Source organism: Elaeis guineensis, chromosome 7, assembly GCF_000442705.2.
Source record: "Elaeis guineensis isolate ETL-2024a chromosome 7, EG11, whole genome shotgun sequence".
In the NCBI taxonomy this organism is placed as follows: domain Eukaryota; kingdom Viridiplantae; phylum Streptophyta; class Magnoliopsida; order Arecales; family Arecaceae; genus Elaeis; species Elaeis guineensis.
Genome location: NC_025999.2, coordinates 4,520,288 through 4,592,376, shown reverse-complemented (window position 1 = coordinate 4,592,376; position 72,089 = coordinate 4,520,288). Strand labels below are relative to the sequence as shown.

Genomic DNA, 72,089 nt, shown 5'->3' with positions numbered 1-72,089 from the left:
CTGCAATACTGCTGACTGGTCAAATGTCTAACCTTTAAACTCAGCACAGTCCCATTTCAGAACTGATAGAAGATGATGATGACAAAAGAAAAATAAATGATTCTGCAGTGCAGGCTATTCATCAGTTCTACGTAGGCCGGTGAGTTATAAAGTAAGGTCCCTATTTTGATCTGATCGTACAGAATTTCTCTTTTGAAATTCATAACTATGCCCGATGCATCTCCATACAATAAAAAATTCTTCTTGGGACACTGCTTGACAACCGTAGAGCATGATTGAAAGCTCCTTTCATTTTGGCAAATCTAAGCTCAATGTTGGATCCGAACGTGGTCTTTTGGGTTCTCGATCCCCCAAATGCAGAGAAACACAAAGATCTTCATCAATAGAATTTCTTAGTTCAGAGAGATTTTTCAGTTCAGGATTGTCCTCTTGGTTGCGATGTATAGGGGACATGCTGATGAAATTTGGAATGAATTGGTGCTCTTCGACATTATTTGCAGCCTCACCTGTAAATGGTGGATTCATTGCGGAGCCAGAAGCACCTTCAGGAGGGAACTGTTGGATGTTAAGACCTAAAGGTTCATAAATCTCATCGATTTTTTCGTTTACAAGGGTGCCTACGGTAGGAGATGAGTCCCCAACCACAGAATTAACTGCTGCAGCTAAGGCAATTCTTTGCTCCTGCAGTGCATCTTTGGTACCAAAAAAAAAAAAAGGAGATTAAGCATTTCGGTAGGGGAAATAAAAAGGATGGCATCACAATATATTATGAGATCTTTTACTGCTCAGGTGAAAGGTAGAGAGATACAAACCTTGGAGTCCTTCACTTGTTGTAATAAGATCAAGCTCCAAAAGATCAAGAAGGCGACCCAGATCAACTCCACTTGTCCAATTCTCTGGACCGTGACCACTTTTAAGCTTCAACCTTCCACGATTAGCTGTCCCACCCCATATAATACCTATTGGTTGGGGCTTCTCGCCATCCTGGCCTGTCAAAATGATGAGGCTCCCACTATCACCTTCCAGATCAAATGTCTGTTGGTTCTCCCCCACAACAAGAAAATCAGTGAAGAAGCAGATTCCTTTCTCATCATTGTACTCCAGAGCATAAGCCATGACAGTTCCAGTTGTCAAACCAGAGCTCCTTCCAACCTTCACCACTTGTCTCCCAATGAGGCTATTGATTGGTGATTGTAGGTCTATAATCTTAACATCTCCAATCTCACCCACTCCCTTCACTAAAGTGGTGACACTGCACATGTCAAAGTCATCAGCAAAGGGAATAAATGCCCCATCAGCTCGCACAAAAGTCTCTGCAGGTGCATCAGAAGGTAAGAGGTATGTTTGGGAATTAGAACACCATTCGACCAAAAACAGAAACCAAGCAACAGAAGTTATTACAGAAGAATGTGCTTGGTTATGCCGTCCTAAAAGCTAACAAAGATAGTTAACATTCACTGAAGCTAACACTACAATGTCACTTTCTCAATAATTGGTATACAGATCACATTTGCATCCCGTGGACTTTGTAAAGAAAATCTACAAAATCAATGAAATATGTGCAGTATTAGAATAAGTGATCTAGGAGTCATAAGCACCTATTCATGTTTTTAAGCAAAAAATGTAGGAACATGAACAAGCATCTAGCAGAATCGGATTAAGATTTTTTTTTTAATTTATTTATGATCTTGCAAGCTCAAGGGATATATTTGTTTCAAATTAGACTGAAACAGCCATAAAACATCTATTGATTTGAGATGCTAAATCCACATAACAATATTATAACATAAATAAACTGGAACTCTGTTACCTGGGTTTGTTCCAGCATAGATCCCATACCAAACATCATCCGTGATAAAGGATGTCGCCCTTTCAACGGCGCCCAGATAAACTCCAGGTCCAAGGTTGGGCGGCAATGGATGAAACATTTTCTGGTTAGGATAATCCAAATCAACTGCAACATGCCGATTTGTGAGGAAACCAACTTGTTTGTTTCCTGAACGACTTTTCACAATGGCCCCTAAGGTTCCATATGTTTCTTGGCTTGCCACCTGACCATGACAGTGAAGCAGTCAGAACAATTGAAGAGATCACACTAGAATAATTATATAAGGAGAGTAAAGTAACTTAACATGAGTAGAATATACTTGATTGATGGTGGAGATTGTGACTTCATTGAGAATTCAATTGACATTTCATCCTCAGACCAACATTTGGCCCAGAATACAAGAACAAAGAAAAACAAATAACCACATGATAACCAGAAAACAAATAACCAGCAAATAATTTATGAATCAAATGCAACTAATTGAGCTTGACCCAGAGGATTCTCTTCCTTATGTGGTGGTCCAAAGAGAATGTGCTTGTTTCATGCCTCGTGCACAATGTCCAAAATTCATTCTTGGTAACCAATGGTATACTTGAATCATTTATGGAATCAACTGTGGCCTTCAAAAGGTTGCAGATACAAAAGAGTTAAGGACCTAATTGCCCATCAGACCTTTGATGATCTAGGTTAAAAGCCTAGTCGCCCCTATATACGAACTGGTGCCAAAACAACATTATTGAAGGCACAATAAGGAATATGAGAAATTTTAGGAACATAAAAATCAAAAGTGCTAGAATGTGGTTTAATAGTGACCTAATGTGGATTTTGAAGAGGACCACATCAAGGGTAGAATTTTTATGTAGACTAGATGCTGGCAAATGCAGGAGCAAGATAGATGGATTAAAATCCAAATGAAGAAAATAGAGCACATGCACCTCAATCACAAATATAGATTAGCATGCATTATACCAAGTGGAGCACAAGGATAAGATATGAGGATCATGCATGAGGGCTGAAGTAGACACTGAAGGCAAGAATGACAAAGGCTAACAAGCTAGGGAATAAGCCTCAATATGTGATTAAAAACAAGCAAGTTTCTTCAAAATGTGATTAAAAACTTATCAAAATGCGCCTCCAATCAAAGCAATTCAATTAAAACCAAAGAAAGGGCAGTCAACTGATAAAAAAACACAACAAACTACTAAAATATGGCAATAGTTTTACATGAATAAGATAGCTTCAATGAATTCTCAGATGCACCAAGTGGTGACATGATTTCATAAATCCAGAGTAGGCCAACTCAGTTGATTTGGTGGTTGGATTAGATCAACCATGGCAAAGCTAGGAACCCCAAACAGGCAAGGGGGAAGGCCCAAGAGGTCAAAATGACCTGAGAAAGATAAATTACAGGTAGTGGGGTGGGTTGGTGAAGCCACAATAATTAGAAAATCAAATTCCGAGCATTCTCCAGAGGTGGAGTGCGAGAGTAGTAAAATTCCAAATCTCCTTTTTAGGGGTACAGAAATCTCCATCTTCCCAAACCAGCTATATACAGTACCTGCCTCAAGAAGAACTTAAATGCCTTCGTGTTTCTCCAGATACCCTCCTAAGTTTCCAACAGTAATGCACAGCCCATATGACATGGCTCCATTGGCCAGGCTAGATATAAGACAAGCACAAAACAAAAAGAATGCAACTTGAATATGGAAGTAGAAATTCTGTATATATCCATACAAAATCTCTTCTTCATGAAGCCCTTGGGAAGGGGTTTAGCAATAAGTAAACAGAACAAGAGACATGATATTTACATAATGAAGCAGAATTGAGTTCATAAAAACAATTAATGAATGAAACAGGTAATTATATGCATATGATGCAATAGGAATATGCTCACAACAGCCAAAAAAAAAAAAGAGTGATAGAAAGAATGAAAGGGCTAGGCGAGCATTTTATATAGTATGCAGTAGTGTACATACTTCAGGACTAACACCATCATGCAACCAATAGTACTTTGTCACATCCAATTTTTCTGTGGATAGCTGAAATGACTTCCATGAGCTATAAATATATAGACTATCATATCACAATGTAGAAACAATATTATATTAGAATCAGAACACAACCACAAAGAGGATAGGATCATAAGTTATTAATAAATTGGTTTGAGAAAAGAGGAATTGTCTTGAAAAGCAAGAGAACATTTAATGTTTTTCAAAATATCTAACCAAGCAACTATGAGGAAGATCTATAATATATGAATAGCAATCTTTAATCCTCCATTGGTATGTCTTTTTCACATGCTTGCAGACATAACAATTTAAACTAACAATCCACATCACCAGGATGCATCACAAATTTTGTCAGATAAATGGTGGATAAGTGTGAATAGATACCTGAGAACCTGAACCTATGCATGGATCACTTCCACGCAAGCCATCCACAAGCTCGTTGTACAATTGTTCCTTAGGAGTTGGTGCTGGTGCACCATAGTAAGAAAATTCCACAACATCTACATCACACCATACACCACCTGGGCCCTATTTATGAAATCAAAAAAGTAATTTCATGATAAACAGGCAAAGCAAATCTCGGAAAAAATAAAGGTATATTATCAAAACTAATTTGAGCAAGAGGGCATCACACAGTACAAAGATAACACATCAAATTGTTTGCTGAATTAAATGATTCAAAATTATAAACTATATAATATTGTGTACCTCAAGGGCAGATGGCAGACATTGGTTGTGGTTGAGCCATTTCCTGTGAACTTTTCGTGCCACAAAAACAAGTATTGCCGGTGTGTCAGTCAACTTCCCTTTCCTGATTCGAAAGCCTACAGCTGTACCTAGACTGAAACGACGCAAGATCTTGCTATGAAATGCTCTTATAGTCATCAAATCAAGCAATGTCGTGGCTTGTTGACCATCTGGCAGTCTGCCAAGATGTCCTGGCAGTACTCCTTTCTGAAGGTTCCCGAAGTAATTTGCCCGGCCTTCAGCAGCACCAGGCATTAAGGTAGAATTGGGCCAAGAAAAATATGCAGCACTGCTTTCAGAGTGCTGACAACCTGATGCAATTGGTTGGAGAGGAGATGGACTACAAGAGGGCAGGTATGGGTGATTGCATATATTTCTTTCCATATCCAGGGCCGATTCCTCCGATTGTGATGATCCTGAGTGATGCCCTCGAGAGTCTGAATGCCTCATGATGCAAATTATGTGCTATGCCCACATCTAGCTAAGTCCAGAAATCTTAAATATGATCAGGTGATGGGTCTGAGAAAGCAAGATCTAAAAACCTGAAACCCACATCCCATCAATTTTTCATTTCTCTAAAAATAGTTTCGATGATTAAGAAGAATTGAAAAGGACCTCTTTGTTAATAATGTTGATATAAGGAAGATATAGCCACTGAAAAGGGCAATAATCCCACATAAAAAGTTTGTCAGAAATATACCTTCCACAAATAACAGGCATCGTGCAATGATTTTTGTTAGCAAAAAAAACATGATGATATTAATTTTTAGTGTCTTCCAAAGAAAATAACAAACCATCCAGCATCTGCATGAAAAGAAAATTAGATACAAACAAATTATAATGAACAAGTACTTACCATCATGTACATCATGCAAGACACATGAGAAGTGGGTAAGAATCTAAAGACTCATCAGAAAAACAAATATCCAAGGTGGGCACAGAAACATATCACTTAGGGCCTCTCCTTTGCAGGCAAAACGAAGCTGATCAATTGATACTTGTGCAATACAGGAAGAAAGGAAGAAAAAAGGGAGGATAGAGTGGACTGCATGGAAGAAATGGCAGTGCCCATGGCCAAAGGGAAAGCTCGGTATGAAGTTAAACAGAACCACGCTCTGAATGACAAAAGTAATAGCATCAATTGATTATTGGAAAAAAAAAAGAAAAAGAAAAAGAAAAACAAAGACCATAGGAAAGGTATGCCGAGTACCGTATGACAGTTAAAGAAATATCTTTCTCTAGCTTCTATGAAGGTACTAACATATGATCAATTCAGAGAGATGGCTACGGGAAAAGCAGTCAGTAAATTTCTTTTGATGAGCCGTGCGGTGAATGGGAAAGACTCAAATTTAGAGCTTAAAATGAGGTCATCTGGTAAACAAAGAAGCCAAAACAGTGCCATCTCGTCTGTTTGGTGTTTATATGTCCACAACCTTAAAATCAGATCAACTTGTATAGTTGTATGCAAGTTACTCTGAAAGCTAGCTCCAATTAAGAGAAGAGTCGATGCTAAAAATCCGTTTGGAATCTAGAAAAGATCTGAATTTTGAAATCGGTTAAACAAAAGACCGAAAAATCCCAAATGGGTGACCGCCTTTACAATGCTCGCATCAAAAGCAACCGAAAAGAACCATCAGAACGTAGACTGGGGCTCCATGATGAGCTTAGTCACCAGCTGAAGAAAGAAAAAGCAACGCGAAACCCACCTAAACGGCAAAAAAGATCTCTCTTTTACACCATTTTTACATTTAAATGCAATCTACAAATAAGAAAACGACGGAAAAACACTTTAAAATCCATTTTTCGCTGCAGTTTTCCTCGTATAAATGGCAAATTATAAACAGGAAACCAGGTAAATCTGTTCAAAAAGGCAGTATCTTGATAGGGTTCCGGCAACAGTAGAACCAGACCGGACAAAAGGCAGCGATCAAACTCAAGTCCAAACTCAAATCCGCCCCTTCTCTTCTCAAAACCCCAAATAGAGGAAACCCAGCGCCATCCAACAAACAAAAATGATCAGGTACATACAGCTCCCTCCTATATAGTACGATTATTGCCCTCTAAATCACACGGATGAGCGAAAGAAGCCATTTTTAGGGGTTCCCGGAAGGAAAGAGAAAAATAAGAGGAGGAGGACGAGAAGGCTTACCAAGAAATTGTAGACAATGGAGGTATGATCACTGAAGCCAGGGACGCAGCTAGGCTCCAGGACGGGTCTCGTCGGAGATGGCCGAGGGAGTTCGGAGACTTTGGGAAAGCTGTCGACTTGGCGGACGGTAGAAGGGATCGCAGCGTGGGGGATCAGTAGGGTGGGCCAGCGCCATAGGGAGGAGGGGCCAGGGAGAAGGGGAAGAAGATGGAGGGGAATGAGGGATTTTTAAAGAGCAACAATGGGCCAAAGACAAATGCATGAAAGTGACCACTATTGGAAATTAAAATCAACTACACCTTTTTTTTTTTTTTTTCCTAATGAGCAGTCAACTATATATTTTTAAATTAAATAAATTAAAAAAAAGAAAAAGAAGAAGAAGACGACCTGGAAACTCGTTGCTTTTTAGGTCATGATTTTGGATTCAAACCCATCTTTTTGATCATCTCAGCCGTGTCAGGTTGTCGAAGAAATACTTTAAATGTAATATATCATCTATTTTGGATTAGTACTAAGTATCATATAGATTTAACTGAACATGTTCCGATTTAAATAACAACTGAGTTGGATTGGACTGGAGTTTGAGTTAAATATTTATCATTTTTGTTGTTATTATGATTTTAAAAATTATAAAATTAAAATTTTTTATAGAATTAAAGAGATTGCAGCTTAATACGCAAGTTCTTATTTAGACAGAAGTTTTTTTTTATTATGATTTTAAAAAATTAGATATTTTAATATAAAATTTAATAAATAAAAATTTTAAAAAATAAATAGTTAATAAATTTTATAATACTATATACAAGCATCCTATATGATCAAAATAAGATTAAGAGTAGCAGAGGAGCTAAGAGAGAGTGGGGTCATGGCTCTTTCAAGAATTAATGAAGCACATATACGATTGTATACATAATTTTTTTTTCTAAAGTTCTATCTTTTATTCCATTTATATCTGGCACCTCTATATTAAATCTAAATATTCTATAAATGGATAAAAGAGAGAAAAAAAATATCATTTGAATTTTCAAAAGAATTGATCAAATATTAGTGAGAGAAACTAAGTGATCTAGGCATTATATAAGAAAGAGAGAGAGGAAGAGATGTAATTATCTACTTTACAAGCATGTAAAATTTGGATAAATTACTTATATCTTTTGGAATTGGTCTCACAATCTTGGATCACTATTTTTGTTGCCTTTTAATTTTTAAGGCACTACAAGAATAAATAATTTTATCGACTTTCTATTGTCAATGCTAGAAACAAACATCGATAAATTTAAAATATCACATTAATCTATCATTATTTTTTACAAGCGTTTGCTTATTAGGAACGGAAATAACCATTATTTGTATGGCAATAGTCTGAAGTACTGTAGTGAGGCAAGTTGTATCCAAAAAAAATTTATCCGGAGCAAAAAAATAGATTGCAGAATCTTTGAAATACATGGATGTTCCGATATTTCTAAGAGGTTGGGGTCAACTGAGTTGCAGATTATCAACATGATGACCACTTGGGATGGGGAGAAAACTACAGTGCATCTAGGTAACAACAAAGAAGATATACCAGCTATATTTAATATTAAATCTATGTATAATATAAGGTGGTGGGTCAATGTGCTTCACCGATGATTATGTTGCACCTAAAGAAGCAATGACATATTATAAGAGCTCCCATCCCATCGAAAGATGAGGAATAAACTCCCTCCTCAAAAAACCAATCTCCCAAGCAAACATGGAGGAACGGCAACAACCTAAATGGTCATAAAGCCCAAGGGCTTCGGAGATGGTTGCCGCTGACCCCTTCAACTGCACACCCTTCTAGAAGTAATGCTGCAGTCATCCTTCATGTTGAGTTTCCCTTCCCTCAAGAGCTCAACCAAAGCATGAACTACAATAGTCTATGCCGAAGCTCATTTGCAAGATTAGCATTGAAATGACATTGAGAGGCTGATGTCCACTTGGTGAAGAGGATGAGCACTTTCTTAAGCACCACTCAGCCAACATGAGCTTCAAATCTGAAGAATCGTTTGTTTCTTTCCTTGTAGATACATCAGCATTCCACAGTGATTATGGCATCTACTGCAGTGGTCTGCTTTCTATTTCTTAAGCAACTTCTCCATTTATGCCATAGATCATTGATGCTTTTAGTGAAGAGTTGATTGCTTAGCCCCAAAAGGAGAGATGACCAAATATTTTTTGAGTAATCGCAACCAAGCAACAGGTGGTCTATATTTTCTAGTTGTTCTATATAGAGGTGTCTTGCATTTAGATTAGCACTGATCATAAAGTTAATAGGGGTTAGGCATGGAAATAGGCCAGATCAGATCAGACTTTGGCTTAAACAGGCCAGGCCTGTATTGTAAAATACTAGCCTGAGTCTGGCCTGTTGGACCGGTTCAGACTTAAAATGAGGTCGACCTGACCTATTTTGCAAAATAAAAAAGTCTGGCCTAGCCTGAAAGCCTATTTAAAAAGACTCTTCCGTCTTCTTAATTCTCGAAAGGACTAAGATAATTAGATATTGATGGATAAGATCAATAATTAATTAATTATATATATTAATAAAATAATAATTTTTATTAAATTATATATATATATATATATATATATATATATATATATATATATATATATATATAAATTTATACAGACCAGCCTACAGGCTTTCAGACCAGGCTTTGGAATTTTAGGTCTGACCTATTTATTTAAACAGATCTTTTTAAAAATCTATATCTGACTTATTTAGATAAATAAGTCAGGTCAGGTCAGGCCGACAGCAGGTCAGGCCATAGGCTCCTGGCAGGCCTCCTGGCCTATTTCCATTCCTAATAGGGATCTTTCTAAGATTTTTGCATTGTACTCTATAAATTCCAACTTTGAAAATAATAAATAATCTCTATCCATCTCTATTCATGATTTTTTCTCTTTGATTCAGAGGGTTTTTCATGTAAATTTTGAGTTTGCATTAATCTTTATTTTCTTTGTTTTTACTTTTATGGATGTGTTCCTACAACATTCTGAGTACACAGGACAACAATGGAGACTTGTTACCCCATTCTTCTTGAGAATGTCAGCCGTTAGCTTTAGTAAAAAAAATAAAAGAGAATGTCAGCCATTAGCACCTTATGATGATGGCATAGCCAAGCATCTTGCCAAAAGAATGTTTGACAATAGTATTGAACACAAGGATTTGAGAATAGTTGGAATGGATCAAAGAACTTATCAATGCTTTTCCAAAAATGGGATACATTTTTTATGAGGGTCGAAGCAGGATCGGCTAATGTCCTCCTAGTGTAGTATATCTCCTGAATTAGAGTATGCCAGGGTCGATCATTATCGTTGAAATATTTGAAACACCATTTTAAAAGTAGAACTTTATTGAACAATGATAGGTTGAGAAGATCCAAGCCTCCAAACTCTCTTCGTCTACAGATTTATGTCCAGTCGACAGGGAATTTTATGTTTCCTCTTTCGTTGTTACTGTTCCATAAGAAAGCACCTCAGAAGCAATCAATTTTCTTTGTAATGGATATTGGCATTTGAAGCACTAACATCCAATAGACTGATATCGCCCTAACGATTAAATTCACTAAAACCAATCACCCAACGATCGAGAGAACCCCTTTCTTCCATCCAGCCAATTTCTTAAGGACTTTATCAATTAGAAATGGCCACTTAGAAACCCCCAGTGATTTGAGATGAAGTGGAATTCTCAAAGAAGTTATGAGTAAAGCACCCACCTAACAACCCAATAGCTTCACCACATCATATGTTTCCTTTTCTGACAAGTTTGATGCTATGACATAAGTTTTGGAGTAGATAACTTTCTAGCCCGACAAAAGTTCAAAAGAGTAAAGGATTAGCCTTGCGTCTGTTGGAAGAGAAGAAAAAGAATGGAAGAGAAAGTTAATATTTTTTCTGATTGAATTTTTTTATAAAAAAAAAAGAAAAGAAAGAAGAGAAATAGAGGGAATATAAATCTCCTCAAATTTGTAATTTTTTCTCTTTCAAATCAAGTAAATTTAGAGAAAGAAAATGAAAGTTAATGAATCTCTTATTGTAGGGATTAAAATAAGATTAGTACTTATAGTCTCGGATTAGATTATTGTACCGGCTAGTTTCAGTTGTAATCACAAACAGAAAACAACCGTTTTCTACGGGCTAGATGCTTCTGCATAGAGAGTTTTATTCCAAAAAAAATTTTTTATGAAAAATATCTCAAAGAATTTCTACGAAAAAGTATCTCAAAGAGTTGTTTCTGCCTCTTTTTTAAAACACCAATATAAGAGTGGAAGATTACCAAATATAATCGCCTGATAGTTTTATTAAAAACGGACTGGACCATATTGGCCCATCATGGGTGCCTAATCTAAATCATTGTCTATTATCTTCCACTCATACATGATGGACTCAATATTATCTCCACACAAATCAATTCTTTTCTCAATACATTTATACTTAGCAAATAACCCGTGCGACCGACATATTATTATTTAAGAACTCATTGCTATATATCTGTTAAGAGTATACATCAATTCAATTTATTAATAAGAGAATGTATGCTTATACCCCAGATACATTTTTTTTGTTATATCTATCTAAGTATCTCGAATCCCTCAATTAGTTAATTACACATATAGAGCATACTTAATCCTTTATCATCTTATATTCATAATTATATACCATTGCTTATAGGCAATATAATTGGTTGACCATGAGTACAAATAAAGATATAAATGAAATAGTCTTCTTTTCTCACTAGAATCTCTTATTTCTAATTTAACCACTTTTCTAGATATATCTCATCAAATCGAATCACTCATGATTATTGCTAACATACTAAGATAGCAGTCATTAAATTGAAACTTCAAAAAATAATAAAAATTATTAAGGATACTTATATTTGAGATCATTTTTTACCTCAAGAGTCTCACACAATGAGGAAGCAGGGATCCATTCATTATTATCCTCATTGGTAAAGTTTTGCATGCATGATATGAATCACGTGCTATGATTTTTTTTTCTTTTCTTATGGAGTGTATGTCTCATCTTCGTAAATGAATACCATACAGATGATAGTCCATTATTTATTAATTTAGACATAAATGAACTCACATCTGACATTTAGACACACTAGATGGATTATGGGGCTATCCACCTCGATCATAAGATCAATTATTATTATAGTAATCTCATCTTGATTTATCATCAAGGCGATACATGTTTGAAGTCTGAGCTCTCTATTATCAATATTGTGTATTTGTTTAAAACTGTCTCATCTTTGCACACAACATAGTGACAAACATGATTATCCATGTGAGAAAGCCAATCTCTGTCTATCTAACATACTTTTATATTTAATATATTTAATATCCACATACATGTAATAAGCAAATACTATCTCAAGTATCTCTAGACATTAATTGAATGAAGAACAAATATCATTCTTTAGTGAACATCAAACGGAGAAATATATTACATTAAAGCAAATATTAAAAAATCACATCATGATCTATGCAATCCAAAAGATCTCATATGTTATACAAATATATCTTTAAATATGGATTTGGTAAAGGGATCTGCAACCATCTTATACGTAGATATATACTATATGTTCACTTCCTTTCATGCCATATGTCTCTTATATAATTATACTTGGTATCTATGTGCTTTGTCTTGCAATGATATTTGGGGTCTTTGATAAAAGTAATTACTGCTTGACTATCATAATTTATCAGTACTGAATTAGTAATATTTTTCATAATCTCTAAATGATCCAAAAATCTCTTAAGCTATACAGCTTCTTGCCCTGCCGCTGAAGATACCATAAATTTATTTTCTATAGTGGACAAAGCAATATATGCTTGCTTCTTACTACTCCATAAAATAACACCATTATTTAGTAAGGAGACATACCCAGAGGTTGATTTTCTCTTATCCAAATCTTCTTCCCAATCAATGTCAATATAGTCAACAAGTTGCAGATCATTTCCTTAAAAACACAATGAATAGTTCATAGTAACTTTTAGATATCTCAAGCTTCTTTTGACTACTTTCCAATATGTCAAGCCTGCATTTGATTAATATCTACTCATCATTCCAACAATAAAGCAAATATTAGGTCTTGTGTACATCATGGCATACATCAAGCTCCCTACAGTACTAGAATGAGGAACTCTTTCCATCTATCTTATCTCCTCTAAAGTTTTTGGACACATTCTTAGGCTTAACTTTTTTTCTTTCACTGCTGGAGTATCAATTGGTTTATAATTTTGTATATAAAATTGTTCAAAGATTTTGTTAATATAAGGTTCTTATGAAAGAGCTAATAATCTTTTTGAATGATCTCTATGAATCTTAACTTCCAAAATATATACACCTTCATCCATATCTTTCATTTCAAAATTAGAGGATAATCAATCTTTAATGGCAATAATAAATACTTTGTCATTTCCGGCCAATAGTATATCATCAACATATAATGATAAGATGATAATGTTGTCTTTAGACCATTTAACATATACGCAGTGATCTTCATCAATCATGTAAAATTATATGATATTATTATTTGATGAAATCTTAAATAACACTATCTGGATGATTGTTTAAGACTATAAATAGATCTTAAGAGCCTACATACTTTGTATTTTTCATCCTTTTCAATGAAACTTATAAGTTGTTTCATATAGATTTCTTCATCCAATTCTCCATTAAAGAATGTAGTTTTAATATCCATTTGATGCAATTTCAAGTTCAAATTTGCCATTATGGCTAGAAGAAAATGTATAGAGGTAAATCTCACTATCGAAGAGAAAGTTTTCTCATAATCAATTTCCTCCTATTGAGTCTATCCTTTGGCGGCAAGTCGAGTCTTATATCTTTCAATAGATCTATCTGTCTTATATTTTATTTTAAGAATCCATTTATTTTCAATAGCCTTATGTCCGAAAGGAAGATCTACCATTCTCATACATGATTTGATCTCATTGACTCCATCTCTTCTTCCATTGCTTTCATCCATTGATCGTTTGTGGGGCATGAGAGAGCTTCTAGAATAGATCTTGACTCATCTTCCTCTTGTGGAGCTGTTAGATGTATGTCCTAGAAGCCAATATGGCCAACACATTATAATAACTCTAGAACATAATTTTATACTTAATATATTGATTTGATCAATAAAAGGATAAATTTATTTTTTATTCAAGTATGATGTGTCCTTGAATCGTCCATGGAATTAGTTTCGATACATATTCTCAAAGTGTTGAGAATTAGAGACATATATTTAATTCCTAAATGCTCCCGATCATAGGATCATCATAAGAACGGTGATCGATCCAGATAGATTAGTGCACAGATCACTTTCTTCGAAATAGATAAGTCTCTGATTTACAATATAGAGACACTGGACGTTGAGTACAATAGTTGTTAGAGAACAACTAATACTGAGTATGACCATATGAGAAATCACTTAAATTTCTACTCGATCGTCAATGATCATCTCAATGCTGTAGTTGTGTAAATAGTCTTTTGATCTGAGATTATACTACTGTCCGCAATGAGATTGCTGGAGTTTGACTGATACATAAACATAGATCTCAATGAACCTTTATAGTGGATGTTGGCGATAGTTGATCCACTGTAGGGGTAGGGTGCACATCAAGATGGGATCTATCAATCTTAGTAGAAAGGAGTAGTATTATGGATTTGAGAAGCTAAGTCCGAAAATCTGTGCCATAGTAGTGTGATTGATGGAAAAGAGTTTCTATAGAAATCATAAATGACTTGAGCTAATCAAATCTATCATATGACTGATGTTGAAGTTTGAAGATTTATCCATGACCTGCTATCTAGTCGAGACTCACGATAAAGAGACTGAATCATATGCTAACCACACCTAGAAGTTCATTTCAATTCTACTGGATTGCCACTACATACTGCTAGATGTCACCATGATTGTGAGAGCTCACTAGGATTGTTCTGAATCGACAATCTTTGATGAGTTAGAGTAGAATTATTCCGATCCATTGAAAAGAGTTTCAATGATACTTTGATAAAGATCATTATATATCTCACTACCAGATAGAATTGAACCTATGGGATCACACAACAAAGAATTAGGTCTAGAATTAGTAATTGAGCTTATGAAGTATCAATTGGGTTTAGAGAAATTCGATAAGATTTAAGATAACTTGCTAGCACATAGTTGGATCTAATTCCTCTTTTCGTTGAAATTTTTTATTTGATAAGATAATTCAAACTTAATTATCTGTTAATAATTTACATGAATTAGATTTATGAGACTCCAATTGTTGGGTAACTAAGATTATTGATCAATTAAATTAGGATGCAAGTTTCTAATTATTTTTTTTTGATAGTTATTATGGGGTGCCACCTTGATTTGATCAAGTTGGGTGCATCCAATGATTAGAGGGCTTATTAATCTGATATGGAGTGTTCCTTGAGTGTAAAAGAGGGTGTGAAATAATGGATGCAAGGGCTCCAAGAGTTGGCGCTTAATAGACTCCTAATGTAAATTAAATAACTTAAGTTATTAGGAAACCCAATGCAAGTAGACTTGTATTATGAAATTGAATAGATTCAATCCTCATGCTATTTAAAGGGACCTCCCCTAAAGTACCTAGAGCATCCAAACCAGCAGCCTCTCACGCCTAGAAGGTCTCTCCATGCCCTCTCTTCCCTCCCTTTCTCTTCTCCACTTGGGCATCCCATACGCCCCAACCTTTGGGACGTCCCAAGTCTCCCACGTCCAAGGTGTTCGGCATCCTCTTCCTTGCTGGTTTCAAGATTGTAGCAGCAGCATATAGCAAGAGAGAAAGGCTAGAGAGGAGGAGAAGAAGAAGATCAAAAAAAGAGATCAAGTGTTGATCGCGATCCAGGCTTCGTTAGATTCAGCAGGCTGAATTTTCTTAGAGAAAAGAATTCAAATTCTAGAGAGCTATTCCAGACTGATCTCAAGTGGATACTCATAAGATCGGATACTTATGTGGCTAGAAAAAAATTCTTCTTTTTCAGATCCAGATTTGAAGAACAAGATTGTGAAACAAGTATGTGAATTGATCACAATCTGAATTTTAGCTTATGTCAATTTCAGTACATGAACTAGATCCTTGTGGTTTTATATATTTATGCATGCATGATTCAGATTAAAAGTATTTTAATCTTGTATTCTACTGTGATGTTTAAAAAATAAAATTTTGAAACACACATGCATGCCCCGTTCCTCGAATTCCAATAGTGGTATCAGAGCCACGGGTTTCATATTGCTAAAATTATCATATATATTTTGAAAAAAATTTCAAAATCTAATTTTTTCTTGATATATGAGATGTATAGATAAATTTTAAAATTTAAAATTTAATTTTAAATTTAATTTTAGAATATATATTCGATATATGAAAGTATGCATAGATCTAAATTTTGATCTAGAAAGAGCTTAGTTCATGTTTATATGATACATAGATGCATGTATGAAATCTAAAATTTTATATAATCTGAATTTTGATTCATATATGTGATATATGATTGCATATTTAGATCATAAATTTACTTTTGATATGATCCATAATTAGTATATGAGATATATAATATCATGTAGTTGATCTGAATTTTATTTAGATCTGAATTTATATGCATATATATGATATTTGTTTGTATGTTAAATCTGAAAATTATTTTATGATTTAAAACTTACTTTCATATAAAAAATTTAGATTTGAAATTTTGATTTTAGAATCTGAAATTTATGTTTGTGCACGAGGGTTTTAGTTATGAAAAAATCATAAATTAGGTCATATAATAGGATTGTATTTAAAATTTTTGATTTAAGTCATATGGGTCTAATTCAATTAAGTAATTGATCGAACCGAATCAAGTATTGATTAAGATCAGATTAATTACGTTATATAATCATACAATTATTGTTGATCAAATTATTTGAGTCCTATATATAGAATCGATTAACCTAAGGACCTAATTTGGCTCGATGGTTTGAGCCTGATTTGCTAGAGTTAATCTATTTGGATCAATTGACCTATTGGTGTCTCAGGCAAGTTAATGAGAATGATTATTTAATTAGTTTCATTCATTTATCTGATCAATTTATTGATGTCTAAGGAAAGCAACGGAGGGACCCCCACCGATCTCGACTTATCTAGCAAATTTGGAAGATTGAGTCATAAATTGAGTTGCTTAGCAGTTTGGTTTAGCCCATACCAATTAGATCGATCATATGATGACTGATTAGATGAGATCTAAACCTAAATCTCTCCATAAATATTTAGATATAGGTCTTCCACCGTTGTAGATGTGTGGATGTGCTACCGGCATTGATTGTTCTCGATTGATCACAGTGGTTCAGTTGCATCGAAAATATATAACTACTCTATTAGCAAAGAGTTACTCCAAGGTAAAGATAGGATTGGGCCTAATAACTGTTAGGTGAGGGACCCAATGACGGCCTTGCACCTGTTTGTGAACAGTGGATCAGACTTAACTAAGAAGTATGGGCAATAACTATTAAGTGAGCCCACATGACTTAAAGACCAAGTCGCTGCAACATGCTTAAAAAAGCATCTGGGTAAAGAGTTGCCTAAGCATCGGTGTGCATGTTACCAATAACTGTTAGGTGAGGTGTATGTCATCGGTGAAACCGCAGCACCCACTATGAATCTTTTATCGCATTAGGGTTTCTGTTTCTTCCCGAAGAGTGAAGGGATTCAATAAATTAGTGAAAGTTATTGTTTGCATCTTAAAGTCTCTAGAAGCAAATATAATCATTAAGTACAAAAGTCTAACTTGAATTTCTACTCTCGCAGTTAAACAATGTCAGCCTCAAATCCTCTAGCCTGCATCCTTGAAATCGATCGTTTGATCGGTATTAATTACAAAGACTGGCTCAGAAACTTCAGGATTATCCTGACCTTCGAAAAACTAGATCATGTACTCGATCAGAAATCCATAGTGCTATCAAACCGTCCTACTGCTGAGCAAAGGATTGCTTTTGAGAAGTGGACGGATGAAGACAGTTGGGTTAAGTGTTATGTGCTGGCGTCTATGTCAAACGAGTTACAAAGTCAGTATGAGCATATGCCTACTGTCAGGGCTATGATCACTCACCTGTAAAAGTTGTATTGTGAGCAGAGCCACACAGCATGCTTCGAGGTGTCCAAAAGACTCTTCAATCTGAAGATGCGTGAAGAGCAGTCAGTCCATGAGCACTATGTGACAGTGATTAAGAACATTGAGGAGCTTGAGAAGCTCGAGCTAGAAATACAAAAGGAATTACAGATGGATTTAATCCTTCAATTCCTTACAAATTCATATAGTCAATTTATTAAAAATTTTCATATGAACAAGCTCGATTGATTGTACTATACTCAAATGATCAACATATTGGTCACTACGAAGGAACTTTGAAGAGTTCAAGGGGTACTGTTCTCGCTGTGAAGCGTACTTCTTCCAAGAGAAAATCTACTAGGAAGAAGAAGGCAAAATTTGCTAAGAAGCAGAAAAAGAAGAATAGGCCAAAGAAAGAAGTTCCTAGCAAGACTGAAGCAAAGAGAAAATATTTTCACTGTCATGCTGAAGGCCACTGGAGGAGAAACTGTCCAAAATACCTGAAGAGTCTAAAGATCAAAAAGGGTAATAAACCTTTCAAAGGTATGCTCGTAATTAAATCTAACCTTACGATTTCTTCTACTTCTAGTTGGATATTAGACTCTGGCTCGAGTGCTCATATATGTACCTCAATACAGGATCTGATAGAAAGTAGGAGGTTGAAGGAAGATGATATGATCCTTCGGATCAGCAATAGAGCAAAGGTTGCTGCAGAGGCTATTGACACTTATCCTCTTCGATTACCGTCTGGTATTAAATTAGATTTAAAGAACTGTTATTATGTTCCTGTAGTTAGTCAGAATTTAATTTTCGTATTTATGCTAGCACAGAAAGATTTTGAAATTTATTTCAATAAAAATTTTTGTTCTATTTATTTATGAAATAAATTGATTGCACGAGATCTTTTAATTGACAGTCTTTATCACTTACACGTTAATACGAATGTGAACTTAAATGAGCAAATAATGAGTGCCGTAGACCAAAAGAGATTCAGAGATAAAATTAATCAGAAGTACTTGTGGCACCATAGACTAGATCATATTGGAGAGGACAGGATAAATAGACTGAAAAAGAATGGAATTCTTGACTTTCTTAACCCAGAGTCGTATCCAGCTTGCGAATCCTGTCTTCAAGAAAAAATGACCAAGTTATCCTTTGTAGGACATAGAGAGAGGACCACTGAATTACTTATCTTGGTACACAATGACATGTATGGACCATTTGATATATAGATCAAGGGTGGTTATACCTACTTCATTATCTTTATTGATGATTTGTCTAGATATGGATATGTGTATCTGATGAAACACAAGTCTGAAGCCTCTGAAAGGTTCAAAAAATTTAGACATGAAGTAGAAAAGTAAACAGGCAAGCCCATTAAGGTTCTTCGATCTGATCAAGGAGGTGAATATTTTAGTCAAAAAATTTTAAAATATCTTAAGGACAACGGCATAGTCTCTCAATGGATGTCTCCTGAAACACCTCAGCTCAACGGGATATCCAAAAGGATGAACAGGATCCTATTGGATATGGTCAAATCCATGATGAGCTTCACTGATCTACCCTTATATCTTTGGAGACATGCCTTATTAATCACAATTTACCTGTTGAATAGGATTTTATCAAAGTCCGTTCCTACCACACTGTATGAGATATAATTCGGTAAGAAGCTGAGTCTAGATTACCTTAAGACTTGGAGATGTCTAGCCTATGTCAAGAGACAGATGGTAGATAAATTAGAGGATAGATCTATTATAGCTCATTTTACAGAGTATCCTAAAGAATCCATAGGATACTACTACTTTTCACAAGACCGCAATGTGATTATGAGTTGAAATATTGTATTTCTAAAAAAATAGTTTATACAGGATGGTGGCAGTGGGAGATTAGTTGAGCTCGAAAAGAAGATCTCTGAAGAGTTAAGAGCTATAGATTCTCAGAAATTCATTATCTATGAGCCAGTAGTAGATGTTCCTCAACCACCTCGTAGATCTAGCAGGATCTCCCGACCTCCTGAAGGGTACATGGGTATGCTAACGGAGGAAGTAAAAGAAATATTCCTTATAAGAGATAGGGATCATAGTGATGATCCTAATACCTTTGACGAGACGATGTCTGACATCGATTTCGAAAAATGATTAGATGCTATGAAGTCAAAAATTGACTCAATGCACTCGAACTAAGTATGGACCTTAGTGGATCCACCTGACGGTATTGTATCCATTGGGTGTAAATGGATCTATAAAAAAAAGATAGGTGCCGATGGTAAGATAGAGACCTATAAAGCTAGACTTGTGGCTAAAGGTTATAGTCAGCATGAGGGCATTGACTATCAGAAAATCTTCTCATCCGTAGCCATGCTGAAATCCATCCACACTCTGCTTGCTATTGCAGCTCACTGTGATCATAAAATCTGGCAGATGGATGTGAAAACTGCCTTCCTGAATGGATATCTTGAAGAAGATATCTATATAGAGCAGTCTATGAATTTTACATCTGGTGATAGTGATCACAGAGTCTGCAAGTTACAAAGGTCCATATACAGATTAAAGCAAGCTTCTCGGAGTTGGAATCATCGTTTTGATAAGGTAATTAAATCGTTTGATTTCATCAAAAATGAAGAAAAATCATGTGTATATAAAAGGATCAGTGGGAGCGTGATAACATTCTTCGTATTATACATAGATAATTCTCCTCATTGAGAATGATATTCTCATACGGACTACAATCAAAAGATGGTTGTCTAAGAAATTCTTCATGAAAGATCTAAGAGAAGTATCTTATATTCTCGAAATAAAGGTCTATAGGGATAGACCTAAATGGATGCTAGGCCTGTCACAAAAGCTGTACGTAGAGAAAATACTGAAGAGGTTCAGTATGGAATACTCCAAAAGAAGACTTTTACCTCTTAGGTATGGTATTAATCTTTCCAAGATGATGTGTCCGACCATATCTGAGGAAGTGCAGCACATGAGTAGGATCCCTTATGCTTCGACCATAGGAAGCCTCATATATGCCATGCTTTGTACTCGACCTAATATTGCCCTTGCTGTGAGTGTCATGGGTAGGTATCAGTCGAATCTAGATGAGGAGCACTGGATAGCTGTGAAGAATATCCTCAAGTACTTAAGAAGGATTAAGAATTTATTCTTGATCTTCGGAGGAGATTCTGAGTTGTAAATTGAGGATATACTGACTCTAACTTCATGTCTGATCCTGATAATAGAAAATCTATGTCAGGATATATGTTCGTTTGCATTGGTGGCGCAGTTAGTTGGAAGAGTTTCAAGTAATCCATCATAGTGGATTCGACCATAGAGGCTGAGTATGTCGCTGCTTCGGATGCTGTAAAGGAATGCTTATGGTTTAAGAAGTTCATCATAAAATTTGGAGTTATGACATTGGATGCCATACCACTCTACTACGATAACAATGGAGCCATAGCACTTGCTAAGAAGTCAAGATCTCATCAGAAATTTAAGCACTTCGAGCGGTGGTATCACATCATATGCGACTATCTCGAAAAGAAACATGTCGAGGTGCGAAGAGTAGACTCTGCAGATAATATGGTAGACCCGCTGACTAAGCAGTTGAGCCAACCAAAAATAAAAGTCCATCTTGAGAAGATGGGGCTTAGATTTGTAGCCAATTGACTTTAGTTCAAGTGAAAGATTGTTAGATGTATGTCCTAGAAGCCAATATGGCTGAACATTGTAATAATTTTAAGACATAATTTTATACTTAATACATTGATTTGATCAATAAAAAGATAAATTTATTTTTTATTCAAGTATGATGTGTCCTTGAATCATCCATGAAATTAGTTTTGATACATATTTTTAAGGTGTTAAGAATTAGAAACATGTATTTAATTCTTAAATACTCTCGATCATAGAATCATCATGAGGACAATGATCGATCCGGATAGACTGGCACACAGATTGCTTCCTTCGAGATAGATGAGTCTCTGATTTACAGTGTAGGGATACTGGACGATGAGTATGAGTAGTTGTTAGAGAATAACTAGTACTGAGCGTGACCATATGATAGATCACTTAGATTTTTATTCGATCATCAGTGATCATCTCGATACTGTAGTTGTGTGAATGGTCCTTTGATATGAGATTGTACTACTGCCCGTAGTGAGGCTGCTAGAGTTTGACTGACACATAAATATAGATCTCAATGAGCCCTTATAATGGATGTTGGCGGTAGTTGGTCCACTGTAAGGATAGAGTGCACATCAAGATGGAATCTATCAATCTTGGTAGAAAGGAGTAGTCCTATGAGATTTGAGAAGCTAAGTCCGAGAATCTGTGGCCACAGTAGTGTGATTGATGGAAAAGAGTTTCTAGAAATCGCAACTGGACTTGAGCTAATCAAATCTATCATATGAGTGATGTTGAGGTTTGACGATTTATCCATGACCTGCCATCTAGTCGGGACTCATAATAGAGGGACTGAATCATACATTAACTACACCTAGAGATTTATTTCAATTCTACTAGGTTGCCACTATATACTGTTAGGTGTCACTGATGGATTGTGAGAGCTCACTAAGATTATTCTGGATCGACAATCCTTGATGAGTTAGAGTGAAATTGTTTCGATCGGTTGAAAAGAGTTTCAATAATACTTTGATAGAAATTATTGTATATCTCACTACTAGATAGAATTAAACCTATGGAGTCACACAACAAAGGAATTAGGTCTGAAATTAGCAATTGAGCTCATGAAGTGTTAATTGGATTTAGAAAATTCGATTGGGTTCAAGATAATCTTGCTAGCACATGGTTGGACCCAATTCCTCTTTTCGTTAAAATTTTTATTTGATAAGATAATTCAAACTTAATTACTTGCTAATAATCTACATGAATTAGATTTATGAGACTCCAATTATTGGGTGTCTAAGGTTATGGATCAATTAAATTAGGGTGCAAGTTCCTAATTAATTTTTCTTGATAGCTATTATGAGGCACCACCTTGATTTGATCAAGTTGGACATGTCCTATGATTAGAGAGCATATTAATCTGATATGGGGCATCCCTTGAGTGCAAAAGAAGATGTGAAATAATGGATGCAAGAGCTCCAAGAGTTGGCACCTAATAGGACTCCTAATGTAAATTAAATAACTTAAGTTATTAGGAAATCCAATACAAGTAAGACTTGTATTATGAGATTGAATAGGATTCAATCCTCATGACTATTTAAAGGACCTTCCTAAGGTCCCTAGAGTATTCAAGCTAGCAGCCCCTCATGCCTAGACGGTCTCCCACGCCCTCTCTTCCTCTCGCTTTCTCTCCTCCCTTTGGGCGTCCCACACGCCCCAACCTTTGGGACGTCCCAAGTCTCCCACATCCAAAGTGTTGGGCATCCTCTTCCTTGCTGGTTTCAAGGTTGTAGCAGTAGCATATAGCAAGGGAGAAAGGCTAGAGAAGAGGAGAAAAAGAAAATCAAGAAAAGAGATCAAGTGTTGATTACGATCTAGGCTTCGTTTAGATTCAGCAGGCTAAATTTTCTTAGAAAAAGAATTCAAATTTCAAAAGACTGTTCCAGACTGATCCCAAGTGGATACCCATAGAGATCGGATATTTGTGTGGCTAGAAGAAAACTTCTTCTCTTTCAGATCCAGATTCGAAGAAAGGAATTATGAAATAAGTATGTGAATTAATCACAATCTGAATTTCAGCTTATATCAATTTCAGCACATGAACTAGAACCTTATGATTTTATGTATTTATGCATGCATTATTCAGATTAATAGTATTTTAATCTTGTATTTCACTATGATGTTTAGAAAATAAAATTTTAAAATACACATGCATGCCCCGTTCCTCGAATTCCAACAGGAGCAACAATATAAACTTTTCTTTCAATATCAAAAAAATGATGAGGAATGCTTTTACGACTCATTCTTCGCAATTGAGGATCTAATGAAATAAATTCATCATCCTTTTAATGGCTCCCACTTGAATCAATTTATCTAATTTCTTCCTCAAGTACTAGCATCCTTTGTTTAGATCCTCTATTTCATATAAAGATTATTTTTCAAGAATGTGACATCTCGTGATTCAAGTTCAGTTGCACTATCATCAACTTGCTCACTAATGAACACATACCTTTTTCAGTGTTTGGAGTATCTTATAAAAATATATTTCTTTTCACTTGGACCTAACTTCCTATATTGATGAAAAGTATCATGAATATGTGCAGCTGATCTACAAGATCTTAAATTACTAAGATTAGATTTTCTACATGTTCAGAATTCATATGGTGTAAATGTAATTAACTTGGAGGGTATTTGATTAAGTATATAGGCAATAGTTAATAATGCATCACCCCAATAAGTGATTGGTAAATCAGCATGTGCCATCATGGATCTAACCATTTCTAATAGTATTATATTTCTTCTTTCCACAACATCATTTTATTGTAGAATTTCAGAAATAATAAGTTATCTATCTATTTCTTTTTCATCACAAAGATACTTGAATTGTTCAGATAAATACTCATGTCCCCGATCCGTTCTAAAAATTTTAATATTCTTGTCTATTTGATTCTCAACTATATTCATATATTGTTTGAAGTAATTTAAAGCTTCTTACTTATGAGATATTAAATAGGCATAACCGATATGTGTGTAATTGTTTATGAATATGATGAAATATATTACCCCATATCTTGCCTTATATTTATTGGATCACAGATATCTGAATGATTAATTGCAATGGTATTTCAGCATGAGTTCCTTGACCAAATGGTTTTCTAGTAGTTTTTTCTGCTAGAAAATATTCACATGTAGGTAGATTAACTTTCTCCAGTGGGCCTAATAGATCTTCTTTGCTAGTCTATTCATTTTATCTTATCCAATATAGCCTAATCTAGCATGCAAAATATTCACATCAATATTAGCATCATTAGAAGAAGTAATTAAGGAAAGACTACTATTATTAATAGTACTACAAGATGCACTATAATTAATATTCAGACCATGAAACTATCCAACATAAATCCACAACCTACATAAGTTGTTCTATAATATATATTAATACCGTTACCATAAAATTTAAACTATAGCCTAGTCTTAAAAGAACCAACATAGGAGCATATAACACATCATGTAGGATCAAAGCTTGACCACCACGCATATGTAACATGCATGTGCCAATTTCTTTGACCTCTACTCTTGATTGTTTTCCACATATATCCATCTAATGCCATGTGGGATCTGACGTACTTCATGAATGCGTCTCTACTCTAGCTACGTAGTCTGTGGTGGCTAAGTCTATAGTTCGCAAAGGATGTGATTCAGTTAAATAAATATAGCTAGAGACATAAACAATATTAATGTTATCATCAAGAGTTTTTACCTTCTTTGGCTCGGTACACTCACGAGCAAAGTGACCCTTCTTGCCACAATTATAACATTATAACTTAGATTTGTTCTTCTTGAAAGGATGCTTCCTCTTTCCATGTTGGTTGAACTTAGCTTTCTTAGGTGCCTTTCTAACTTCCTTTCCCTTCTCGTAGAACCTACTATGTTTCTTACACTTGAAGCCTGAAGGTTCTTGTGAACTAGAGTCGACTGTGTACACATCAGTCATAAGCCCAACCGCCTTAATGCGGTCCTCTTCTAGCTCTAAATGATGAACAGCATCATCAAAAGTTTTAATGCTGTTATTGTGAGTCAAATTCAATTTCATGTGCTCCCAATTATTGGACAAGAAATGGATAACAGCTTGCATCTATTGCTCATCAATCAATGCATGGTTAGCAATTTTTAGCTCTCTGATCATATTCGACATTTGCCTCAAATAGTCTCATATTATGGTTTTGGCATTTCTTGTACATGATGAACTTAGTAGTGAGCTACCTCAATCTGATAACAGAAGTGCCTCCAATTTTTTACTTAAAACTACCCACATCTCTTAAGCCGTTTGATACTTTCGAAGTTCACATATTATATCATCTTTCATGCTACCAAGTAATGTAATACGAGCTATGGAATTTTTCTTCTTTCAGGCAATATATGCCTCTTTGTTCCTCTTATGTTGGGCAGAAGTATGATCGTCGGGCTCTTCCATGACATGGTTAAGAGTCTCTAGTACCTCTTGCTCTTCAAATACATACTGAACTTTAAGGTGCCATATCACATTGTTCTTATCATTGAATTTCTCATCTTTATTCAATTCAGCCATAATAATGTTCTTGGATACTAAAGCTATAGTCAAAAATAACACTACAACAGAAAGGATATTAGCGACGCAAAAAATTCGTCGCTAATAATCAATTTTCATCGATAATAGTTATTAGCGATGAAATTATTGTCGCTAATATTTAGTCATAAATAATGACATCGTTGATAATTTTTTACGATGAAAAAAAATTTGCGTCGCCAATAATAGATATTACCGATAAAAATTTTCATCACTAATTTTTTTTCAAAAATTATTTATGATGAAAAATTTTAGTTATAAAAAAGAATAATTTATAATGAAATATTATGTTGCTAATAAAAAATAATTATTTATGATGAAACACCTTCATCGTAATTAATTTAATTAAAATTTTTATAAAATTTAAATTTAAAAAAATATTAGCGATGTAAATTCTTCATCGCAAATATGATAATTTTTATGTAAATTTTTATCACTAATAAATTATTAATTATTTATGATAAAAATATTTTTATTGTTATTAATTTTATATAAAATTTTAATATTTTTAAACTTATTAAAAAAATTATGTATGATCAATTTTTTATCGTTAATATTTTTTGTGGCAACCAATCTTTCATCAAAATAATTTCATCACTAAAAATTTACACATATTTTTTTAAAAATAATTTATAAATATATATTTTTAATTTATATTTATAATATTTTTTATAAATTAAATATAAAAATAAAAATAAAAAATTACATAATAAATTATAAATAAATTTTATCATTTTATTATATTAAATTAAAATAATAAGAGGTCTAAAATAAAAATAAAAAGCTACATAAAGAGACCGTCAAATGTTGCATCTGTAGAAGGAGAACGGACTGGAGAAGGAGAGGCTCAAAAGAGCTCGGACCGACCTGTTGCTGCCTCATCGACTGCATCATCTGCTCCATTTGTGCTATCTGCTACATCATCTGGATTGAAGCAGTTGGGACTCATCGATGCATACAGCCAACTCATCAGCTCGTTGCTCCATCCACTGTCGATCCTCAATAGCCCACCTCTGCACCTTCACCAATCAAGCATCACAGGTAGCATGGATGTCAGCCCTGAATGATCGTGAGGATGAAGAAGCACTGATCCCATGCCCTAGATCTCTAATATAATAGGATCTCATACCAAGCATCTGATCACAGATCTCATCATCTATAGATACGCTCGAGCCTCAAGATAGGCTGAGATCTTATGTCTATCATACGATCCTGAAAATTAAAGTTATAGCTATTTTAATTTTGTACTGAAAATCAAACTGTGAATGAAAAAAATAATTAAAAAAATTTATAAAAAACTCCTCGCTTCCCGTCATCCACTCCCTGACCGTCGTAGGTGGGTCCATTGATAGATATCGATCCTATTAGAAGCTCGCCACTCTCTGCATCTCTCTGTAATTTGAGAATAATTAATTAAAAATTTTTAAATAGTTAGAGATTAAAATATATAATTAGAAATTATTTACCATCTGTGCCATATGACGAGCGAACGACCTCGAACCCCCACAATGCGATACGGTCTGTCTCGCCCGATTTGCGGTATTCTGGATAATCATCTATGTACAGTTAGCAGTCAAATTAGTAGGTAATAAACTGAATTTAAGAATAAATGATTCAATCATTAAATTCTAAAAAAAAATTGAATGTATAATCTGATATGCCGGATCTTGTAATACCGGCATATGAGAGCCCAATCATCCATAGTGATACTGTCATAGGGCCGCTGCCACGCTGCCTCCACCCCATGATCCTGCATCACATGGTACCAATGCTGATGGATGCGATTGCAATACTCCTTTAAATGCAAACATAAATGAGCATCCACAGCTCACCGCACGCGATCCTCTTCAAAATCAATAATATCCAATACACCCTGCTAATAACAAATATTAGAAGAGTACCATACTAATTAAATATTCACAATATAATTTATTTTACTTATAATTAGATGTAGAAAATCTCTCTGAGAGCTCGTACAATGTGACGTCAATCGAAAAGCATCACGAGGGTATAGCTGTGGCATATGATGCCCAGCTCGATCTGCCACGACTCACACCATCCCCTAATAGGTCTGGTGTTGCCAGATGGCATCTCAATATGGAGATGCTATCTCGGGTGCTCGCATCTCCAATACTCTAGAGTGAGGTCTTCGATGGACCTCACACTCGCCTTACCATCAGTGGAGATTGGTCTGAAATAATAATAAATAAATTATTAGTATAATAGCTATCCAAATAAAAAAAATTAAATTTTATTATATAAATAATATAATAATACCACTCGGACCGTCTCACTCGAATCTGCCTCACTTGAACTTGCTCACTAGGATCTACCAATGCAGGATCCTCTAGCGATGAGACAGGTGCGACAGTGTAAATGGATAAAGGTGCCTCAGCCTTAGGAGTAGACTGCGAACGTGAACGTCGTTGTCTGTCTCCTAATATCATATCTATAATTTTTGATATATAAATAAATATAATATTAAATAATAATAGTAGAAAATAAATTACATCCTAATGAATAGAATTATATCGCATATCATTATTGCAAGAGAAGATTGAACAAAGAATATAGATCTACTCATCAATATTTATATCTTCGTCGATGTGTAGGTCCTCTCCTAAATTACAATAATCGATTAATATATCATCTTCTATCTCATTGTTATTTATGAACTAATCGTCGCCCTCTGACTCATTAAAATTAAATACAAAATCAGCTTCAACTTCGTTAAATGATAGATCAGCCTTATTCAAAGAGCTGTTACAAGTTCTTTATCAATAAGAAGCTCGGCTAATGTTTGTTCTTCCTCTTGAAAAGCTGCTTCTTCATATAAATCTAAATTTTCATCCATCTCTAGTTAGATTGGTATGTTATATACACCTCTAGTATTATTTTTATACGACATGCCAATTACTTCAATACTTTAGATCATTCAAATATATTACTTGTTTCGCTTGAGTTGCTAATATATACGGCTCATTCTGGTACCATATTTGTGTAAAATTTACACTGACAAAGTGTGGATCGATATGAATATCGATTTTTTTATTGCTAATATCTCACCATTCATACTGAAATAAGAATACGAAATTACTGGACCCATACTTTAGTTCTATGATATCTATCAGTACACCATAATATTCAATTTCTTCATCTCCTTCATATCCTATTGTAGCAATCTCACTATTCTGGATCTATCATTGCATCTCAAGCTCTCTTGTGTAAAATCTCATTCCTCAAATGATATAGGATGCATAGTGGTTAACCCTTCGATCTGGGCCACATGCTAAATCGTACAACTCATCGATTGCATTCTCTTCTTTATTGAAATACTTATATTTCATCTACGCCATAACATAAAAAATTATGTTGGTTTAAATAATTATTTCTATAATTATTAAAAATAATGTATTACTATTGTAACTTACAAGGTCACCAAATCATTTTATAAATTTTTTTCTATGTCGATCGTCAGCATCCGTATTATTCTCTCTGTATAGTATACTCTTGTGCTCACTGCAACAAGTCATGATTTTTAATTTTACATCGATATAAAAAATTACTTAAAATATTAAAAAGTATGCTAAGATGGTACTTACTCAATGAAATCTTCAATTTCTTCACAATTATTTAGAACGTAGAAGTATACCTTGGATAGCTCATTCACATCTATAAATTTATATCTCCTTCTAACAATAGATCGAATTGTTTGCTTAAATATAGATAGTATCGGTTCATTATTACCCTATTCACAGTCTGCATTACGATCTGTATGATTGAATTTTATTTCAATATTGTCAAGATACATTGAGTAAAATGTGACACACTCCGTAGCTACGTATGCTTTCACTATAGACCCTCTAGGCTGTGCTTTATTGTGCACATATTTTTGCAAGATACACAAAAATTTATAAATAAAAATAAATTTAAATTTTAAAAATATATTTACATCTTATAACTGATATGATAAAGTACATACAATTTCTTTACCTTTCAATAGGATGCATCCACCGATAATATACCGATCCGACCAAAAGAGCTTCCTTTGGAACATGAATAGCCAGGTACACCATAACATCAAAAAATGATGGTAAAATTTTTTTTTAACTTACAAAGAATGAGCATGATATCCTTCTCACACTTCTCAAGTAAGTTAATTTTTAATTTTCGATAATACAGTTCTCGGAAGAACACTCCCAACTCAATCAATACAATTTGAACATCACTAACCAAATAGCCACGTATGACCACAAGAAGCAAGCGTTGCATCATCATATGAGAGTACTTTTCATGTTAGAGATATTATCATCGTTATTGCCAACACACCATGATATATTTGAAGCATGTGCATCAAAAAATTTTACGATTTTGAACCATCCACAGAAACCTCTTCTTTTCCTTACCAAACAGCAAATAACATACAGGTGGCATAAAAAATCTATCACCTCGACAAACTAAATACAACTCCGATTGAATTTTTATTTCTTATAAATCAAGGTGAGTTTTTGTACTATCTTTTATTTTTTCTGAGATGTTCAATATTGTACCGATGATATTATCACAAATATTCTTCTCAATGTGTATTACATCCAAATTATGATGAAGTAGTAGCTGCTTCCAATATGGTAGTTCGAAAAAAATATTTTGCTTCATCTAATTCAGCTCATCTTCAGTACGCTTTCGCTTGTGAGTACCCGATGTATTTTCAAATTAGACATTTTCAATGACTTCAAGTTATTTTAAAACTTCTGCTTCACTTAACTCCTTAGGTGGCAGACGTCGGTTAGACTTACCATCAAAGTATTGGTTGTAATGGATCTTCCAAGAATGATTATCAGGAGAAATCGTTGATGATTCATGAAGCATATTTTCTGTCCATGCTTTAAATGTAAGGAGGATGCATCCTTGTTGCATATTGGACATGCCAGATATCCTTTGGTGCTCCATCCAAATAAGTTTTCATATGCAAAAAAATTATTTATGATCCATAAAATCAAAGCATGCAACTTAAAATTTTTTGACTCACAGAATCATATGTCTGTACTCTATTTTTCTATAACTCCTTCAGATCATCGATTAACGGTCGTAGATATACATCAATTTCATTACCTAGTGCTTTCAGATCCAAAATCAACAATGACGTAAAAATAAATTATTCTTTCATACACTTCCAAAGTGACACATTATATACAACTAACATCACAGGCCATATACTGTAGGAAGTACTCAAATTGCTAAAGGGATTAAATCCATCTGTCGCTAGACCAAGCCAGATATTGCATGGATCACTCGTAAAGTACGGATGCTTTGCATCAAAGTTTTTTCACACTATGAGTCGGTCGGATGGCTAGGTATGTTTTTCTCTAGAACCCACTGCTCATGATGCCATCTCATTTCTTCAGCTATCTTTGTGGATCTATACAACCTTTAAAGTCTTGAAATCAATAGAAAATACCTCAAAATCTTTTGAATTATCTCTTTTTTTTTTGTTATCTATTTTGTACCTAGACTCACTGCATTTTGGACATTCAGTTGCCTATTCGTTATCCTTATAAAATAATATACGATTATTTTTACAGGCATGTATAGGAATATAGTCAAATCTCAATTTTCGCATGTATATTTTTACTTCAGAATACGATTTCAGAAATCTCTCTCCACCGGAAAGAGCTGCTTTAATCAATATCAAATTTTGATCAAATGACTTCTGACTTCATCGGTTCACGATTTTAATATGAAGCAATTTTATCAAAAACTCTAATTTAGAGAACTTTGCATAATTTGGATAGAGTGGCTCCATGCATCCCTTACAAGCTTTGTAAATTATTCAAAAGTTCCTTCTACCTCAAGCCAGATATTGTGTTCATGATCAAAATTGCCTTCAGATGTACTAGTACTCATGCGCACATTTAAACAAATACCCTGATGTAAATCATCCAATAGTTCTCTTATACTACCATGTTCGATAGGTTCAGTAGCATCACTATCATCTTCAATGTCGTCATTGTCATGCATAACTTCATTCGGATCACCCTCCCCATGTCATGTCCAGCAAGTATACTTCTTATCCATACTATAACATAGCAGGTGCTCCTCAACAAGTATTATGTGACGATATACCATATTGATATATCTCTTGCATGGACACTTTATCCGATTAGCACTGTCAGTCTTATGCCGTGCAAACTCAATAAAATCTCAAATATCTTTTCGATATTCAGATAAAAAAATATCTCTAGCATTCATCCAATTTTTATTGATATCAATCTAACAACAAACATAAAAATCATTAATAACAAAAAAATTTTCAGTGGTATTCATCCAAACCGGATCTCGATTCGAATTTCGGATCAAAACCTGACCTAGATTTCAAACCAAATCCTGATCCAGATCCAGACACGGATCATTTCATACAAAACAACATGTATTAAAAAATACAGACTGAACAGTAATATAAAAAATCTCTTTCTATCAATTTAATAAAATAAAAATGCATGATCCTATCTATTTCAAATTATTACTAACAGGTGTGGTCCTATCCCTTTAAGAAAAGTAATAATCTTATTATTATTATTAGTCGATATTTTATTTCATTATTGTTAAAATTTTGACAGCATCTCTCTATGGTTCTTCAAGTATACGACGTAAATATGGTGCCTACATACCCTATCCACCATCTACCCAGAGAATGGTGAACAGATAACTGCTAAGTACCTCATAATGAAATAAAATATCAACTATTAACAATAATAAGATTATTACTTTTCTAAAAAATCCGAATACAGGATATTCGAGAGTCAATTTAGATCAAGATCAACTCTTGAATGAAAATTTACGGTTCAATGTAATTTAACTACCATCTCTGAACATACATTCAAAGATAGATTTCTAATTTATCAAAAAAGAGTAACTCTGTGTTAAAATTTTTTCATCAAAAATTTCGATAGAGTTTTTTTTAAAATAAAAATATTTTTTTTATTTAATTATAATAAGCAAAAGTATACAAAATAGCATACAAAATAATTAAATTATAATAAGCAAAAGCAATGTGCATTGTGCTAGTGAAACAATAAAAAATTTATAAATTTTAGCAGTAACACTAAAAAATTTATACAATAAATATAAAATAAACTGTAAGTAGTTGAGCATGTAAAATAATATTAATGCAAAATAATAATACAAAATTCAATCTCGAGGGTCTGATGGTTTTTTATTTTTTAAAAAATATTTTTTACCTAAAAATAATAAATAAATTTTTTATTTTTTTAAATATTTTTTATCTAAAAATATTTTTTTTAATATTTTTTTCTCTAAACGAGCTCCGGACTTGACCGCCCACGGCCCCTGCGACCCCCGCTTCCACGGTGCTGCCGTCGTCACCCACCCCCCGCGACACTGCCGCCCTTTCTAACCCCCCGCGATCCAAATCCCAATTCGAATCCCGATCTGAATCTCGATCTTCATCCAATTCGGATCGTGATTCAGATTTTATTTTTATTATCAAATAATAAAATATTTGATTATTTTTTTTTCTCTCCTCGTTTCTCTCTTCCCTTCCTCCCCGACCGACCCCCTTATCGACCCCATGTCGCCCCCGACCGCCCACGGCCCCCTCCCCACCCCCGACCGCCCTCTGACCCCATCTCCGCCCCCGTGTCGCCCTCGGCTGCCCACCACCACCCCTGCAACCTCCTTTGTCGGCCGACCCCCTCCCTGACCCTATGTCGCCCCAAGCCACCCCCTGACCCCATCCCCGCCTCCATGTCGCCCCCGACCGCCACCCCCATCCCTGCAACCCCCTTTATCGGCCGACCCCCTCCCTAACCTCTTGTCACCCCCGACCGTCCCCCGACCCCATCTCCGCCCCCGTGTCGCCCCCGACTGCCCATCCTCACCTTGCAACCCCCTCTGCCGACCAACCCCCTTCCCGCCCTTGTGTCGCCCCCAGCCGCCCACCCCCACCCAGCAACCCCCTTCGCCCCCCGAACCCCCGGCCCCCATGTCGCCCCTGGCCACCCACGCCTGCAACCCCTTCTGCCCCCCGATGGCCTGATCAACCAAAAAAAAAGGTGGGAAAAACCTTTACCTCTGGCGAACGGCAACAGCGGCATCGGAGAAGCCCATCGTAACGGTGCGGACGGCAATGGCGGTTAGACATGCTCGCCGGTGGGAACAGAGGGGGAGAGAGCTCAGAGAGGGAGAGCTCGGTCGGAGAGGGGAGAGCTCGGAGAGGGGAGAGTGGAGAGGGAGGGGGGAGGAAGAAGGTTTCAACCGAAGAGACGTCGAGTTGATGTCTAATTAATGCAGAACAATTAGCGACGAAAATTTTTATTGCTAATACAATTATTAACAATAAAAAATTATTTTCATCGTCAATAATTTTTATCAAAAAAATTCTCCATTAAAAAAAAATTTTTCTAAAAAAATTTCATCCAAAAATAAATTATTGGTGAAGAAAAAATTTTTCATCGTTAATAATCTATTAGCGACAGAAATCTAGTTTCCATCGCTAATAAATACTATCCAAAATTTTTTTTTCCTCTAACAATTTTTTCTTCAAAAAAATTTAAAAAAATTATTTTTAAAATAGTTTTTCTGATGAAACACCTTTTTATGGCTAATAAATTTTTTTTATTAACAAATTTTTTGTTCATAAAAATTCATTAAAATAATATTTTTAAAACATGATTATCGATGAAAAATAAATTTACATCGTAAATATACTTTCATAAAAAATATCATAAAAAATCTAAAGACTATTTATGATGAAAATTTATTTTACATCGCTAATAATTAAATATCTTTTCAATAATAATTTTATAAAAATTAATTTTGATTTTTTTATCAAAAAAATATTTCATTCAAAAAATTTAACAAAAAAATGACATTAAAAATATTCATGATAAAAAAATAAAATTAATTTTCTTTAATCTAAAAAATTTTTGATCTAAAAATTTTTTAAAATAATTTCATCAACATAATTAATTTTTTATTAATCAAAAAAATTATATAAATAGTTAATTTATGATTTTTTATCCCAAAAATTTTTTCTTCAAAAAAAATTACGTACATAAAAAATATAATTATGATAAAAATTTAATTTACGTCGTTAATAATTGTTATAAGAACAGCTCTTCGACTTTTGTAATAAAACGAATACTATAGGAGATCGATAGCTTTGAGGTCTTCGATCTCCAAGGAGCTCATCTTTTTCTTGAAGTTCTTATTCTGAAAGTCAAAGTATGAGAATATCACGGTGATTCTGAGATCGTGAGAGCAATCCATCAATATTGAGATTTAGAGGATAGGATAGGGATAGAAAGTTAGAGGTCCAGAAGCTTGTATATTGTATGCATGTAAGGATCGAGCTTGAATAATTCATTAGAAATTGTATGAGCATTAAAGATCTAGCAATTAACCAGAATCAAAGTAGACCTGCGAGTGGTACAAGTTGTGTTATAAAGTACAAGCTCATATTTATGCTTTACATTGCTAGAAAGATGAATGCTCGTATTATTTATCTTCTATAATTAGAACTCCTACAGAAATATATTTGAGTGTCGATCGATATAGAAAGCATAGTACCTTTCGAGATTGTGAAAGTCATGCTAAATGCGCTGCTTAACTATATGATTTCTGTATGAAAGGAAGCTCCTTTCATGCAGCTTAAGGCAGATACTCTATTAAAAAGATTCATTGATATCACTAGTAATAGTGACAGTGATGAACAGATAAATTTTACATTGTAAATAAACGTATAGCTTATTTCATTCAAAAAGATCTATTCATTTTAATCCACGAATATCATCCACTTTCATATAATTTTTTTATACAAAAAGTTCGATCTGGATCATAACTCACGTTTGCTTCTTTACCATGTAAAAGGATAAAAGATGTATACAGCTGCTACAAAAAATAAAGGTAGTTGCCTTACACAAAATCAAAAATTTAAATTTTATAATTTTTTTAAATTTTTAATTTTTTTACATATTGACGATGAAATATTTTCATCGTAAATAAAAGTATTTATGATGAAAATAAAATTTTCATCGTAAATTCTTAATTTTTTACGATGAAAAATTTTTGTCACAAATAATAAGTAATTTTTGATTTTTTAATTACTAATTTTTAAATATTGATAATAAAAATATTTTTATCATAAATAATCGAGTATTTATGATGAATATTTTTTTTCATCATAAAAATTATTTATTTACGATGAAAATTTTTCATCATAAATCATGAGTAATTTTTTATTTTTTAAAATTTTTGACTTTTTTTAACTATTGGCAATGAAAATATTTTCATCATAAATAATCAAATATTTATGATGATTTTTTTTTTCATCGTAAAAAATTTTTTATTTATGATAAAAAATTTTATTACAAATAATGAATAATTTTTTATTTTTTAAAATTTTTAATTTTTTTTACTATTTGTAATGAAAATATTTTCATCATAAATAATCAAGTATTTAATATGAATTTTTTTTATCTCAAATACTCAATTATTTATGATAAAATATTTTTATCATAAATAATCTATAATTTTTAAATTTTTTATTTTTTTTAAATATTAATGATGATAATATTTGTGTTGGGAATAATTTTATTTATGATGAAAAAATATTTTCTATCATAAATATTTAAATTATTTATGATAAAAATATTTTTATCATAAATATTTAAAAATTTAAAATTAAAATAAATAATATATTATTTATGATGAAAGTATTCATCGCAAATAATATGTATTTACGATAAAATAATTTTTTCATCGTTGATAGGCAACTATTTGCGATAATAAATTATTTTCATCATAAATATTTTATTATTTATGATCAATTTTTTTCATTGTAAATAGAATTAGTGACGATAAAAATATTTACATCGTAAATAATTTCATCATAAAAATATTCTTTTCTTATAGTATAATAACTATAAGAGATATAATATTTCATTAATGTCTAATATTATACGCATCTACTTTGCCACCAATATAATCAAATTAATGATAATTTTTTACTAGTTATATAATTGAAAGTTCACTAAGTTTCCAATCAATATTCTTTTTCTAATGTTCAATTGTCATGAATTTAATTCATTATGAAAAGCTTTAGTTCTCAAGAAAAAATATATTTAATACCTTAGAACTCCCACTTGGAATATGCATATACCAAAATTAATAACAAATGTAACATATATATTTAAATTTAAAGATGCATGCCAACTAATAGATGAAATTTTATACATGAAAATAGTATCCATCAATTTACATATCAAATATGCATTACAATAGTAAATATAAAATTTACAATAAACACATTTCTAATATAAAGAGCTAATAATGAAAATATCAAATTCTTCTAAGAATAGACTCAACAATTTCTTTAAGAACATGTCTAGGTGCTCTTTTTGGTAGGTAAGAAGTGCTTAAAGACAACATGCCCATTAAGATAGAAATTAGGGCTCAATGAGAGGACTATTGATCTGATGATATTTCTTTTCATGTATTCTTTTACAAAAGCTTTCATTAACCAATAATATGTTTTAGATCGTCTCCACATATGATCTAACATTTGTTGCCAAGGTTCAAGTAAGGTGGCTTGTAATACTGAGAAGTTTTAATCTTCATTCATAACAAATCTCTCAAAGATAATATTTTATATTTTTTTCATTGACCATCTTAACATGCTCAATCATATCAATGTTGGGTTCTATTCTATATTCATTCAATTGTCTTACCATTTTCCTAACTTGAGCTTGCTGGTTTGGTATTCTTATGACTATGGAGCATCTTTTCATAAGTACCATTTTTTCTATAATAAATAAAAAAAATAAAATATGAGGAAAATTTTGATATAGGCACCCAAATATCAAGATACAAGATAAGACATAATGATCTTTGGCTACTCAACCTCTTTTATGTGTAAATATATTTATTTTTAATTTAACAAATATGGTAACAACTTGGCCTAGGGGTTAAACATCTTAATTTTGGGCCATCCTCCTAGATGGGGTGATTTCAAATCTCAAAGGTATCAAATATATTTCTTTGGGTCTTCTTCAACCTAAGAAAATTCATCTTTTTCAATCTTAGAAAGAAACCCCAATCTCAATTTGCTCCTTGAAACTTTATTTTATTGTTCTCTTTCTACAAAGATCTAATTTTTACGAGCCATTCACCAAATTAAAGCTTGTTCAGAACCCTATCTAACCATATAAATTTTTGGGACTTAACTGTTACTACATGCACTGAACCTAGTTTGCTCTGAATATTACTATCCTAAAAAAATTCAAACAATGATTTCTCCCAAAATAAAATTTTATTAATCATAAAATTTTGCAACAACATTACACTCATTAGGAACTATATGTGTATAAAATTTTATGGTCTAATACTTCATATATCATCAGATAATAATTTCTGAAAATATGTTTCTAGAAAATTTCAAACAGTGATTTCTCCAAAAATAGAACTCTAATAATCATGAAATTTTTCAAGAATATTATATGATATGCATATAAAGTTTTATGATCTAATACTTCATATATCATCAAATAATAATTTCTGAAGATACGGTTCTAAAAAATTTCAATGAGCGATTTCTCTAAAAATAAAATTTTAATAATTATAAAATTTTGCAAGGATATTACACTCATTAGGAACGATATGCATATAAAGTTTTATGATCTAATACTTCACATATGATCAGATAATAATTTCTAAAGATACAGTTTTAGAAAATTTCAAATAGAGATTTTGCAAGAACATTAAACTCATTAGGAACTATAAGCATACAAAATTTCATGGTCTAATTCTTAATGGATCATTAGATATCAATTTTGTACATAAAATATCCTTAACTACAAATTTCTATAGAAATGGCAAAATACAAATCAAGAACATCTTGGAAAACATGTTAATCATTCTTGAGAACAATCCTAATATGCTCTGATACTAATGTAAGGATTAAAATAAGATTTATACTTACAGTCTCGAATCAGTTTGTTCTACCAACTAGTCTCAAATGCAATCATAAATAAAAAATATATTTTTTTCACAGCTTAGATGCTTCTGCATAGAGAGTTTTATTTTAAGAGGAGTTTTTTCTATGGAGGATATCTCAAAGAGTTTCTCCATAAGAGTATCTCAAAAAGTAGTTGCTATCTCTTTTTTAAAATGCTGACGTAGGAGTAGGAGGATAATTATCAAATATTATCGCCTCTTGATAATTTTATTAGAAATTTTTGGCTATGTTGGCTTATCATGGGTACTTAACCCAAATCATTATCTATCATTTATAATTTTCATCTTATCTTTTTAGTAATGAAGAATAAAATTGATATTACATTTCAATTCTAGGGTCTATTTGAAAAAATCAACGAAAATATAAAGAAAGATGAAAAAAATTAAAAGGTAAGATTTTTTTTTGATTCTTTTCTTGGATTTCTTTCAAGAATATAATAATAAAAGAAGGTTGTAATATTTTTTTTCTTTTCTTTTTATTTTATTTTCAATCAAAAAAAATATTTTTTTTAACTCTCAATCAATATATATATATATATATATATATTTCTCTCTTTATTAATATGCTTTTGTTCCTCCCCAAACTCCTAAGCATGATGAAGTTCAGAGGTGGCTCTTAAATGACTACACAAAATGAGGATGTCATCTGCAAACTGAATGGATTTTGTACCTCCCGTGTTGTTCAGGGGGCCCACCCTGCAATCAGATTTTCCCAAGCCGCCTTATAAAAATTCTATCCAGTACATCAGTCACCAATATGAACAGCAGTGGGATAACGGGTTCTCTTGTCGAATGCCCTTCTTGTTTGTCATTGATGATGAGAGCAGAGTTTTCAGTTATGAAGAACAGAAGTGATCCAAGAAATCCATCTCGTTCCGAAGCCACGTTGATGCAGTACTTCTAATAAGAATTTCCAAGATATACAATCAAATACCTTCTCAAAGACCACTTTACATACACACCCTTGCTTTTCATTCTGATATGATCTCGGTTGCAGCAACATAACTTTCAAAGATGAGACGCCTTTGGATGAAGGCATTCTGAAAGGGGGATTTTAGAGAAGATTTTAATGATGGCGTGCTCAAGACTTGTTGGCCTGAAGTTTATAACCGTGGCTAGCCCATAAATTTTAGGTATCAACGCCATAAAAGAGAAATTAAATCTGGAAACGTCTGTGTTTTGATGTTGGATAGCATTCATGACCTTTACCAGATCCTCATGCAATAATCTCCCACTACTTTTGATAAAAAGGATATTGGAAAGCCGTCGGGTCCCAGCGACGTATTCTTGGCCATGCTAAAGACTGTACCTATCCAAAGAGCCCAAGCCGCCTCAATACAAAATGTCTGAAGTACTCCCAAACAGTGAAGAGTAATGCTCATAGAAAGATTTATGTATGTCGTCTCCTTCGTTGATCAGATCCCCCCTGTACACAATTTCCATTATCAGGTTCTTGCGTCGCCGATTTGATGCACATATGAAAAAATTTAGGATTGTGTTGCCGTCTTTGATCCATTGTTTTCTTCATCGCTGTTGCCAAAAAGTTTCTTCCGCTCTGTCATCCTCTTCAATGCCGTCCAGGATTCAATGCGTCTCAGTTTTTCATTCCATGCCCGCAGTCTGAAATAGAGAGAACACAATATTGAATCATTTGCTTGCTGTTGGATTGCAGGTACCATGCATTTTCAAAGCGAAATGGGATGCAGTGCTGGGTTGATACTTTGGTCTGAATGCCGAGTGATAGGAAAGTGGTGTACCAAACTTGCTAGGTGCTACTTTTGATCTCAATGGAGATTAGGTGTGGCGAATCAAAGCTCATACAAGGATTTTATTCTTCCTTTGGATACTCGCAATGGAGGGTCTACCTAATGGCGCTGCTCTTTATCTAGGAAATATTGTGTTGTTCCTACAATTGTGAAGATGCTAGACACTATTTCTTCCTATGCCACGAGGCCGAGCTGGCGTGGCAAAGCTTTGAAAATAGAGCTGGCGTGGCAAAGCTTTGAAAACTCAAAACAGTGGGCTCTAGGAACTAATGAACTATTAACTTATGGTAGTCGTTGATGTTATCTTGGGACTAATAACAATAGGCTCTAGGAACTATTAACTTAAACTCCTACTATCCACAAGAAGTCTAGGTTGCGTTTGATAGCCAGTAATTTATCCAGATTGTCAATAATTTAATTTGAGCCTACCAAATTATCATATTTGGTATACTTTTTGGATGGCAATCTAGATGGCTTTTTAGAAGGTAATGTGGATAGCTTTAGGGAGGGATGGCTATCCAGATTATAACTTCTTTAGCAATGTTGAAAAAAAAAAATTGGACAAAATTATCCCTAAAAAATTTTGGCCTCTTCACTCCTACCCACCTCCCTCCTCTACACCCAACTCTCACCGCACTCCCCCTACCCACCTCCCTCGGGGCAACACCCACACCACTCCCCCTCCTCCCTCATCTCGCAGGGGACATCGTCAGAGAGGCAGTTGACACAAAGGTCGAGAACACGAAGGGTGCAGCAACGAGTGAGCTTGTGGGAAAGGCCACCATAAAGACGGTTGTCAAGGAGGAAGAGCTAATGAAGGGTGGGGAGGGCAATGCAGGTGGCAACGCCGCTTCTCGTCAAGAAAAAAAAAAAAGCATCAGAGCAAAATTACTATGAATATTTTGAAAATTTAATTTTATATTACCAAAAATCTGATATCATACCAAATATGTCAATTAAAATTTTTAATAATTTTACTGCAATATTATCTGTATGTAACAAAAATAATAATCAATATTACTGATAATTTAATGGTAGCAATCCATCTTGAAGACAATCTACATTATCTTACAAAATTATCTGACAATGTACCAAACACAACCTTAAAAATCATGTGGTTAAAATATCAATGCAGTCCGTAACAACAGATCATATTGCACAATAAAAGATGATCAGAGCATAAAACTCTCACCAAAAAAACATAGAAATCCATCCCTTGTTTCATCATTCCCCTGTCAGACATTTTTGATCAGTTGTTATATCTTGAGCTACTAATGGAAAGATGAATAATGAAAGCCAAAAAATATAGCCAACTGATGCCAAAGTAGATCTGTCGATGGACGATCATATAAACCGCTTCAAGAAGAGGTGCAAATCATCTTAAGACAATAAGAAAGCTTTCAGACCCTGTTGGAGCAGAGGCTAGGCCAACAAACAGAAATTACTACAGTATTTACTCTTTTCAGCAAAATATCAACAATAGCTTGACATCATTTCTTGAGCGTAGTCGCTTAGCTTTAGAAGTAGACAGCAATACAAACTCAAATACAGAAAAGCCAGTTGCATACAGTCCCCATACTGCATGCAATTGGGTAGGAATGAAATAAAAATAAATTCCCAACCCAAGATAAAATTTTAGCCTCTCGCGGAAGCCAGAAGAGATCCCCAACCTCAAATACTCGACTTCCATTAAGACTATCAAAGCTCCCCAGAAATGATTCTGAAAATTAAATTCCGATCGCAACTTCAACAGCTAGGCTGCAGTTATGGTGTCTCCTTATGTACTTTCTAAGACAAAAACAACACTGGATTTACATAAACAACAAAGGCAAGGTATTCACAAACCATGCTAAAACCTCTTCCCAAGAATAACGCCAATGATTATGGACACCAGAGCAACTCCTAAGATGAATTTAAAGGCCATTAACCCAGAAGGCTCCGGAGAAGCATTCATGGTTGATATTGCAGAAGTTGTCTGTGCAGTCTGATGAACCTCTTCGCTTCTTTTCTTGCTCTTCCTTTTTGATGGTGTTGAAGTATTCAGTCCAAGATCTCTGGATTTCACCTCTACTTTATTCTCTGATTTAGCTTCTAGAACTCCATCCTTAACCTGCAAACAAATAGGAATTGAGAATGCTGAGAGGTGCCTCTGACAACTGATTATTGTAGAAAGCATGGATATGAAAGGGAAATGTTGTAAATCAAATTAGTGAGTTACACTTGCCTCTTCCCTAGATTTAGCATTTGCCAACTCGTTCTCAAGTTCCGCAATCTTCTTTTCCATATCAACTGTCTGACTCAGTTTATGCTTCAAATCATCAAGCTCTGCATTGACCATGGCAAGTTTCTTGCCTTCTTCTACAACCTGCATGTTCGAAACAAGTATCTTGTATAAATGCTATAGTACTTTCTGGATCTGAAGCATGCAGATTTTCAAGATGCCGAGATATATTTCAAAAACAAAAAGAGAAAATAAGGAAATGGAAAAGATTAAAAGCTGGTCAAAACTTGATTACTTTTTCTTTTAAAAAAAAGTTAGGCACTGCCTAACTGAGTATTTATTAAAAGAAGGAACAAACATCCATGCAGAAAATATAAAACATACTATATGGACAGTCAAACCATCAAAACCATTAGGATCACCAAACAAACACTGATTTCTCAGTTTATGAAAATCTGGGGAAATCTCCTGAGTCTCTTTATCTGAAGCAACTGCTGTCCACAATTTCACTAGCTGCTGGATTCTCTGAATGGATTGAAGGGCTGAGTTTTTTTTTATAGCGAAAACCCACTCTAACCATTACCACCACTATCACATCAACAACCACATACCAACCTCTGTTCCATCTTCTCTTGATATGCAAACCTTCATTACTAGAACTCCAATAGGAAGACTCCATTACAGAATGGTCTGCCATCTTCTCCTGATATTGCAATTCAGGATTTATCTGTTTTTCCAATTATCATCTTTACTAAGACCTTGTTGATTGTAACTGCAAAAACCCCATGATGATGGGACTCAACTTGCAATTCTCAGCATATGTGGTATCATAGGACTGCAGCATTGTCCCATCAGCTCAGCCAAAAAGTCTGAGCATCCGTAGGTTTTGAGTTTTCATTTTCTTTTCCTTTTTCAGTTGGAGCAGAATAGAATAAGAGTTAGCGGCCTGTTTTAGTTTTAGTGTTCTCCTCACCTGGAGATCAAGTCCCCAACCTGGTCGAGCTTAGCCAAATCTGCTTATTCTTAATATAATAAATATTTAAGATATTCATTAAAGATGTTAAAGATCCATTTAATTAATTTTCTTAAGGTATGCTTTAGTTTTTTTTTTTCATGTAATAAGTATTCTTAAACAGTGATATTAAACTAGTGGATATCACTCCATCTGTTTGCATTTCTGATTGGAGACTCTGTACCTGTACTGTAGTAGTAAGTCAAAATTATACCCATAAAATAAAGAAAGAAATATAATATTTTGTTCTCACTACTGCTAGATTTTTCTAAATAAGACTATCAAATTTTGAAAGAAAATTGACATAAATACTATTCTTAGCCCTTGATATGATAAAAAATAGCGTTATGCATGAAAATAAGTAAAAATGATAAAGAGATATATGAGTCAAGAGACCGTGTTGACCTGAGTACTTGTGACTAATTATAGAATCTTTATTTTCTCTATGTAATGAGTGACACAAGTCACTCTTTTTTGGGCAAAATTCTACCTTGCCATAAGAGTTCAAAATATATTACCTCTTCTAGGGTCTCAAGAAAACAAAATGTGTAAGATTTTATTTATGTTAGGACTTTAGCATAGATTTTATTTATGTTGGGACTTTAGCATAGGATGGACTTTATGTCTTAAGGATTGAAGGTTCAAGGAAGCTTGCTGCCCATAATTTAAAAAAAAAAAAAAATACAACAATTTTGTCTGACTTCTAAAAGTATAATAAAAAAGCAGCATACAGGGGATGATGGCAAAATCGCATCTTATCTTGGAGATTCCGATAGATATTTTGGAATGCATGGCTGAGGACATTGGAAATATTATTTGACTTGAGTAGTTCATTGCACAATGTTGCTGTGAAATCTGGTATGTTGTTAAGAGTAGAGAATAGGAAACCACAAATCCTAATCTTTACACATTCCTTCTTCCAAAAGTTGATAAGAGGCATCTAATTTCATAATTTTTCTGCAGTCAATGTTTTATAGATAGCTAGTTATCAAATTCACTAAGAGAGGAAAAAGATTGACCTTTTCCTTGTACTGTGTTTCAGCTATTTGCAGGTTTTGCTTAAGCTCTTCAACTTGTTTCTCTAGTGATGTGGCATGCTGATGCTTAGCCTCCATCTCATCAAGCATTTTCTTCATCGAAGCTTCTCTTTCCAGCTCCTTCATTGAATCCAGTTCTTTCTGTTAAAAATAAATAGCACTTCAGGTTTCCTTATAAGCTGATGGTTGAGAGACTCCAAAAGAATTTAAAAGAACACTAACAATGAAAGAAATAATAAAATACACATCATTATGTTACATTTATGCTACAATAAAATAATGATCATAACCCACAGTCCTTGTGTCATATCTCCCTGCAAATTTTTTCTAATGACTTCTAGTGCTAAGGCTTCATTTCAGATCCTAATCACCAATTGCACCTTGGTTTTCCTAGGTCCCGACTGTCCAATCTATCCCAGATATTTAAGGACCTTCTTCTTAGTTGGATCTCCTCTAATCACTCATCTCCATTGCACATGACCCAATCATCTTAATCAGTTCTCAACGACTAAATCATCTTATCTTAGCAAGTATCAAGCTTCCTCAAATATAAGTCCCTTGTAGTTACCACCCTAGCATATATTTTGTAATTTACAATCAATATGTTTTGGCTGGAGTCCTATCAGAATGACTGTTACTCCATTATCATTATTTATCTACAATCACATACATCCCGTGCATGCTACCATTGCTCTTTTTCCTTCAGTGAAAATAGTCTAACCTTAAACATGCTGCAGCCTGAAACTTGCTGTAAAATGCCAATAAAGTGGTGCCATACTTATATATGTTGCTGCTAAAAGTTAGGTTGTAGAGTGATGCTTTAATACTCATTGAATCTCCTGCTGAACTCTCATCTGCAAACTCTTACCATGCCTTCCAAACTCTTTTCATCCACCTCATCCCAAAAAAGTCACATAACTTTTAGCCTCAATCCTAGGTTTGTTGCTCAGGACAACACCTATCTTTTATTCACAAGACAAATGAATGGGTTATCTCTAACAATAATACTTTTAAGCCCCACTTTAACATTCAATTACTATTGAAGTTTTAGAGTAATCCCTCGCAGAGCTTGTTGCTCACAATACACCATTAGAATTTATTTTAATTTATTCTTAGTTTACTGCAAGCATTTGATGACAATTTCCTTCTTAATTTTTATTCCCTCATCTGGCATAAACTTTGCTTCATAACAACAACTCATTGTTTTTTCTATTAAAAAAATTCCAGAGTTCAAGGAGGGAAAACATACGTACTTCCTATGTCAGGCTAGATATTATCCATTAAAAACTGACAAGGAACCTAGTCTATTAAAACAAATCTTGGTCCTCAGCTAAAGTTCTTAAATTTTGTTCATCTATTTAAAACATTTAGTCGTGCAAGACTTACCTATCAAAACCTTACTCAATTTATGAGAAAAAGCTTACTTGAATTTAATCAACATATATCCTGCTAGTATATATACCTAAAATCCTAAAGGCCCTGCTTAGCTGTTGAATACACTACAAAGGCAGTCAGGATTAAAAGAAACAGAACGACATATTACCTACTCACCAATATTAAAAATGACTTTCTATCTAGTGGACAGCTGCTCATATTTGACAGACAACTAAGACAAAAAGCAAATTGGTTTGACAGTATAGTGAAAAAAAAAACCTGCTCTGTTATGCTTTTGCGAGTAAGATCTAGTTCCTTCTGGATTTCATTCAGCTGCTCATGTAAGGCATCCCTCTCGAGGAGCGTGCTTTCATGCTCCTTCAATTTAGAAGTTAGCACTACTTCCTTCTCAGCAGCTGCCAACTGCATGCTTTCAATCTGAAAAGACAGATACTCATGAAAAAAACAGTTTCAGTAGCTGACCTTTCTAGTTATAAGCCTACATCTTTTCAAAACAAGAACTAGTTTTAAAATAAAAGAATACCTTTTCCATGTATTTGGACTCTGCCATCAACAGTTGTTGCTCAAGTTGTGAAATCTTTGATTGAATCATAGATTTCTCAGCTACTTCTGCCTTGAGATTTTCCAGATCAGCATTGAGAGAGACTTCATTTGCTTTCTGTGCATTCACTTGTTCTTCCAGTTGGACTATAATTGTTTCAAGTTCTTTCTTAGCATTTTGATACATTTCATTGAGCATGTTATTTTCTTCCATAACAGAGGTGATCTGCAATAACACATCTTATATTGATATATTTCTCTTGTGCTGGTGCTTTTGTATAAACACTTTATATGGTGTAACATGTTCTTAGAGTCATATGATTGGCTTCAATTTCAATATCAATATCCATACGTTTGACTCTCTAAAGATATAACAGAAAATTATGAACGGATATACATGCTAACCTGGGATTGGAGCTTCTCTTTCTCAGAATCAAATTGTTGCATCAGATCCTCTATTGTTTTCCTTGAAGAATGAAGCTGTAAAGACATCTCTTGTTTTTCTCCAATGGTTACTTTGGATGCTGTTTGTAACTCATCTATTTTTGTCTCATATGCTGTCAGCTTCTCAGACAGACTCAGATTTGTACTTTCTAAACCTTCTTTCTCAGATCTGAAATGATCAGCCTTTCTCTGCACTTCCTCAGCAAGCGCTTCCACATTCCGTAATTTCAACAGAGTCTCCTCCAGCTCAACCCTCTGATTTTCTGCAACAATAGCCGTTTCTCTGGCCTGCTCTTCAAAAGTTTTATGCTGAGCTTCCAGCGCAAGAAGTTTTTCATTCAAGTTTGTGACTTCAGAATCTCTCTGTGTAAACTTCTCGATAGCATCATGCAGTTGGACTTCAGTATCTTTAATACGGGATTCTGTTGCAGATTGAAGTTCCAAGCCTCTTGAATGTTCCTCAGTTAATTTTGCTATGGTCTTCACATGAGAATCCAGTTGTTCAGCAGTCGCCTCCTTCTCCACATGTATCCAATTCAACAACTCGTGAAGTTCATTAACCTTGCACTGATGAGCTTCCAGCTCCTCCTTGAGCTTAGAGTTTGTCCCAGCTAACAATGCATTCTCAGAAATTGACTGTTCAAGTTTTAGATTTGCTTCTGAGATCTTCTGATTGAGTTCCTCAAAAGTATTCTGAAGAGCAACCAATTTTATGGCATTTGTCTCCAATTCTGCTTTTAGTGATGTCACCTTTTCAGTCGCCTCAGCTGCCTGATCTTGATAAAATACCATCTGCTCTTCAAGAGACTTTAACTTTTCATTCAATTGCTTAGCTTCAGTTTCCTTTTGAGCAAAGCTTATGGCCGCTTCTTGGAGTTTTAATTCTGAATCTTTGACCAAAGACTCATTTAATGATTCTAACTCCAAGTTTCTTGCAATAGCTTGCTCTGCTGCTTTATGCTGTTGCTCTAACTTTGCTTCAGCAGATCTAAACTTCTCCAGTATCTCGTTCTCTCTAACACCTGAAGCCTCAAGTTCTTTCTCAACACTTTTAAGTTTCTCTTCTGCAGATTTTAACTCATTTTGCAGGACCAGAATCAAACTTTCAGCTTCCAATAGCTTTTGACCAGAAACATTGGTTGAGTCTTCAAGATTCTTCCTTTCTGCAGTAACTATGTTCAACATATCTGTCAACTCCCTCTCCTTTTGATTTGCAGCTTGAATCACAGCTTCAAGACTTCCTGTTTTTGTCTGGAATGCTTCCAGTTCTGCAGAAATCTCAGAAATCTTGCATCCATGCTGCTTTGATTCTGCTTCAGCATTCCTAAATTTTGCCTCTGTGCTGCTCAGCAGTTGTTCTAGTTCCTGTATTCGGTAGTTAGCAGCTTCCAACAATAGCTCCAATTCACCAGCTTTCTTTCCAGCATCCTCTGCTTTGGAATGAGATACATTAACCAACGCTTCCAGTTCAAGACTGCGTTCATGTGTAGCAGTAGCCCTATCCTCATGTTCTGCACATTTTTCAGCAAGATCCTTCAACTCCTGTTCAAGCTGTGAGTTTCTAGAAGAAGAGTTGCTCAAAGATGATTCCAACTGGCGGATCCTATCTTCATAAGTCTGGAGATGGCATTTTGACAGTGCACTTTCCTCTTCGGCGTTTTTTAGCAAGGTGGTGAGCTCTGTCATTTTCTCACCGAGTTCTTTAATTTCTCTTTCTGCATCAATGCATTTCACTTCTGCAAAGTTTAGTTGCTGCTCAAGCTCCATATTCTTTTTTTCAGTTGATGATAATCTCATTTCAGTCTCCTGCAGTTGTGCCTTCAGGCCCTCTTCTGCTGCATTTGATGCCTGTATTAAATCTTCAAGCTCAAGGTTTCTCTTAGTTGCAGTCTCAGTGGCTATTCTGGACTCTTGATGGAACCCTTCCAGAGATTCCAGCTTTTGTTCAAGCTCCTCTTTATATGACAATGCTTGTGAGAGAAGCATGTCTGTTCTAGTAAAATTCTGTTCAGCAAGATTCAGCTTGGCCTCTAAATGTCTGCGAGTTTCCTCCTCCATTGTCAATTTGGAGTTAAGGTCAGCCACAGCACTTTGAAGAGTTTCCCTTTCTCCTGTCAACTTAGCCAATTCCTCCTGCAAAGCTAATATCTGAATCTTTTGGTTTTCAAAGATAGATTCGATCGTTTTCCTTTCCTCCATCTGCTCTTGAAGCCTGAACTCCACTTTCTCCAAATCCACAAGCTTTGCTTGGAGATTATTATTAGTGGCAGAAAGCAGACTTTCTAATTCAAGCACATTTTCTCTCATCTGTTGTTCAGAAGCCTTACGGAGTTGTAGTTCTTCTTTCAGTCCATAAATAATAGCATCACTAGAAACAAGCTTCTGCTCCAACTCTGTTACTTGTGATTTTGAAAGCTCCAAATTTTCCTGAACCACTGAAAGATCCAGTGCAGTACTTCTTAGCGCTTCTTCAACTTGCTGACTCTCTGCAATCTTATTGTAGAGTCCCTTCATCTCCTCTTGCAAATTACCCATCTGGTCTTCCACCTCCTTTGCGTTCCCTTTTGCCAGTTCCAGCATCTTCTCAAACTCTAAGGCTCTCTTTGATTCTAATTCTGCATGTGAACTTCTCTCATTGCTAAGTTCTTCAAATTTACGCGCCTCACCTGCTGACAACACCAACTCTGCTTCAAGCTCCTCTATCTTCTTTCTCGAGCTCTCCAGCTCCACAGACAATCCATCAAATGCATTCTTTATATCAACTAGCTCCTCATGCTTCATATCTGACGATCTCAATGCTTCTTGGAGTGATTCAAGCTGCAAAGTATACTTCCGTTCAGCTTCCAAAATTTTTTCTTTCATTCTCTTCTGGTCAAGTTCAAGTTCCTTACAATGCTTGTCCATCTTCTCTAATCTCTCATTAGCTAGGTCAACCTCAGATTTTACCAAGGATTTTTCAGATTCCGAACATTGTAGTTCTTTAGCTGCACTTTCAAGCTGGAGCTCAAGTGCTCTTATTTTCTCCTCCATCGCTAGCAAATCCAGATTAGCACCATGTGGGGTTTCTTCTACTTCGGCTATTGGTTTGAGTGGGTGGCGACTCTCTTTTACTTCTATTTGTTCCTTCTCTATTTTTATGAATTCCCCATCAGATGCAGACTCTTCTTCTTCTTCTTTGTTTCCTTGTCTCCTTTGTAGGTGTGGATCACCATTGATTAGAAGTTCTCTTTCACCTTCATCTACCTGTATGAGATCTTGGTTAGAAATAACAGGCATGATTCTAATAATGCTTATTTTATATGATTTTGTGCAGTCATATTCAAGTTAAAATTAGCTATCTTTGACAAAGTTTAGATAATGGTGCTCAACAATATAAGAGGTTTCTTGTATTTTCCCTTGAACTTATCTAGACATCATGTATAAAAACTTAGCAAGAGTAATAAAGAGGCACGAATCAATCATGTGATATTGCTTGTGCATCTAAATTCATTGCCTGTTTCCAAGATGTAAAACTTCACAGCATCCATGATGCTCATAAGTTTTCATTCATTGAGATATTGGAAGCAGAGAACAACAAAGAGTTGTCTAAACAACTGCTTCCTTCAAAAGAGAAAGAATGAAGGAAACAAAGTAAGGATTTGCCATGGTCTACAGTCAGATCTGAGTTATGTGAGACCACAACAATTTTTCCCTGTAATAACTCCTATTGAAGCAATTGATGCTTACAATGCCAAAGATCATGATAGTTAGAGACAAGTTTCTGGTCATAGGTGCCATATCTTTATATAAGTTTAGTCTGTTTAGACTCAAAGCTTTGTTGAAAAGGACACGCTCTAATAACTTCCAAAGTATTTGCACGTATGTATGCCCCATCATAACAAAGTTGACAAATTTTATGTGTGGCCCTAATACATCTTTCGTGAGTTTCATAATGCCACCTTGAATAATAATGATCTCCAGCAAATAGTTTCATCAGATAAAGGTGAGCATTGTTTGATTCGGCAGAACCTGGTGACAAGATCAGAAACTTTATCTTACTGTCTGGAGCTATCAATACCCAACTATTGACATTCTGGAGAGCAATCCAGTGAATGAATTGTGATGCCCTACATTCTGCACAAACCAAATACATTCGTATTCATGTTCATTAATTACTTGAGCTGTGCATCTTTTTCATTTTACTCATCCAAGCATTATCTTATCAGTTTACATTTAGCCCTAACAATGTATTTGTCAGACTGGATCTGATCATACTGTGCAAATGTTTTCTTGAGAAGAATCATAGGGTGAAAATGTTAAAACGATTTCTTATAACAATTTGTGCTGTGAGGGGGATTTCTATAACTTAAATAGTGGAAGGCAATGTGGTAAATTCAGAAGACTGAAGTCCAGTCCAGCAAAGTCAGCCAACTCTTGACTAAGAATAATTCTGAAATCCTTTGTTGCTACACGATTGTCCATAAAAAATGGAAAAACATCCACTCGGAAACTGGCTCAAGCACCATCAGCCTATGAAGCTCACTTGAACCCGCCATACCACCTATAACGTTTAGTCAAGGCCTACCATATCACCTGCCATGTGTTTAAATCCTATGCCAGGGCACCGAGGTCCATGGCATGGCAGCTTGGGCCCAAGACTGCCAAAGGTGGCTGCCGTGACCTTTAGGAACAAAATGAACGCTTCAAATACATCCCATGGTTTTCTCAATAAAAATTCTTAAAATTGAAAGAAGAAGCAACTCCTACAAGGTCCAGTTGGTAAACAATCTATCTCTTTTAGCATGCCATAAATAATTCTTATGTGCCAAACATGTTATCTTGATGTGATGAACATTAGTCTTTTTCCTTCTGCACACATTCTGTAATTATTCTGTTCAATAAAAAGAGGGTGGCAGTTCACCTGCTTCCCTTTTCATCAAAAAAAAAAAAAAAAAAGATGTGATGAACGTTATTTGGCACATCATATATTCCTCTTACATGCTTCAAGTAGAGCTTAAATAGAATCCTGGGTCCAATCTTATAGTTAAGGCACTCAACTCTTAGTTTTAAACAATGCCCAAAGTCAGGCTCAACTGAGTCAAGCCTAGTGCAGGAAACAAGGCTCTCTTATCTCTTAGTTTCAGTTAACACCCATCACAAGGTCCTCATATGCATCCTTGTTCATCTTATTAATAGCTTGTTAAATTATCTACTACTTCACCAAAGCTCCTAAGAATCTATCCAGGTGATCTGATGCTTATGAGGTTCTCAACTTCTTCCAAATCAGAGGCTTGAAATGATGTAGTCAAAGAACAAACTCGGTGAAGGAGGGCGAACAGGATTAGATTGGGTAAATTTCTAAGACAATCAATAGGACATAAGTTATCACAAGAGGACTAAAAATGATTTCATAATATTTTCTTGCCACCAAGGCAAACCCAACATTATAATCCCCAACGCTAGTAATTTTGTGGCTCATCACCATTCAAACAGGAATATCTGAATGTTAATTGCATCAACCTTTTAGGAAAAGAATTTAAATTCAATCTTAAATCTTGGCCCAAATGATGTTCATGATTTCTATGATTTTTTATGATGGCAAACGAACAAGCCTTTATTCATTTTTTTGCTCACCGTGGTGTAAATGAGATGGAAAGATAAAGGAATGTTGGGTACCCTAAGAAAGCCTTCCAAAGTTGCTATTCAATCAATAGCGGGGCCCAATTTGTAAAAATTTTTATCAAGTGTTGCACTTTTCCACTTGCTAAGTTTCTAGTAGGGTTAGGGGCAGCCTAGTACATGAGGCTCTCACAACTAAAGGGTTTGGGGAGGATCAAATTGATGTAGCCTTACCCCTGCATGATGTTATTTTCATGTTTGAACCTATGACACCTAGGTCACAATGGAGCAACCTTACTATTGCACCAAGGCTCACCTTCTACAAAAGCAAGTGATACTTTTTAATTCTTACTAATTCCCTTGGAAACATTAGTGATAGAAGAGATCTTTGTAATATTTAGAAGGCTCTTAAAATCCATCTAGTATAGAAGATTAATCTTCTTAGTTTCAGAGAAGTATGGCCTCCACAAAAAGAAAAGCATATAACCAACTGGTTATAACAACGAGTTTTGGAGGATTGGACTACAATTGTATTCTTTCAGTCCTTTTTTTCTCATTTTTATTTTATAAAATGGTAATAAGAACTTAGGGCGCATTTGGTTCACAACCAAAATTGGAATCAAAATCAAAATGATTTAAATGAGAATTGCAATGGCCATATCCCGCGATGTGTTTGGTTCATGACCGAAATTGGAATTTGAATCCTAGGGGAGAATGGGGATTGGAGCATTTCAATCCAACACACCCCCCCCTCGATTTTCCAATCCCCTCCATCCCGAAATCAAAATAGAAATGGGACCCCCCAACCAAATGGCTAGAATGGGAGTCACTCATTCCCTTTTCCATTCTAGAGTTCAACTCCCCCAACCAAATGTGCCCTTATATCTTTTAAGTTTGATCTAGTGGCCTGTATGTTTAATATTTTCTCTAAGAAAATCCTCTTTTGTTTTCCTTAAGTCATCTTTATCCTAATTATAAAATATATTATTTTTATTCCACAAAATTCCATTGGAAACAAAAGATCTAGTTCAATATAAGGACCTAGAAAGAAAGCATTAATTCAAGATTTTTGAATTTTGCCAAGGACCTATGTTATGCAACGTATTACATCACAATGTCATCAAATTTGACAATTTTCACTCAAGAGACTCCACCTCTTCCACCATGGTCAACTGCCATCTGAAACACGCCCTAGATAATCATATCTTATAAGACCAAATTAGCTTCATAACATACAAACCAAGGAAATAAAGATCTATATTAAAATCTCAATGTTGATTGTGTGACCTTTGGGACCACCTTCAGATGATTCATCTTAAAAAAGAAGACTATAGATTTTTTCTTATCAAATACCAAAATATATATCATATAAACAAATATAGACCTCCAAGCCTTTTTGCCTTTTCATCACCATCCCTTCACCCCTACTGGCTTCAAAAATATCTGTCATTCTAATAATTGAAAGAATCTAGTGATATTCCGTTTCTATTTCTAGACCATGTATCACCTCTGACATCCATGCCTTTTTCAACGTAGATGTCTTTCATTTCATGCTATCCTTGATAATTATTTCTCCCTGATAACCCAATGGACATACATCTCCTTTTTGAGATCAAGTGAATCAATATCTTGAAAATACATTCTACTGCAATCTAATGCAGCTGGATCTAGTAGAGTATAAATTCATGATCAGAACACATACAGTTAGAACCTATAATGAGGTATCCTTGAATTGCTAGAGAAGAAATTTGGATGATTTAATTAGGATTTTGACAAGGCATCTAATAATCCTTCTTTATCCAGCAAAATCTGAAAAATAATTCAATACTTTTTGGATCACATTAATCATCATCTTAGAAACATTCCTGTAAACTCATATATTTATTGTGCACCCCCAACCCCGCAACTGGAACTCAACTAGAGAAAACAAGTCACCTGTTTTTGAAATATTTCTTATTTCAATGATCTTGTATCCAACATCATTTTCTGCCAGAGCACTCCCAACTTGAAACTAGTGAGCTTATTTAAGCAGATGCGATAAGAACAGCCAAAGTAAATAATCTGGAAAGAAACTAACAGAACATATAACCAACTATTATATAAATTTAACTCCAGCCAGCTTGATTTGACCAGTTTTCGATTTCTTCTATCGTTGTTTCACTTGTGACATCATTCTTGAGTTGCTCTCTTCTTGCAGAAGTGACATTCAAGCATACATTTAATTTCCAATTTAGTTGGCCCTTTATCTTTTTGAAAGGAAAGAACATGCTTTTGTTTTTACTGTAATGCTCTCAACTTTAACGCCAGTAGTACCCAACTGCTGAGGAAGCAACCACCTTGGAGAACCTATTGTCCTCTGCCACACTCTCTTCTAAACATTCCCAAATCTATTTCCATATTTACATCAAACTTTACAGCCATTTGAAATTTTTAAAGTTTTCACGATCATGCCATAATCCAGTTAGCACTCCTTCATAACTGCACTTTGATACTACAGTTTAAAAAGTTTGAATTCAGCATATTTGTGATCCTGCAAATCTTTGATACTTTCCATATATGCATTACTTTGCAGACCCTTCTTTCTCAGAGTTTTTTTTCTAAGCCAACTGTTTCAGCATCCTCATTATTTACACAAATACGTACCACTACATTTGCACGATTACTCTTTTTTCCTTCAAATTTAAGTGCAAACATGATATAGCATGCAGCTTGTGAGATATGCAGGAATATAGCCTCTAGATGATTAAAGGGCCAAAAGATAATGATAAGTTAGAAAAAGAATTGAATGTCTTGGATGCCAATGCCAATCAAGCATGTTTTCATTGAGGTAAAATATGGACTTGAGAAAATTGACACTAGAGACTAAACACCAGATCGTTTTTTGATAAACCATATTAAAGTGAAGGAGCATATACCATCTTTAAAACAGTCTCAGTAATGAGCATGGCACCTGAGGTTTTGCAATTCAAGGAGAACAACATTAAGCTATCAGATTGTTTTCATCTACTAACTATTCCAGTCTTCCAAAAACATCCAGTCCCACAAAAGCATGAAACTAAGAAAATGGACTATATGCAGTGACACCCATCAAATCAAGACTCTCTTTTAATATCAGTGACCAACAGCCCATATGATTCTACTTATCGATAGACATACTCAACAGGGGGCTATTTTACATGCTAAAAAATCTGCATAAGCTTACCCAAAAAAGAAAGAAAGAAGGAAACTCTGCCCATTTTTTTTCCAATCTAAGGCTTCTTTAGAGACTACTCCACCCACGATCCAACCTCACAAATATCGTATATTTATGCAGATTACAGGTTCTGTGAAAACTTTGCACTATTTTCTTCTTTTCTGAAATGAAACTATATAAAAAATTAAACAGCAGCCTGAATTGGAAGAACCAAAGCAATTGTTTCAGGCTGAAATCAAAATCCAAAATAAGAAGTTTTGGTGAAACCCTTTAACCTAAAACTGTGGACCGAACATTATAACCCATACGCATACAACATTTGTTATAACTTACCAAGATTACTTAGAATTTGTTGTAATTCAATCACATCATACATTGGCTGTATTAAGAAAGGAAAAAAAAATAATGACCTTTGTATCAACTTTGCTGGGCAGCTTCACATCGACTTCTGTAGAGCTTGTATCTGTCCCTCCTTCCATTTTTGCTTCTGTCAAATGCAGAAAACATAAATTCTCCTCCAACCAATACTTGCATCCAAAATTCATGCAAACATAAAGTATACATACACATAAATAGAAACATGTGACTACATTTCATTATTTCAAATTTCCAACTTAAAAAAAATGGCCTGTCTAGCTTTTACGTACGCATCCTCTATGAACAGACCAGCAGGAACACGTTGCGTGACATAAGATCGCGTACACCACCGAACAAATAAATAGCTAGCACACAGTGAAAGTGTACATGTAGTGCACCTCATTTGAGGGGCATTTACTAGACGATATAAACCAATTATAACCAATTATAGCTGTCTGATCTGGTGAGCCTCAAAGCACATTAATTCACATGCACTGATCATGCTTACAATTTGGAGGAAAAAGTGTGCTGGTTCCCAGCATCCCACATTTCTCTCCACTCACAGCACCAGTACCCCATGGAAGTGGGCTGGCAAACGATCCCGCCTGTCACCAAATGACCTCGTGTACCTCACCAATCGCCTGCCGCCACGTGGACTGGAGGGAAAAATGAAGTGGTGCTGGGAAGCCTGCAACTCCTCAGCAAATCTCAGCCATTTGTTCGTACAAGCCGATTCTCATCAGGGAAGTTATGCCGGTGGGAGACGGGGAAGACAAGTGATACAATGGCCATTACGTATACACGTGTCAACTGGATAGCAGCAAAGCACGTTCTTTGATACTGTGGCTGAAGTAGCTGATCTCATTAACCACTTTTAATTATACAAAGATCAAACTCATCATTCGATATTTGTACGGGACGCGGAACTTTAAAAGACGTGCTCGGTTGATTGATAAAACCACCCGAACGAATGGAGAGGGGAAAAAAAACTACGCCACTCACCCACCGTTTTCTGGTCCCTTGGACTACGCAATTAAGTGAAAGCAAGACAAAAGCTGCAAATTTCCTATTTCAGGGGGCATTTAGCGAACCGGGCTTAGAACATCACCGGCCGTTTCGCGGCCAACCGGGGAGGGGGGGCATATACGGAATAGAATTGCTAAAAATTCAAAAACATTGGCTTCGGCTACCTGGACGAAAAAGCCGACATGGGAGCATTTTGGGAACGAAAAGGTCTAAATGCGATGGAAAAGCTAATCGAGGGCCAACTGGAAAGTTCGCACGGGGTCTTTTTGGGAAGGTCGATACAGTGGAGATGTCCCAGTCCTAGAAAAAGGCAAGGATATTCCAGGAACAATAGTTGCGACTACTGGAAAAATAGAGAAAATTTCCAATTAAATTGATTTTTTTTATCCATCGACGAGATCCAATCTGTTCGAGCTTCTTAAAAAAAATATTCGAAGATCAATTCAAAAGTTCCAAAAGAAAAAATTAAAAAAAAAAAGCATTAAAGGAAGTATAACAACTAAGAGATTTCGAAGGCACGAAACTATCCGATCTTTATTACAAGATAACTAATATGATCAATAGGTAAGCCATAACTATCGATACAACGATAGATCGGATCATAGTTTCCAACAAGAAAAACCCTGCTATCTAGATCGAAAACTAACCAAAGTAACGAAGATATCATCCACGAGAAACCAAAGCAAAGCATCGGTGGATCACGAACCTTGATTCCAATATGATCGCCAAAAAACACTCAAAAAAATCGCGAATGAAAGGCAAAAAACGGTGGAAAAGATGAGAATATACTCCAACTAATCGAGAAGAATCCAAAAAAGATAAAATTTGAACAGATCTCTTCCTCACCTTGGAGATCCAAAGACGATCGCCTTGCAAAAGGATTTCTTCTTTCTTCTCTCTCTCTCTCTCTCTTCGTCTTTTTATGACGTTTGCTGAAAGAAATCGAGACGGGAGAGACGGCGAGAGGAGAGCAAAACTTTTATACGAGTGACCGGCAGTGGAGAGCTCATACTGGGACCGGGGGAGGGAAAAGAAAGAGAAATTCGGTTACGGTCACCGCCCAAGGGTTTACCTACGGCGCGCCAGCTTGGATTCCCATGGGAGGAGGTGATCACACCGGGCCCACTCTTTCGTTCCAATTACCGAAACGCCCCCGCGACAGCTTGCGCGATTCGGCGGTATTAGCGCGGAGCTTCGGCTCCGCATTTACATTTGGTAAACTTTGGGACGAAAATGCCCTTAGTCGGTTTTGTGATTCCGAGAATGCCCCTGAGATGGGGGTGGGTTTTGGAGTTACTTTGGATAATTGGTGCATGAGAGCTTGGTGTTTTTTTTTTTTTTTTTTGAGCTTGGTGCCTTTGTGGAGGCAGTATTGCCAACACTCCAAAGAGGCCCTACACAGCCACTTACCACCACAGATTTTTATGATAATGCATTAAAATGCGTGCTCAATGGATAATATTGGTTGTATGCATGGCTATTTCGTGCACATGATACGTACAATAATGTTGTATAGAGAAAGTTAGGTCATGTGAGAGGTTGATGGTAGTGTTAGGTCGGAGAAATTATTTTTTTGTCTTGTCTGCATCATATAGCCATGCACATAATCAATTATAATTATTTGTTCCTATAATTTTTATGGGCAATCGATCATAGCTGTTGATTTTTCTGGATTCTCAAAGAAACCAGCGGTCCTGATTGTTTGTATGTACAGCCACTGGGTGGATGCAATAATTTTTCAGTGTACTGAGATGGGCCCCTCACGTAGAGAATTTATATATATGCGATCGCGAGATCTGCCATTTGGCCATCGATGAGAATGGAACGACTGCAGAGGCACAGGAGGTTTGAATAACATCGTACGGGAGATAGCAATTGGAATTGGAATCTATTGTTCTCAGTAGGTGGGATGTCCTGCACGCTTCGGTGGAAGTAAAAACCATGTAGCGATGAATAACACGTCAAGTTCCATCCAATTACTTGCTTTGGGAGTTAAGGATGCAGATTGATTGCATCGAAAGATTAAATCCGCGGGGCCTCGAAGTGATGGCAGTTTTTTTTCTCTTTTTTTTGGTGTAAAATAAGGAGCCAGAAGCTTCATAATTAATAATATAAGCAAGAGTTACAAACCAAGGGTCCAAAGGTTGCTGCTGACTTACTATAGCAGCAGGCAAACAAAGAAATCCAAACCCAAGATACACGTCAAGAACAACGTCACAGGAACCATTTACTGTGCTGGAAGGACCATCAGCCAAAACATCAATGTGATCGTTAACTTGGAGAAACACGGCAGGGGAGACCGTGAATATGAGAACTTAGAAGTTATTTTTTTTTTTTAAGATATTTGATTTGAGATCGAAATTGAAATCAAAATAATTTAATTTTTTTTAAATATTTGATTCATGTTGGAAATCGAAATCGAAACAGATAATTTTTATTATAATTATTTAATTCATATAAAGATAAAAATTAAAATAAATTTAGATTTTTTTATTTTTAATTTAAATTTTTAAAAATTAATTATTTTAAAATTAATATCAAATAAAAATTAAATATAATAATAATATTTTTAATTTTTAAAAAAATAAAAAATTAATTTAAAAATAGAAACTAATCAATGACACAACAGTGCAAAATCATCTTTTTTTTTTTTTTTTTTTTTTTTTTTTTTTTTTTTTTTTTTTTTTTTTTTTTTTCTGGAACCTACCATAATTGATAAAAAGAGAAAAGAAAAAAAGATAGAAAAAAATAGTTTCATAATTAAAAAAAAAATGATTCCCATCTCTTTCCAACCAAGATCTCCTCTTTTCGAGCCCCTCAAAGCCCAGCAACAGCACCAGCGCTAGCAGCGAGAGGCCTTGGTCGATCTCTCTAGCTACCTCCTAGATTACAAGAAATCGTCGCCCTTTTTCAGTCTGTCGCCGAATCCATGACCAAGTACCAACAGCTCCTCCACTACCACACCCAGCTCCCCCCTCTCGACCCCTGCTTCAAGACCGACGACCATTGCATCCATGGCTGCATCTCCCAGGTCTGGGTCCGCGCCTTCCGCGATGCCGACGACCACGCAGCCGTCCGCTTTGAGGCGGACTCCGATTCCACGCTCACCAAGGGACTGGCCACGCTCATCATCTTCGGCCTCTTCAGTTCCCTGCTCCCATCATCGCCTCCATCCCGTCCGGCTTCGTCCACCTGCTCGGCTTCCAACAGAATCTTATGCATTGATGATTGAGTTCACCGCCGTGAATTCTCTCTGGAACCAAGCAATGATCGCATCCCGAGCAAATACCTCCGCCCCCACCCCCACCCTACCCCAATCGCTACCTTTGCAATTTTTTTTCATCTCATTCTACCAGAATGAGATTTTGACTCTATTTAGATGAGTCTGAATTCAATTATGAAAGAAATAAATAAATTTTATTTTTTTAAATAAAAATTAAAATGAAAATTTTTTTAGCCGAACAGTTGGGATGGAGTCATTCATTTAATTTTTATTTCAAATTTTAATTATTTCAACCAAACACTCTCTCAGAGTACCGGAGCTGATTGCGGCTTTTATGGAGATATAGTGATCTGTCGCCTCATGGTGAATAGTCTCCACAATTAAGAACTGGTTGAGAGGCCCAGTGATGCTGCTGAGTAGTTTGGAATAAGACACCAAAACAATGTTTAGCAGCCTGCTTCAGCCCCTTCAATTGGTTCTAAGAACTGCAGCCCAAGATTTCTGCATCAGCCAAGCAAACTGATGACAGTTCAAATGGTGGAGGGTGTAGCTCATCGAGCCGCAAAATTAGAATGTTAGCAGGTCAGATTTGGCAATATTAGTATTCAAATTCAAAATATATTTGTTAGATCCAAATCGAAACCCTAACCTAATTAAACCTTTATATCTATATCCAATATTGGATCCAACGAAGGTCTGGTATCGTATCAGATTTCAAGTACAAATCGAGTATTTAACAAGTTATGGTGACACTTTTTTGAACTATTTTTATAGTTATTTATTGCATCCAAATTGCTACCTCATAAATTGTGAAACATGAAAAAATAATGATATAAAACAAAATAAGAAGTTGTATCCAAGAAAATGCATCTAATCAACCATTGTTTTTGTTCGCTAAGCATCCATACTATCAAAAGATATTAAAAATAGAAAAGATTCTATGATAATCAAGCTTAACATAAATATTTAATCATGATAAAATATATTGTGAAAATGACTACTACAAGTCTAAAAGAGACATGCATGTGAATTTGGTCAAATGAGGTATATAATTTCCAAGATATTGGTGATGAACCCAAAGAACATACCAACCAATGGTGGAGCATTTAGTATCAAGACAACCCACATGATGTATATTTGCAAAGGCTAAAGAGCAAGAGAAGAATCTGAAAGAAAGAACAAGCCATGGTCCACCATGACTTTAAGATATTGAATAATATGATGAAGTGTTGTAAGAAGTAGTTATTGTGGATCATTTTGGCTATTAGAGGAAATGTCTTTTCATAATCAATCCCATGTTCTTGTTTATAGCCTTAAGCTACAAGCCAAGCTTCATACCTGTCAATTGAACTATCAAACTTCCCTTTATTGCATATATCCACTAGCTACCAAGCATAGAAACATCAATAAGTTTAGAAACTAGATCCCAAATGTGATTAGTCTTTAGCGCATGGTAAAGTTGATTGCAATAATGTTTGTACCATTTTGCTGGATTGCCTCCTGATAGAGATAAATATAAGATAATTTAGCATTTCCTAATCTCTACTAGAATTTGAAGTAAAGAACACTAATCATCCTTGTTCTGTTGTAGCAGTCAATATTCTAGAATTATATATATCGGCTTTCCACAATAATTGAACAAGTTTTGCTTGTTGTGATACACCTTGTCCAGTTTTGCCGCAACATCTGCATTGAATTCTATTATCATCTCCATTCATCTATTATGGTTGAAATCTGCGATGAGTGATGAGATACATCATATCTATGGTACTGATCTGTGCATCTAATATAGCGTAGGTGCATAGATGAGTTTCTTGTCAAAGAAGTTCATTCATAATAAATCAAGATTCATAACACATTGGTTTATTATATTAAATGTAATATTTTCAAATCCAGAGCTGAGTTTCATAAGAAATTGCAACACCCTATTTTGATCTCTTTCTTTTTTGGGTTCTTCAAAGATAGGATTTGTGACAAAACTAGCAGATATAGTATCTTGTCCAATCTATAATCCCAAGAGTTTCCATTAAAAAGGACTAAATATTGCTTGATTTATTTGAGAGCAAGCTTTTTTCAAATGTTCCTAAATTTCATAAGCTGTTCTAAATAGTCTCAACTAAATTATCTCAAGTTTTTAAGGAAATATCTTTTTCAATTGAATTCAAAATCCAAATGATAATCCAGAATTTTAGATGGATGGTACCTGAACTATCAGAAAGTTTAGTTGTACAGTCACCTACTTGGGCTCTTGTCCCATGATGACTGATAAAGTAATTTCTTCTTCAATTATAATCAAAACTCCAAAGAAAAGCCGGTCAAGAGTATGTTGACTTTTCTCAACCGATCAATCGGTAACTTCATTTTTTGGAATTCATCATAAAAAAATATGTCAATCAAGCTTCTATTATCAATTAAATTTTTTTATATTATAATTTATTATCATCATAAAGACGATGACCGCATCATCATGAGAAGTCTGAACTCGTCAAACATCCTCATCAAAAAAGGTTATTACATCATCGATACATTGCCTCTTCGATGATGAATCGTCAGTTCGACTTCCTCCCCCTACCTCCAATGAATTCCAAAATCATGTCGATGATGCACGCCATAGGTCAATTGTTGGTATTCTCCTCCTCAGACTGAGGCTAGGAAGGTTGTTCGACTGCCTGGTTCTCTTGGTCGGGGATGTACTTTCTAAGATACCTTCTTCAAATTAGTGCCTCAATTTCATCTTTGAATTGGAGGTAAATCTCGGTATCGTGGCTGTGGTCCTAATGGAACTGATAGTACTTCCTTTGACTATACCTTATTGTTGGAGACTTTATTTCTTCGAGCCGATGAAGGTACCTTTTACACTAAATCTCTATGAGTATCTGGGCTCAAGGAGCGGACAAAAGGGTGTAGGTGTTAAACTACCAAGGTGGGCTCCTCACACGTGAATCCTTCCATGAGGAGGATGACTTACACCCTCCCTAGTATTCTGGGGGGTCCTCTCGAGCCCTTATCTTCTTCTTATACGGATTGCATCCCTCTTCATGGTGTTTCTTCTCTATCGCCTCCTCTGTGTACATACTTTTAGGCTCACACGAGCATCTCAATATAATCCCTAAAATAAGTTTTGTTTAGAAAAATGATTAATTAAGTACTTTTTAAGCTCTTTTTTAGAGGCCACATTACGATCGACTCAGAGGTTATGAACTTCGAGTGTGGTTACATTGAATCAAGCCACATAGTTATGTAGACTCTCATCCTTCCGCTACTAGATAGAAAAAAGGCTTTCAGAATTTAACTATTGTTTTTAATTATTGTCAAAATGTACGACATATATCATTTTTAGCTGCTTAAAAGAATGGATGGTCCTCAGTTGGAGTCCAGAGTACCTAGCTCGGACCGACTTCCTAAGCGCAGCAAGGAAAACGATGCAAAGAAAGGCATTTAATACTTTTTTGAGCAACATGAAAAACTTGTAGCTCTTAAGGTAGTCCAGTGGGCCAATGTTGCCATCATAAGGCTCTAGCTATAGCATCTTAAGCCAAGTAAGAATTAATTCATCCATGATACAGCATAAGAATGGTGGCTGCAAGTTGAAGCTGAGGTTGTCCTTGTATGCCTGGCTCTTTTCTGCGTGGCTTTTAGCCACAATTGATCTCCTAGACTTACTGCTCCAACTCGACTTTGCATCAAGATAAACTCAACCTCTGAGAGTACCCAGGGGTAGAATCTTATTCGGAAGATTTTGGAGAGCATCGACGTCATTCCTCATACCTTGAGCTTTAGCGATGAGGAGACCAGGCTCGACAAAACTCAACCTTTGATCGGATCCATCATGAATGACGTGCTCGCCTAAAGCTTCTGGGGCAAGAGCATCAACTCTGTTGTGAGGGAGCTAGGGGTGGAGTAGGCTCCCACTACTGTTACTGTCCTGTCATCTTCTGGAGGCTCTAGATAGCAATGATCAAATTCTGAATCTATTGCACCAGGTTATTGACTATTATAAGTCCGTCAGGAGGATTGGCATCGCGAGGTGTTAGATGCAGTCATGGTTTTGGCCATTTCTCTTTATTTGTTTTTGCTTATGTGCTTTTTTAGAGGGAAGCAGATCCTTCCTCTAGCATCAATATGATGCCAAGAGTCTTTGGTCAATGGTTGGACTTGGTCTCCTATCAAGGTGGAGGTTGAACATCTATCGACATGGAGATGGCTCTCATTGAAGTAGGGACAGTTCTTCAAAAATACCTGTAAAGAAGTCCACTCATTTGAAATTTTTTGGTGGAGGATTCTCCGATGCTTAAGTTAGTCGGAGCTTTCAGCAAGCAGTAGAGTGGAGAGTGAAAAAATGATAGAGTTCTAGACTTTGTTTCATTAAAAAAGTTGCTTACTTGAGGGTTCTTTTTGTCCTTCTTGATATAAAGGGGAGTAGCTACCCATTACCACTAAGCTCGATAATAGTTCTACAAAATCTATGGCCATTTAAGATAATGGACGTCCATTATTTGCGTCAGGCATGGGCAAAGGTTACATACATTATCTGTGAGGATTTAGTGCGGCGTTTAAGCCTATATGTGTGCGATTAAAAAAAACATCTTGAAGATCTGTGGATGCATAATTGACTTCGGTTGCTCAGCGAGCAAATTAGTCATCGTCACAACACCCTCCCCCCCACATGCAAGGACAATTAATTATATTTTGCTGATCGAGCCATCTTTTTGAGATAGCGGCATATTTGACCTAGGCGAACCCAATCCTTATCGTAGAAAGGAGGCTCTTGTTAGTCTAGTTGGTGTACAGTCGATGTGGAACTTTGACCAAATCCAAAGTCAATCAATCCCTCTAATCGGTCGATTTTGTGATCGGCCAATGTCCAATTTGCAGGTTAGTAATTATCCAAAGTTGTATTTCTACTTGAGTCCTCATCGAGTAACCAAGTTGCTCTGATCGAAAAATGGCTTATTCCCCCGACAATATTTATATTAATGACATTAGTATTAATGATGGTAGTTTATGCATAGATTCAGCTTGTATAGAATTTTCTGTTCGATATATAGGTGCTAATGTTAATGGCACCGATATTAATGATGGAAGTTTCTGGTTGGTGATAATTAAGGTTCATGATTTATTATGCAGTAAAAAAATTAGCTATTGAAGACTTTTGTTTATTAAGCTTGATTTAGGTATATTTGAGTGAGTCTCTATTCAGATCCACTCATATCTAGACTGGATGATAAAAGTTCTATATTAATGATCCAAACCATTGCATATGATCTATTATCTCTAAACTATATATATGATAAACATCATGCGATTTGAAAGCTTTTAGCCTATGCATCAAGCGGTCAAAATATTGAGCAGTCTAAATAATATTAAATTATATATATAGACTAAGGTCTCTAAATTATAAGCTTTTTTGTATATAAATATTATAGAGATAATAGATCATATCTAACTACTCGGATCATTATTGTAGAGATCTTCATTGTCCAATATAGATCTGATTAGATCTGATTAAAAATTCATTCAACTATAGTCAAGTCTAACTATTTGTTTGTTCTAATTTAAAATAAATTATAGAAACCTTTCCAGGGTTTACATTTATTGCACTTATATTTAATAGTTTAAAAAATCTATACTTAGACCTAATTAAGTTGATGATGTTAATGAAATTGTTTACCTCATATGAAAAGTTAAAATCCCTTGAATGAGAAGGAGGATACATATATTTTATTTTGTTCTTAGGTGACTATTATATCACATAAGGTTATTATGGTTATTTTTGAATTTTTTTCTGATATGACATTTGAATCTCATTTAAAATTAATGATTTGACTAATATTTTATTAAGTTATGAGTTAAATCTTAAGAGGATAAGTATAGTTTTCTTATACTACTAGATGTAAGTATAATTTATTCCAGATGTCAAGAAGATTTTTATAATTTATTATATAATTTATTATATTATTATATAATATTTCACTAGTAGTTGAAAATTTGTATTCCACACACCGTATGCATTATATGCTAGTTATATTATGCATATAAGATTCAACAAATTTCATATATTCAGAATATTTGTGTGAGTCTTTCATAATTTTTTGTTTGACAATTGAGCTTCAAAGACTAGATGCGAATGCTAAGTGTATAGCTAAGTCATGCCCTTGTGATCAAATACAAACGCCTATATCTTTTAATGACTGACCCTTCCAAAACCATTATTACCACCATCATGAAAAAGTGGCCATTATTTATCCAATTAGCCATAATTAAATTTTTTTGCAACATCCATTATTGGCTATTAGTTGTAACAAAAAATAATGAAAAAAAAAACAACAAAATTATGACGCAGCATGCCAATATTCATATAATAATACGAGCCTCCAACTAATGTAGTGATTCTCTTCACAATTTCTCTTTAAAAATTATTTCTTTGCATTGGCACCCTTCAACCTACCTACTCAACCAACCACAAACCCTAGAATTTACAAAACATTAACTATTTTAATTAAACCACTTTTTTTGGGTAAGGATTAAATGCAAACCTTTTCGTACAACATAATTATGATTCTTTAAAATAATTATAAGAACTATTACTTTAAATCACGACATGTCCACCCTACTTGGGCATGAGACAAGTCTAGCTTTAGCTCCATGAGCTTGCTATCTCATGTTTGACAAGTCACAAATACATCAACATGGTTAATTAACACCCATCTCCCAAAAGAGGGTGCCAATTGCTTGCATTACATAGGCTAATTTGCACTACCTAGGAGAGAGTACTACTACATCAACAGTAACAAAGTATTTCCATCACAGAGGCTAGAAATGTCACTTCACCAAGTTATCTACCCCTCTCCACATGACTGCCTAGTTTCCTTTCTAGTGATTCTTGAAAAGTTCAGAGGTGGGCAGTTTGGGAACTGAGCTTAGTAGGGCAGCGCCTTTTTGATTTATGGGTGGCAGCCAAAGCCGGCCGACCACACCGACCGCCGATCTGGAGAAAGCAACGGCTGACGGAATCCAACAAGGAGTCCAGACTCTTTCTCTTCCTTTTCGCTGTTTTCCTCGTTTCATTTCCAAATTTTTGTTTTTTTCCTTGAACCGAGACGGAATACCATTTGAGTCTCTTGATGGAGAGTTAATTATTCGGCTGGCTACTATAAATTTTGCAATTCGGTCACCATTGTTTTGTTAACTCATAATATCCAATTAGTTGGAGAAGTTAAATCAAACGGATGAGAGCAGCTAGTTGATATTACTTTGCTCCTTCAGTTGAATTTAGAGGGTGGGTGGTGGTCCGAAGTCGGTATTTTCTGCAGCCTCTTTATGCAGTGGGGTGCTGGATGTTGACTATTTAGCTCATGGGGATTTTTGGAGTCTTGCCCTGATTTGACTGTTGACAGGATGTTTAATGGCCCCGCAATTTCATTGTCATTTTATGCCTGATTTGTCTGCAAAATAAACTTAAAATACTGTTTATTTTTTTTAAAAATTATTATCAAGGATTAAAGATAAAATTAATAAAATAAAGTATGCTAACAGCTTTCGAGATTTGGAGTGATTACATAACCCTTTGAAAATATACATATAACCTGTTAATCAAATATAAAAATTTAAAATTTAAAAAATATAAAATATAAAATATTTTAAAATTCAAATAGATTAGTGATAATATCAGTAAAATCATTAATTTATTTAATAAAAAATAATATTGGTGTAGAATTATGTGTAATGTATATACCAAAATTAAATATTAGAATGTATATTTTTCAAACATTGGGGAAAAACTGTAATTGTCCCCGATCTTGAGGAGGGATGAGATAATTTACTCAAATTAATATCTATGTCGGAGCTACTAAAATTCCTATATAATAGCCACTTTTATAATGATGATTAAATAACAACCCAAGTGTTAATTTCTTTTCAAGTAAAAAAAGATCATGTAATAACTAATTGAGGAGTTTCAATGGTTTTACAAATTAAGCATGCCAAGTTTTTGGAATTTGGATTAATAGATCTTGAATCAGGCATATCCAAGTGATTTTCAAATAGATCGAGCTCAAGTTAGATCAGCTTTGCAAATATTTAGACTTGGTATTTGAGCTGCTTAGATAGGTTGGATTTTGAATTGAAACCAATCTTATATTAATATTTATAGGTAGTAGTCCATCATCAAGCTAAGCTTTTTTTTTAATTGAGCCCATGATGTGAGCCTAATTAATTTTCTTTTCAAACAAACTTGAATTGATATAGTATTTATCTCTACTATATATTATAATACACTATTTTAAGATAGGGTCTATCTTGCAAAATAATTATTCATAAATTTAATAACAAATATTGTTTAGCAAATACACTACAAATTTATTTAAAAAAATTGATTATAAAAATAATAAATTAAATAAAAGTAAGAAATCTATTATGATTTTGCCATTGGCTTAATGAACTTGATCCCTTCCCCTATTAGAGATCGAGGTTGACTAATATTATTCTTAAAGATTTTGATCCAAATAATTTGTTCAAAAATTTTCTTAGGTACGAGTCATGTATATGTAGATACTTCATTTTTTTCACAGTAAATTTTTTTTCTAAAAATATATTTATTAATTTTAAAATTAAAATAATTGTAGTTATTAGAGGTTAGAAGTATTCATCATGGGGAGTCATTTTCTAATTTTTTCAAGATCAATTTGGATAGTAATATATTAAATGGAGATGATTTGAGTAGAACTATTTTTGTTATTAAAAATATGAGTGATGTGTTAATTGCACGAGAAGATTTGTCATATATTATTAAAAAAATTTAAAAACTTCGTGCATCATACTGACGGGGACGGTTAGTAAGTGGCTTTCTGGATTGAAAGACTGTCAAAATTGTTTAAGAATTATAGCAGTCTTTCAATCTTTAAAGTAAAATATAGATACAAATAAGCATCGTACCTCTGAGTTGGGATGGTTGGGATAGGTACCTCTGAGTTGTCTTTTATTTTATTTTTTTGATTGATGAGGATGTATTTGTAAATTAGTGTTGGCATAAATCACGTGCTTATCGCACGTGCCAACTACCATAACACCCGTTCAAACTTGAATTAAAGAGAGAAGTGCAGCAATCACGAAGTGGGGATCTATGCTATCAGACACGAATATATTAGTTTATATCCTGTTCGGTCGTGCTGGCAAGAACGGCAAACCCCACCGAGGTTTGCGCATCTCGATGGTGGTGTATCGATTATTTTGTCAAATGGACGAAACTACTCTTAACATTTAACAAAATAACTTTATTGCTATGATGTCTTTTAACTGACCAAGCTGGAAATGAGGAAGAATATGGGGGCAATTAAGTCAAAAAGAAACTTTGTCTCTTGTCATCTCCGGACGCATTATTAAACGCGAGACCGGCTGCCGGCCGGCACGGGTAGGCTTTCCAGCTGTAAAGTGGGGCCCAATATAATACGTGAAACCTTTTACCTCTTGGCACTCGATCTGGGCCCCGGATCTAATGATCCTTATCACCCGTTAAGGTTCGTCTCACCTGGAGGTGACAAGACCTCGACCATGTTGGGGCTGCGCACGTGCCGAACCGCAATGTCGCTCCAAGGTTGGTGTGCAATGTAGTGGCGAAGGGTCGATTAAGTTGAGTTTGAGCTAGCTCAAGCAAGTTAGAAAAATAATATACAAAACTGCGAGCCATCCTAAGCTGTTTTGATATTAAGTTTAGGCCAAGGTTTTCATGTGGGCCATGATCTCACTTAATATAGGTATTGGTTTAAATTCTAGGTCTGGTTATCCCACTCTATATAAATAAATTTAAAAATGAGATATTGATCAATATCAAAAGATATATAGTAGTCATTTTTTGCACATTCTTAAATAATTTTTTAATTAATAAGTTTGAAATTAATGTTTAAATGCAGCTCGTAATCTGGGATTTGTCATATTGACTAAGATTTTAATATCTCAATCCAAAAATATCGACAATATCTTGGTAAATCTCAGTTTCCTGCAAATTTTTTTACTCACTATATTTGGCTGAGATAAATCAAGATCTTGATTTTACTTCTTGGCAACTTACTGAATAACTAATGTATTGAGATTTTTCCCTTTTTGTTAGAGAATATGAGATTAATAAGCTGCAACCATGTTAGTCACTTGCAATTTCCATCTTCCTCTTACACTATCTCATTTAGAATCTCTCCTAATTTCATCGAGGTAAGCTATTTTAAGCATTGGAGGGTAACCATCAGGATGAAGAAAATAGGCCGTTTCAGGAATGGATCGTCAGGAAATATTTAAAAAAAAAATTTATAATAATCTAACAAAGATTTTATCTTTTACCTAATTCACAGTGAAATAGGGATCAAATCCCCAAAGGATTCTGAATCCAAAGCCTCACAAAGGTTTGAACGTACAAATCCTTTACTTCGCATGCACATCAGGCTTCGCAGAAAAGCGGGATGAAATCTTAGATTGATGCACCTTTACAAAGCAATAAGGGAGGGAAGAGAACCTCTGATGTGACATCTCACACCAGTAAGAGAGGACACCCAAAGAGCCTCCACACCTTGGAGAAGATGGAATGCCCAAAGATCCTCCACATGCTTCTTCTCTCTCTTTCTTATCTTAGCACACAATCTAATTGTTATGCTATGATAGTTAGAGGTCCTCTCTATTCATAGATAATTCTCCATGACCCATAAGATTAGAATTTTTAATTCAAATAGGCTTTGAATCAGTCCATAACTTATCAAAGAAGAAGTCCTAAAAAAAAAGAATTGGTACCTAACTAGGACCCTCATGCACCCACGCCTACATCCAAGTGTGGGGCGGCACCATGCAGCACCCCACCACCTCTTGATCAGCCATGAGGAGAGAGAGAGTTCCAGTAAAAGTAGACTCTAAGGATCTAATTCAAATATGGATCAATTTAAATTCAATTCGAATCTGATTCGAATCAATTTTGAATAGGCTATCAATCCCAAACTGTTTAAGATTTAGAACCTAGTTTTTCAATCCAAGTTAATTAAATCAGATCTAATTTGAAATTAATTAAGACTTATATCTAATCTCTTATAGACTCTTTAGATCATAGATCAAATCTTATTCATCCCCGAAATTGAACATAAACCTCATGTCTAGCGCTAGGTAGACATAGTCAACTATTTAAT

At 34.9% G+C, this 72,089-nt stretch overlaps 2 protein-coding genes across 5 annotated transcripts in view; both read right to left on the bottom strand.

Moving 5' to 3' along the window:
- Nucleotides 1–6,952, bottom strand: part of LOC140859119 (protein NARROW LEAF 1-like) — a 7,044-nt gene extending 92 nt beyond the window's left edge. Inside the window, exons 1-7 of one of the 4 annotated variants that reach the window (XM_073260668.1) lie at nt 6,734–6,949; nt 5,285–5,388; nt 4,546–5,126; nt 4,222–4,365; nt 1,811–2,051; nt 813–1,313; nt 1–692 (exon numbers count right to left, since the gene is read on the bottom strand). The exon at nt 1–692 is cut by the window's left edge and continues 92 nt beyond it. In XM_073260668.1, the coding sequence (XP_073116769.1) occupies nt 289–692; nt 813–1,313; nt 1,811–2,051; nt 4,222–4,365; nt 4,546–5,034 (1,779 nt within the window). In that variant the 5' untranslated portion in view covers nt 5,035–5,126; nt 5,285–5,388; nt 6,734–6,949 and the 3' untranslated portion in view covers nt 1–288. Of the gene's footprint in view, nt 693–812; nt 1,314–1,810; nt 2,052–4,221; nt 4,366–4,545; nt 5,127–5,284; nt 5,389–6,733 lie in introns of all 4 variants that reach the window. The other 3 variants (XM_073260667.1, XM_073260669.1, XM_073260670.1) reach the window with 3 other exon arrangements.
- Nucleotides 6,953–42,307: 35,355 nt separating this feature from the next.
- LOC105049208 (uncharacterized) lies at nt 42,308–58,706 on the bottom strand. The gene is made up of 8 exons (XM_010928779.4): nt 58,554–58,706; nt 56,735–56,811; nt 47,495–50,776; nt 47,073–47,315; nt 46,808–46,966; nt 45,137–45,295; nt 43,109–43,249; nt 42,308–42,994 (listed from the first exon to the last, which is right to left on the bottom strand). Exons 2-8 carry the CDS (start codon nt 56,801–56,803, stop codon nt 42,734–42,736), a joined length of 4,314 nt encoding a protein of 1,437 aa, XP_010927081.2. The 5' UTR covers nt 56,804–56,811; nt 58,554–58,706; the 3' UTR covers nt 42,308–42,733.
- Between the last annotated feature and the right edge of the window lie 13,383 nt (nt 58,707–72,089).

Bases quoted from the DNA above. Each gene is read 5' to 3' on its own strand.
- LOC105049208 (XM_010928779.4), bottom strand. From the start codon at position 56,803: ATGGAAGGAGGGACAGATACAAGCTCTACAGAAGTCGATGTGAAGCTG. The intron at 47,316-47,494 runs GTTAGCATGTAT...GTGTTATTGCAG, and splicing joins AAGAGAAGCTCCAATCCCAG to ATCACCTCTGTTATGGAAGA. The intron at 46,967-47,072 runs GTATTCTTTTAT...CTGTCTTTTCAG, and splicing joins AGTCCAAATACATGGAAAAG to ATTGAAAGCATGCAGTTGGC.